Source organism: Bos grunniens, chromosome 1 (assembly GCF_055505025.1).
Source record: "Bos grunniens cultivar Pamir isolate PY7600 chromosome 1, Bosgru_T2T1.0, whole genome shotgun sequence".
NCBI lineage: Eukaryota > Metazoa > Chordata > Mammalia > Artiodactyla > Bovidae > Bos > Bos grunniens.
In genome coordinates this window covers 81,197,342-81,269,430 of record NC_141165.1, presented here as the reverse complement: position 1 = coordinate 81,269,430, position 72,089 = coordinate 81,197,342, and the positions used below count along the sequence as shown (strand labels likewise).

The following is a 72,089-nucleotide window of genomic DNA, read 5'->3' as shown; positions in this document are numbered from 1 at the left end:
GCCGTGTGGGGGCCGTGTGGGGGGGGGGCGATGTGGGGGGATAGAGGGGGAGAGAGAGAGAGAGACCCCTGGCCCTTTGGCTCCTCTTTTTAAATGATTTTTTCCTCCCCCTGGGCCTGCCCTACGTAAATTGGGCTAGCCAGGAGTGCAGTTTGTTCTACCCAAGGTCCTCACTCTGGTCCTCGGACCTTCCTTTGTTCTATTTTTGCGGGCTTTTCCCTTCCCTTTCTTTTAGTCACCGTTATTCTGTATTTCTTTCCCCTATTCTACCTACCTAACATTTTTATCCTTTATATCACTTGGCTCACTGATGGTTACATGGTTGCAGTTTAATAGGTACTTGTGAATTAACTGTGAGGTGTTTTTTGTTTTTTTTTTTTTAATAAAAAGAATATGTCCCTAGGTACTCCTGTCCAGTTCTAAAGTTCTCCATTCCCAGAGAAAATATTTCTTCCAAGGGGTACTGATGAAGATGTGTATGGAGGTGAATCTCAGCAGTCAACAAAATTGATTGTTTCTACATCCTCACTTCCCAAAGACTCTTTTCCTCTCAACTCACACATCTTAGAAAAGCTCTCAGTAGTGGCAATAAATCTCAGCTCATCCTGTTATAGTACTTAATGGACTTAAGAATAGCTGAGCTGAAAAGTCGTACCCAGGCAGGAGTTACAAATTATACAAGTCAGGATAAAAGCTTCATAAATATTGACTCCACCTAATGGTTTATGTCAGAGGAAGAAATCTCATTATGATAATGGCATCTTCTTCCAAAAGCACTGCTCTTTGCACTGAAGTTCTCTGGGTGCACTAATATCATCAAGAATTTAGTTAATAAAACTGAATTGTTCAACATCTAATTTCATCCATTACTTAATGTATTGATAGCATAGAAGATTTCTCACAGTGAAATCTTGAAAAATATTGTAATGAGAAATAAAAGGAAATTTGTGGGTGGCAAGGTAGCATTGTGAATCAACTAAGACTGAGCAAAATGGATTATGTGAAGCCAAGCAAATCTGAATGACTGTGTTTCATTCACATCTTCAGGTCATCAGTTAAAATGAGACAAATTCTTTTGCTGGTTTGACTAAGGCTTACATAAGTTCTTACATTTGTTTAGCCACCCAGAAAGACTTCCTGGAATTCAACAAAAGGGGAGGAGATGACTCAGTCAAGGAGAGGAAAGTGACATATTGTGGTAAGGAGTAAGTCACTACTATAAATGGAAGAAAAAGAATAATAAACCAGAATACACACACAGACACACAAAATCGATTTAATGAGAAAAAAAAATAGTAACCATTCTAAGTTAAGGGCTTCCCTGGAAATTCAGACTGTAAAGAATCTGCCTGGAATGCAGAAGACCCAGGTTCAATCCCTGGGTCCAGAAGATCCCCTGGAGAAAGGAATGGCTATCCACTCCAGTATTCTTGCCTGGAGAATTCCATGGACAGAGGAGGCTTGTGGACGACAGTCTATGGGGTTTCGAAGAGTCAGATATGATTGGGTGACTAACACACATACACATTCTAAGTTAAACAAAACAGTGATGTTTTCATAGTTTAAATTGATGAATTTTTTATGAGGCTACTATGGATCTATTATTGTGTTCAGTACTATCTTGGGTATGAAAATATATGACAAGAATTTAGCATTATTTTTAAGATGATTTTGCATGACAATATAGCTTATAAGAAAGTATTTAGCCAAATTTTGCACAGAATATTTAAGGAGAAAGAATCTAAGATATAATTAATCTCAGCATCTTACATGGGGAAGACTGGAGTCCAGATCTTCAAAGTCCCAATATTACATGGTAGAGCAACTTGTATTCATTGTTTTTCTAAGGTAAGTGACAAAAGAACATTGAACCTGACTGGATAAAAATGAGCATATTTAAGTACATTTTATAATGAATAATGTTTTCTTAAATAAATTTTCTTAGTAAAGAGATCATCTAAATGAAGATAATGAATGGTGAAATTCATTAATTCACCTTGACCAACATTTATAATCACAAACTATGTGACATGAACCATGCTAATTTTTTTAAATCTCATATTTTCTTGCTTAATTCTCACCACAGGCTGGAAGATATATGTTACAGTGAAAAATAAAGAATAACTATCCTTGTCTTCAAGCAACTCAGATTTAGACAGTGATCCAGATGCTGACTTAATTAGCAACCAATATTATGCAATAAGCGCCATAACACATAGAATTATATTATACTATAAATATATGGAAAACAAACAATTTATTCTTCCCTAAGGAGATTTTATAACTATTAATTGAAAAATACAATCTTGGATTTCTGTTTTTTAAAAATGAATTTCCAAGGTAGGTTAAATGAAGGTTAAGAATCTTCTCGATGATGGGAACTGTAGGAACAAAAGAATGATCTCTTGAAAGTATTTTCCCAACTCCACTGCAGAGTGAGGCAAATTTTAAGAAACCAAATCTCAGAGCAAGAGAAAGGAAAAAGCTGAAATTAGGGTTGCTGCTGCTACTGCTGCTAAGTCACTTCAGTCGTGTCCGACTCTGTGCGACCGCATAGACGGCAGCCCACCAGGCTCCCCCGTCCCTGGGGATTCTCCAGGCAAGAACACTGGAGTGGGTTGCCATTTCCTTCTCCAATGCATGAAAGTGAAAAGTGAAAGTGAAGTCATTCAGTTGTGTCCAACTCTAAGGGACCCCATGGACTGCGGCCCACCAGGCCCCTCCGTCCATGGGATTTTCCAGGCAAGAGTACTGGAGTGGGTGCCATTGCCTTCTCCGAAATTAGGGTTAGAGAAGGGCAAATAGGACTCCTGAGATTCGTTCCTAACAGGAATAAAGTCAGGAATGGCCAAACATATATGAATTACTCTATGAGTCAGACACTTACAAGGGACAAAATCTTTAAGTTAATCTGCAGTCCAAATCCCAAAGTCACACACAAGGAGAAAGAGAAAAACACTTATAGGGAAGTTCTTTATTTGAAGAGATTCTCATTAAAAATGGCTTTTTGCTCCTGAGCTTCTCTAGGAGAAGCCTTGATTCAGGCTATAAGTGAACTGCAGGATGCCTGCCAGGTTCCTTTTCTGACATCATTTGGTTTTCAACACTGTTCTTCCCTATAGATAATAACATTCTTTCTCAAGGATAGCAAGCATAATTATAGTTTATTGCTTGGTCTATATACACATTAAGATGTTCATATATATATATATATATATTCAATTAGTTTGCCTATTAATTCAAAGTCATGCTCAATGCCAGCTATTTCCTAACTTAGGAGAACAATGAAAAATGAAACATAATGTATGCCAGCCTTTGTTTTCTCTTGTCCTCTTTTCCTCTGGGCTCTGAGATTCTCAGCCCTGCCTCGTTTTAGGCATCCTTCCACTTTTCTTGAAATAGCCCTATTCTATGTCTAGAATAGTTCAGAGCCTTCTTGCCTCTAGCAGGTGGAGTTTAAATTAGTCATATAATGGAAGACATCCAAGCACAAACAGGACTACAGATGGACCCTTCATCGTTATATATTCTGTGGAAGACTGTTATAGACTAGGATCTCTTCTGGTTGCTGGGGATATAGTCATGAGCAAGACAAACATAAACCTTACAGGTATAGTGAATGAACCTTATAGTGCAGTGGAGACAGACAATGCACAAAAACGTACATGAGTAATATGTGCCATTCAGAACAATATGGCACGGTGGGAGGCTATGATGGGAGGACTCATCCAGTATGGAAAAATCAGAGATTTTGCTAAGGAAATGATTTTAACTGAGGAATGTGTGTGTGGTGGGGGGAGAGGGGAGAGGAGAGTGTGACTTTCTGCTGCTACTAAGACCCTGTGGCAGAAAAAAATGACATTTTTGAAGAATTGAAAGAAGGTTGTGGCTGAACTGTGGCAAGAGAAAGGTGGGTCCGGACAAGATGGAAGATGTAGATAGAAGCGGAGAGTGTAGGACCTCACTGACCATATTATGCCTTTGATCTTTATCCTAAGTGTAATGGAAAGAAGTTGAAGGGTAGGAGTATTACAGACTGGTATTTTCAGTTTCAAAAGATTACTCTAAAAGCTTTCTGGAAAATGGATTGAAAGGGATAAAAGGGGATGCGAAGAGACTTAAAAAGTGTACTTCAGTAACCTAAGTGCGAATGATAGCTTCTTGGTCTAGGGAGGTGGTATTGAAGATAGAAATGGAAAGATCTGAAAAATACTTATGAGGTTTAGACAGAACTTTGTTCTTGGTTGGAAAAGATGGAGAGGAAGGGTTTTCCTGAATGAGTAACTTGGTAAGGGCCCTACTATTTACTCAGGTAGTAAACACTAGAAGAGAAGCGAAGCACTAGAGTGAAAAATGAATGGTTCTCTTTTGTATATGGTTGAGAAAATTGTAAGAAAACCAGGCATGGTAACCAAAGAAAGGTGAGGTGAGAGACACATTTTTGAGTCCCTGGTATGTAGATAGTTAAAGTCATACATTTCCTAGAAGAGATTGAAGCCTGATAAGAAAAAAGAATCTAGAATCAAAACCTGAGGAAGTTCACCTTTTAAAGGTCAGAGGAGGAGGAAATGGTAAAAGAAACTGAAGAAGAATGACTAGCAAAGTAGGAGAACACCAGGGAGTTTTTCAGTAAGAAGAGTGTGGTCAACCAAGGAGATTCTGAAAAGATAGCCACAAAAAGGAAAACCTAAGCAGTAATAAGGTCATTGGGAAGGACCATTTCAATAGAGTTGGGAAGAGGAAGCTGAAAGCAAGGTTGAAATAGGCTAATGTAAATATCAGAGAAAGCAATGGCAACCCACTCCAGTACTCTTGCCTAGAAAATCCCATGGGCGGGGAAGCCTGGTAGGCTGCAGTCCGTGGGGTCGTGAAGAGTCGGACACGACTGAGCGTCTTCACTTTCACTTTTCCCTTTCAGGCATTGGAGAAGGAAATGGCAACCCACTCCAGTGTTTTTGCCTGGAGAATCCCAGGGGTCGGGGAGCCCGGTGGGCTGCCGTCTATGGAGTTGCACAGAGTTGGACATGACTGAACCGACTTAGCAGCAGCAGCAGCAGCAGCAGCAGCAGCAGCAGCAGCAGCAAAGTAAATATACGAGAAAGAACTGGGGGCAGGAAATTATTTCAGGAAGTTTGGCCTTGGTGGAATGGAGAAACTCAGAACATAGTTGAAAGACTATGTGAGTAGTCTAATAAAGTTGATTTCCTGTTTGTTTTAAAATGGGAGAGAAAAAAGCCCTGAGTATGAACAAAGGTAGTGGAGGTGATGGAATTCCAGTTGAGCTATTTCAAATCCTGAAAGATGATGCCGTGAAAGTGCTGCACTTAATATGCCAGCAAATTTGGAAAACTCAGTAGTGGCCACAGGACTGGAAAAGGTTAGTTTTCATTGTAATCCCAAAGAAAGTCAATGCCAAAGAATGCTCAAACTACCACACAATTGCACTCATCTCACATGCTAGTAAAGTAATGCTCAAAATTCTCCAAGCCAGGCTTCAGCAATACGTGAACTGTGAACTTCCAGATGTTCAAGCTGGTTTTAGAAAAGGCAGAGGAACCAGAGAGCAAATTGCCAACATCCAATCTTGATCATGGAAAAAGCAAGAGAGTTCCAGAAAAACATCTACTTCTGCTTTATTGACTATGCCAAAGCCTTTGACTATGTGGATCACAATAAACTGTGGGAAATTCTGAAAGAGATGGGAATACCAGACCACCTGACCTGCCTCTTGAGAAACCTCTATGCAGGTCAGGAAGCAACAGTTAGAACTGGACATGGAACAACAGACTGGTTCCAAATAGGAAAAGGAGTTCGTCAAGGCTGTATATTGTCACCCTGTTTATTTAACTTATATGCAGAGTACATCATGAGACACGCCGGGCTGGAGGAAGCACAAGCTGGAATCAAGATTGCCGGGAGAAATATCAATAACCTCAGATATGCAGATGACACCACCCTTATGGCAGAAAGTGAAGAGGAACTAAAAAGCCTCTTGATGAAAGTGAAAAAGGAGAGTGCAAAAGTTAGGCTTAAAGCTCAACATTCAGAAAACTAAGATCATGGTATCTGGTCCCATCACTTCATAGGAAATAGATGGGGAAACAGTGGAAACAGTGTCAGACTTTATTTTTTTGGGCTCCAAAATCACTGCAGATGGTGATTGCAGCCATGAAATTAAAAGACGCTTACTCCTTGGAAGGAAAGTTATGACCAACCTAGATAGCACATTAAAAAGCAGAGACATTACTTTGCCAACAAAGTTTCGTCTAGTCAAGCTATGGTTTTTCTAGTAGTCATGTATGGATGTGAGAGTTGGACTGTGAAGAAAGCTGAGTGCCGAAGAATTGATGCTTTTGAACTGTGGTGTTGGAGAAGACTCTTGAGAGTCCCTTGGACTGCAAGGAGATCTGACCAGTCCATACTACAGGAAATCAGTCCTGAGTGTTCATTGGAAGGATTGCTGCTAAAGCTGAAACTCCAATACTTTGGCCACCTCATGCAAAGAGTTGACTCATTGGAAAAGCCCCTGATGCTGGGAGGGATTTCGGGCAGGAGGAGAAAGGGATGACAGAGGATGAGATGGCTGGATTGCATCACCGACTCAATGGACATGAGTTTAGGTAATCTCCAGGAGTTGGTGATGGACAGGGAGGCCTGGCGTGGTGCGATTCATGGGGTTGCAAAGAGTCGGACACGACTGAGCGACTGAACTGAACTGAAGTGATTATGGCACATGGAATTCCTAATTCATGATAGAAGGATAAACTGTCTTCACAGCTACCATCTCTGTGGAAACTGAAGGAAGATAGTGAATTTTGAGACATTTTTTATAACCCAGGTCCCCTGTTCACGAAGGAGGCCCAAACCTAAAATGAGGCCCAAAATTCTTGAGTTTTTTCCCTCTCATCTCAATTCTAAGAGTCTAACTACTTTTTTTTTTTTTATCAAAGATTGCTAATTTAATTTTACATCCTCTGGAAGATCCTGGATTTTGAACCCAATTTTTCTCTTTCTGTTCCCATTGGCTGTATTTCATATGATTTTTTGCTCTGTGGTTTCACCTTGGTTACAGTTCTGAATGATGCTCTGTCTTGCATCAAGTACTACAGATGTGGAAGCATATATTTTAAGTCCCCAGTCTGGGCCAGAATCTAAGCCTCTCAGATCAGATCAGATCAGATCAGTTGCTCAGTCGTGTCCAACTCCTCACGACCCCATGAATCGCAGCACACCAGGCCTCCCTGTCCGTCACCAACTCCCGGAGTTCACTGAGACTCACGTCCATCAAGTCAGTGATTCCATCCAGCCATCTCATCCTCTGTAGTCCCCTTCTCCTCCTGCCCCCAATCCCTCCCATCATCAGAATCTTTTCCAGTGAGTCAACTCTTTGCATGAGGTGGCCAAAGTACTGGAGTTTCAGCTTTAGCATCATTCCTTCCAAAGAAATCCCAGGGCTGATCTCCTTCAGAATGGACTGGTTGGACCTCCTTGCAGTCCAAGGGACTTTCAAGAGTCTTCTCCAACACCACAGTTCAAAAGCATCAATTCTTCTGTGCTCAGCCTTCTTCACAGTCCAACTCTCACATCCATACATGACCACAGGAAAAATCATGGCCTTGACTAGACGTACCTTGTTGGCAAAGCCTCTACTTCTACTCAAATATTTACCATGTTGTCAATCATTATCAAAAATGCTACTTGAAAACAGGCTAAACTCCTACTTTATATTATGCAGGTATCTAGAAATTCCTGCTTGGAGAAGGAAATGGCAGCCCACTCCAGTATTCTTGCCTAGAGAATCCTGTGAACAGAGGATCCTGGTGGACTGCGGTCCATAGGGTCGCACAGAGTGGGACATGACTGAAATGACTTATCATGCTTGCATGCATTGGAGAACGAAATGGCAACCCATTCCAGTATTCTTGCCTGGAGAATCTCAGGGACAGAGAAGCCTTGGTGGGCTGCTGTCTATGGGGTCGCATAGAGTCAGACACGACTGAAGTGACTTAGCAGCAGCAGCAGCAGAAGTTCCTGATGCCATGCTTATCCACTGTAGTAAAGCCTTTTCTGGATTCGGTTCTTATTGCTGTTTAATATATGTTGTATATACTATTATTACTATTACTCTGCATTAGATTCTGCCAGAGAGGTCTCTATATCTCATGGCTCTTCTTGATAAGTGACAAGTATCTCAGTATTTTGTTTCTAGATTTAAAACATGTATAATCAAATTATTTATTCCAAAAAGGAATATAAAAGAATACTATGAAAAAAATTTATGCCAACATTTAGATAACCTAGATGAAATGAACAAATTCCTAGATAAATACAGACTGCTAAAACTAAATCAAGAAGTAGAATAGCCCTATGAGAAGTAAGATTGACTAGTATTTCAGAAAAAATTTCCACAAAGAAAAGTACAGGAACAGATGACTCTACTGTCAAATTCTACCAAATATTTAAAGAAGAGTAAACACTAATCCTTCAAAAACTCTTTTAAAAATTAAAAGATAAGAGAACACTTCCCAATAATTTAATTGGGATATTAATTATTAACATATTTACATTAGCATATTAACAATGGCATCATTGTTCTCTTCATACCAAAGCTGGAAAATGACATAGCAAGGAAAGGAAAACTACAGGATAATATCCCTTTAAATATAGGTGTAAAAAACCCCATAAAATACTAGCAAACTGAATCTAGTCACATAGTCAGAAAATCATATACCACAACCAAATGGAATTTACCCCAGGAATACAAATGTCATTTAATACACAAAAATTGATGTCATACAACATACCAGTAGAATAAAGAATAAAATCACAGGACCACAATAGATGTGAAAAACCACAGTGGATGAGAAAAAAATTTGACAAAATCCAACACTCTTTTATAATAGCAACACTCAACAAACTAGGAGCTGGAGGGAATTTCTTCAACCTAATAAAGTGCATCTACAAGAAGTCCAGAACTAATATCAGACTTAAAGGTGAAAGACTGAAAGCTTTTCCATCTAAGATCAGAACAAGGTAAATCTGTTCTCATCACTTCTATTCAACATTGTACTAAAGATTATAGCCAGAAAATTGGTGAGGAAAGTAAATAAAGGCATCTGGATTGGAAAGGATAGAGTACAACTGTAGTTGTGGATGATATGACCTTCTAATTAGGAACTCTGCAGAAATCTGCCAAGCAAACAAACAAAAATGTCAGAGCTAATAAGTGAGGTCAGCAAGTTTGCGAGAAATAAGATCATCAATTATATTTTATACGCTGGCGATGAACAGTGCAAATATTGAGTTAAGAAAATAATTCCATTTATTATAGCAACAAAAAGCTATGTAGATGTAAATTCAACAAAATTACTGTAAGACTTGTTCACTGAAAATGATGAGACAACTTTGAAAGTAATAAAAGACATAAATAGTTAGATATCCTGGATTTATGGATTGAAAGACTTGATGGTGATATTTCCCAAACTCATCCTACAAATTCAAGACCTTTTCTGTCAAAATCGCAGTTGCTTTTTTCCCCCCACAGATACTGACAAGCTAATCCAAAAATTTATATAGAAGTACAAGTGATACAGAATAAATGAAAATGTTGGAAGTCTCACACTCCCTGATTTCACAGCTTACTACAAAGCTACATTAATCCAGACAATATGGTACTAACAAAAAGACAATTGAATAATGAAATATGATTGAGAATCTGGAAATAAAGCCACATGTCTATAGTCAACTGAGGGTAAAAGAGGAGAGTGAAAAAGCTGGCTTAAAACTCGACATTCAAAAAACTAAGATCATGGCATCCAGTCCCATCACTTCACGGCAAATAGACGGGGAAAAGTGGAACAGTGACAGATTTTATTTTCTTGGGCTCCAAAATCACTATGAATGATGACTGCCACCGTGAAATTAAAAGACACTTGCTCCTTGGTAGAAAAGCTGTGACAAACCTAGACAGCATATTAAAAAGCAGAGATACCACTTTGCCTACAAAGGTTCATATAGTCAAAGCAATGGTTTTTCCAGTAGTCATGTATGGATGTGAGAGCTGGGCCATAAAGAAGGCTGGGTCCTGAAGAATTGTTGCTTTTGAACTGTGGTGCTGGAGAAGATGGCAAGGAGAGTCCCTTGGACCACAAGGATATCAAACCAGTCCATCCTAAAGGAAATCAGTCCTGAACATTCACTGGAAGGATTGATGCTGAAGCTGAAGCTCCAATACTTTGGCCACCTGATGTGAAGAGCCAACTCATTGGAAAAGACCCTGACATTGTGAAAGCTTGAAGGCAAAAGGAGAAGGCAGCAGAGAATGAGATGGTTAGATAACATCACCAACTCAATGGACATGAGTTCCAGTAAACTCTGGGAGATAGTGAAAGACAAGAAAGCTTGGCATGCTGCAGTCCATGGGGTCACAAAGAGTTAGACACAGCTTAGTGACTGAACAACAATAACATAGTCAGCTGATAGAGACACGATGCTGAGATCATTCAATGGGGAAATGTCAACAAATGGTGCTGGGACAACTAAACGTCCACATGTAAAAGAAGAAGCTGGACCCCTTCTTCACATCATATGCAAAACTTAACACAAAATGGATCAAATCCCTACATTTTAGAGCCAGAACTACAAAACTAAAAAAAAAAAAAAAAAGGCCCCATGACTTTGTATTAGGCAATGGTTTCTTAGATACAATAGTCAAAACACAAAACGACAGAAAAAAAAAATAGATAAGTTGGAGTTTATCCAAATAAAAACTTTGGTGCTTCAAAGGACACTATCAACAAAGTGAAAAGACAGTTGACAGAATACAAAGTAAGTTTGCCAATTATACATCTGATAAGGCACTAGTATCTGGAATATGAAGAAGACTTACAGCTTAATAATAAAAAGACAAATAACTCAATTAAAAAATTTTTAACGTATTTGGATAGACATTTCTATTTAATTTTGACAAATAAAGGTCATTCTGAACTCTTAATAAAATCTATTACTGACTTGTCAGAATTCGAGAGTCTCTGCTTTTGCTTGCTTCCTCCTGCTTGCTGCTTTTATTCACTCATTTAGCTGATGTGTCAGGATTTTACCAAGAACTACCAGGGTCAGACAGAGGTCAGAATGAAATTGTTCAATTTTTCTACTTACTGGAAAAAAAACCCAAGAGTTTAATAGAGTCAAAAGTGATTATTCAAGTGTGTTAGAGTCACCATATGGACCCTGACTCTCTGCTCTTTTCCTGTTGCTCATCATGAGAAACAGATAAAATGTATGTGAATCTTAAAGCTATCTGTAAATTATAACTTTAAAATGTCCTTACTGACAAAATAAAAATGTTATTTATCTGCTGTAATTGAAATACAGATTAAGTGATTAAAAAATAGCTCTTGAAAATGCGAAGTGAAAGTGTTGTAAGTTTCTTAAAATTGCATGTGTGGATGCTCAGTCGCTTCAGTTGTGTCCGACTCTTTGTGACCCCATGGACAGTAACCCCCAGGCTCCTCTATCCATGAGATTCTTCAGGCAAGAATACTGGAGTGAGTTGCCGTTTCCTTCTCTAGGGAATCTTTCTAACCCAAGTATCGAACCCTCATCTCCTGTGTCTCCTACATTGCAGGTGGATTCTTTAACCACTAGGTTACCTGGGAAGCCTCTCTTAAAGATCAGGTCTCTGTTATTGGAACAATCTTTTTTTCCCTGTTTATGGGAAAGAGACAACTTGAGTTAAGAATGTGACTTTGCAGTTGGATAGATCTAGGTTTCACTTTTGGCTCCACAACTTTCTCCCTTTGCTGAAAAAGGTGAAATGTTACAACAATTATATAATTATTGAGGGATTGAGGTGGGAATTAAATAAGATACAGTTTGTGAAGTGCTTAGAACAGGAGCTGACATGGGATGACTGCTTACTGAATGGCAACAATAACCTCAGTATGTATTATTACTGTGTCTACTTAATGGTGGGCTTCTCTGATGGCTCAGCAGTAACAAATCCGCCTGCAATGCAAGAAACCTGTGTTCAATCCCTAGGTCAAGAAGATCCCCTGGGGGAGGACATGGCAACCCATTCCAGTACTCTTGCCTAGAGAATCACACAGAGGAGCCTGGCAGGCTGCAGACCATAGGGTCGCACAGAGTCAGACACGACTGAAGCGACTAAGCCACAGCAGCAGCATACTAATGGTTCCAGGAACAAACATGCTAACTTCATTTATCTAACACAGTCAATAGTGAAAATTTGTTTTTCTTTGAACAATTAATTTGGCTAAACACTCATGAGAAGAATTTAGTAAAATAATTTAATTGTTAGGGACAGAGGATTGAATGATTTAATGAAAGGTCTTTGTAAATTTTTTTCCCAAAGTGAATGGATCGTTGTGAATAAGGAACTTATGTGTCATTAAATTGCCAACATCAACTAAAACATAACAGAAGAAAAGGTTCAGAAAGTTGTATCAGATATCCTGAAAAAGCCTTTGTGGAAAGAAACCAAACATAATTTTGTTTAGGAAGAAGTCATCAGTACCCAACCTTATCTGAGAAGACAAGTCAATTATTTAGCCTCTTATTAGAAGGCAAACCCTGTGAGAACAGGATTCCTTGTTTTGTATAACAGAAGTTTGTATTAAAAAAAAAATTCAGAATAACCTTATTTACATTTAAAAACATTTTTTTTTTAAATTAGGGAACCATGAGCTGAACATGTCTCTAATACAGTTTTAAAGCAAATACATCTTAAGTCTCTTCGGAGAAAAAATAAATGCCAAGGCCAGAGGTCACTACTGCATCTTCAGTCATAAAATTGTAACTATAGATAATACCGAAAGACTTTTACTTAAAAAAAAAAAGTACAATTAAAGCAAGTATTAAAGAGAATAATTGATGGGACATTTGCCAACTTTGAATTAATTAGATTCAGTCTTAATTTTTAAAAGTGTTGGCTGCAGCAAAATGATAGAGTAAGACATTAATGTTCCCATTATGATTCATTTCAAATTTGAACTCTTCCCAGCTCAAATCTGTTTGGTTGGTTAAAAATGAAGTGATGGTTGCAAATAACAACAGTATCCAGAAGACTATACTGGGTTCTAAATTAGCCAAATGAAAGGCATTGTTCCCATTTCATTGTTATGAAAATCTAACTGACAGGTTCTCTAGTCTTAGTTTTAGCTTTATGAGGTGCATGTGTCTGAGTGCGTGTGCATGAACAGGAATGCCTGCTTTTAGTGAAATGGGCAGATATGAGATATATTGATTGGGTTCTTCCTGCCATTGCCTGAGTAGAAAACCTGTCACTTCTCCAAGTAGTGAATCATGTTGACAGAGAGCAATACATTTTACAAGGTTTTTTTTTTTTTTCCTTTGTTCAGATCATTTGTAGTTGAAGCACATTTGCCACCTTTTAAAAGTGATCTCTGCAGCATTCCAGAGCCATTGAAATATTCGTCTTGACCTGGATAGTCAGTTTCTCTGCTAGCACGGAAGAAGATTTTTAATATGAACGTGATTTTATCAACCACTCTTTCCTTTGGACTCCTAACTTTGTTATCTGTAATGATCTTTTTAGAATCGGTGCATGGGGTGCCATATTTTGTTCAAGGTATGTACACATGAATGTAAAATTCTACAGGTAGGTAAATAATCCTTATCCTATTTGCGTTACTTTGATTTTTCTATCATTATGGCAATAATGTTTTAAACATCAATATAATTTAATCTTCAGACAACACTTCAGTAGTTGCTGTTTTAAATTAAATGTAATCTGTGATGCTGTTCTCAAGTTAATTAATTTTAACTGACACTGTACTAAATTAATTTCAACTGCATTTGTCTTTAATCAAGGGAAATCTTTTTCTTATTTCCATTTCATTATCAAAGACAGGGATGTATAAATAGTAATATAGTGCAATGCATATTTCAAAAGTATATCTTCAGGGGGAAAAAAGAGTTTCATCCAGTGAGATTACTAATAAACCACTTAAAAAGGAGAATGACTCTGAGAACATATCAAGATAACACTTGTATGTGCAGAGACCTGGGGAGAATGATACATTGGGAAATTTATATAGTACTTTCAGGAGGAGAATGTTAACACCCACATTATTCACTGACTGTAATCAGATTTCTAAATACTTAGGGTACTTATATTAAATGAAATAATGTAATTTTTGACATCTACAAATACCATGATAAATTTAGAGAAAATAAGTTTCTCTTCTGGTCATATTGGAACTTGATCTTTTTAAAAAATTTTTCATTGCATTCTGTAGTGGAAATAGCTTTTAATCTGGCAATCAGTGGAGTTAGATTTAATGCTGACTTACTAGGCAAACAACCTAACCTCATTGAAACTTTTATATATGTCTTTACCTTTTAAAAATAGTAACTTAAAAATAGTGCTCTTTAATATCTCATCCAATTTGAATCTATCATCTAACTGACCTCTTTGTCAGGAAGAGGGAGGGAGACAGCCTTTGCTTTTGCTTTCTTAGGGAAACCAAGACAGAATTTAATAAATTTTGTTTACATGACTCTGGGTTGAGGAAAGGAATTAAGTTTCCTCTTTCAGATCTAATCCAACTTTACTAGACCATTTTGCCTCAAATGAGATTTTAAAAGTCAATGGAAATTAGAATAGTTCTTTTGAGAGTGGAAATAAAATTGCATAAACCCTTGTTATTTATTTATAGGGATTTTCCCTTTGAAAAACAAATACAAGCCTGGGACCTAACTGCAAGACCTAAATACAAGCTTGGGGATGAAAGAATCTGGATTTTATCCCTGGCACTCACATTTTGACTTTGGCCAGCCAAAATCATTGCACTTGGTAGGCCTTCATTGCTTTTCCTATGAAATAATGGGATTTTCAATGTTCTTCACAGCATAAATGTGTGAGGAAGGAAACATCTGGCCACTCACAGAAGACTCTGCAAAATGAGGATGTTAGTGGTAACAGTATTATAACTTCTGATATCATGTATGTGAAAATACAGAAAAATCCAACTCAAACTTTTTACAAGATTACAAATAGATAGCATCTCTGACCCCAGAATACCACACACTGATGTCCATATATCATTGGCAACATATAGGAAAGGTTTCTGTCTGGGACCCCTTGATCTCAGTTTCATTATATGTAAATAGAGAAGGCAAGTTACTGGGAAGTTTATTTTCTAATCTAAATTGTCCAGGATTAGAGTGAACTTCTCACCGTTTTTCAAAGCAACTAAATGTTTGACTTATTTTAGTCTTTTAACACACTGTTTTCAAATAAGCGTTTGTCCACTGACAGACCACAAAGGTGGGGTCACCATTCTCTGTGTCAGATACCATCCAAGACCAAGAACACAGTCTGCCAGCTTTCCTCTGGTTTTGGGGTCACATGAAAGCATAACTCATAAGCCTGAAACTGGACAAATTGCCCACTGTGAAATGAACAGCAGTGAATGTCATGACTAGAAAGACTATTTAAAAATTTTTGGTATATTATCATTTGAGGGTGTTCCAGGTTTCTTTCTGGCAAAATTTCTTATCTATATCTCATAAAAAGCATCACATTCAAATGTCAAGCAAGGATACAACTGCGTCTTTTACGCTTCAGTGTCTCAGGTAGTAATGAGTCTTTTCTTTTTTTTTTTCCTATATATTGCAAAAGTAATCACTCTCTCATTTCTGAGTAACTTTGCCATCCTTTTTGCTAAAGGGACATCGGCACTTGGGCAGGTTTTTATTCAAACAGTTTCTTTATCAACGCTAACTTTTAGTTCAAAGACAGAAATATTAAAATTACATGCATTTTTTCTCTTAAAGCTGTATCTGTTTTAAGACTAAAAATAAAAATGAGAAAAAAGACTTATTTTCTACTATTTTTCTTATCTTTCTAATGTCTTACTTTAGAAAAAAAATTTTTTTTTAATTTCTTGAAAAAACTTCTCCTCAGAGTTTCCTACAAAAGGTGGTTTTCTTAAAAGGTAGTGACAAGAATTACTGAGGACAGTGTGTAATCACTGGAAACCAAATGGGTAAAGAATGGTAAATACATTAATTTTCTCTTTTGAAAAATGTTCCACTTAAACACACAGAGAAAGGGACTGTAAATTAAGCCAACAAAATGTTCAGAAGGTAACATTTTCTAGTTACCTTCCTCCTAGTTTTATAAATTCCCTAAATTGAAGGCGAGGAGCCTGTTTCTTTTATCACAGTTCTCTTTATAAAACAAATAATCATTATCACCTGGCTACACAGTGTTCCTCATTTTTTCAATGAAAGCATTTTAAAATTATAATTTAACATTTTAATAAATAGCTATAATAAAAATTGCTACACTATTGCATAGTCATATCTTTCTCTTAAACTAAATTATTCCTGAGGGTCTTTGTTTAATTGATGTTAAGCAAAAGTTCCACTGATAGTCTATTATTTTAACTACTCAAAGAAAAAAGTACCCCAGAATTTCACAAATAATTTCTATGCCTATGAAGTAATGGAAATTGAGGAACTTTAAAATTGAGGAAATTGAGCAACAATAAATGTGTTTGTTAGTGTAGAAACTTTTGATGATGCCACCTACCCCAAGTCATTGTATTGTCTTTCTCAGCAAATCATTTATTCCTTTAATTAACCATTTAGTTATTTGAGTTCATTAATTGACATTTTGGAGACGCAGGGAATAGGAGACAATTTAAAGGAAGAGTCTAGTTAAATTATGAGCCATTTCTCTAACTGAAGCCTCAATATTCCCGCTTTTAAATTTTAAACTCACTAATCTATCTTTTATCCACACAATATCAGTTATTATGACTGAAATGGAGCAGGACCTTGTGGTCCTTGACCCCCAACCCCCTTGCCCATGTCCTCAGACTTCCGTTTTTTTTATGGAAAAACTTTAGACAAAGAATAAGTTTAGTCGGAGAACTGAGAAAATGAAGAAACAAAGGGAAACAGTCAAAGGAAGCCCAATAATAATAATGTAGTCTTTAAGCATAACCAAGGACCTTTAGTTCCTTCTCAAGGGCCATAGATAATATTCTGAGCCATATCCTGTGAGCTGTCTTATAGATACTGAAATATCAGGTGGAGAAATTAACTACCTGACGACCAGACTGTAGTCATGAGATAAGCAGCCACAATTCTGAGAACTGGCCTCAAAGAAATTGAAACAAACTGATGCTGGAACTGAAGATTAACAGTACCTAAAATAAGCAAGATTACACTGGTCAGACCACTGATAACCAATTTCAAAATGACTATCAGAGCTGACATGTTTATGCGTGTAGCCCCCTCCCTCAGCCTGTTAAAGCTCATGCCTCCTGACAATCAGGGGGCAGTCAGACATTGGACAGGTCTCTGCCCTCCCCAACCCTCCTGGTAGCTGGCATCCAAAATAAAGCAAACGTTCCTTCCACTAAGCTGGCCTCTTTAAATGGCTTTTGAGTGGCAGCAGCTAGACCTGGGTTTGGTAACATGAGGAGAAAAAGAGAGGGAAGACTGATCCTATAAAAATTATATAATAAAGGTTTGATTATTTTAGGCCACCTTACAAAGCTCATTTTGTTTATAAGGCACTAATTATTATTTTAATTGCATTACAATCCTGTTGAATCTTCATTTTTTATAGCTTGAATAAAGTCTATTGTCCTGATTTTTACTCCAGAATCAAAATATTTAGGAAAATTTGGTTGATTTTTCTGTTTTTAGAGTGCTGAGAGAGTGGGCTAGTAGGTAAATGGACAAAGATGTAAAGCTATGATCACAGAAAAACTAGGCGCCATCTGACCACTTCTACAAGGTTGCCTTCGATGGTTCAAGGCAATTCCCAGAATACAAAATGGCTCATATTTATATGTGCATAAAATCTCAAAGTCAAATTTTATATTTTTATCTTAAAAACAACTTTTAATTTATATTTCTTATGTTAAACACAATAGTAGAAAAAAATTTTAAATACAGATGAAAAAACAGAAAGTACAACTTTCTGTAATTCTACGAAGGCAGAAATAATTACGGGTAAATTTTAGACTGTAAACTTCCAGATATATTCTCCATCTCTGCTTCTTTCTCTTTCTCACAATCTCTCTTTGAGTGTTCATATACATTCAATGATTTTTAAAACAGCTTGTCTTTTTATATTACACATCTCTCTCTATACACATTTTATTGGCAAGTACACACACTTTCCAGGTTGTGCAGTGGCAAGGAATCTGCCTGTCAATGCAGGAGATACAAGAGACTCAGGTTCTATCCATGGGTCAGGAGGATCCTCTGGAGGAGGAAATGACAGCCCACTCCATTATTCTTCCCTGGAAAATTCTATGGACAGAGGGACCTAGGGGGTTACAGTATAGTCCATGGGGTCGCAAAGAGTCGGACGTGACTGAGCAACTGAACACACATACACCTTAATAGTTACCTGTAGAATCTATTTAATCAGAAAGACATTCAAGTGACACAGATTGAAAAGAGCTTTCACTACACTGAGGTAATTATTACAGGAAATGAATTGCTTCCAGATAAAGAAGATGCAGATGGTGAAGAACCATTGCTGGCTCTACTGAATAAAAATTTTGGCTTCCAAAGACCTTCCAACATTGGTGAGTTAAGAATAATGTCAAACATTATTTATTCCATCTTCTGACCTGTTTTCTCTACATGTTAATTTATACTAAAGAAAGCAATAATTACTGATTTAAAGCTGCACTAAAGGCTCAATTGTCTGTTATTTCATATTCATGCTAAAAACAATGGCATTATTAAAAAACATTAAAGTCTTGTTTTGTTCAATTAGAGTATTCTAATGGGATTAGTAATTGTCGAGTTACAAAACAGTTATCTTTACTTATATTTTTCCCTCTCATCTATGTTACTCCCCACAGGTACAGTTAATATTTTCTTTTACTAAATGCTTCCAGGGTATTATTAAATGTTTTGAAATAAGTTTCCACTAGAAATCTCTCAAATTAACTGTGGTTTTGTGGCACTTATTTTGCAATCAGATTCTTTCAATTTGGGAAATGACTGGAGTAGAAACCATTGAGAAATTTAGGCTCCACCAAAGTTTTTATTTTTTTTTTTCTTTGAAGTACAGGATAATCTGATTTACAATTACGCAACAGATTGGTCTCCAAGAAATGATAGATATTGTCAGAAATTTAGCAAGTCTAACCCGAGAGACAGTGTGACAATATGATAATGTAGTGCTCTCTCAGAAAACATCTGTTCTAAAAAAACTGTCTGTTCATGGGACAGGGTACTGGTTAAAAGATAAATACTTAAAAATACAGGATTTAAAAATTAGAAATAAGATGTTTCATTGAGGAAATTGAACATGATTATAAAAAGAAAAATCTGTACTCAAATTGTAAAACCCAGAGACATTACTATTAGTATTTTGGGAAATTTCCCTCTTGATTAAATTTTACAGAAAAGATTTGTGGCCTGCCTTTTTTTTTTACTTAAGATTTTTTCATGAGAATGTCCCCATGCCAGTGTAAAAATTTACTTCTAAATATTAGTCCTTATTAGAACTATGAAAAGTCCCTATTTAAGAAAACTCTGTATTTATGATAGAAATTAAATGCTTGCTCATTATAGTACTGATTATATTCCAACATTACAGACACTGAAAACATATTCGGGGCTTTGTATGAGAGATACATGGGTGATCTCAAATCATACAAAAAAAAATACCTTGTCTTTCTGAATGTGTGACCTGAAGTGAATTAAATATTACTTGCAATGTATACTTTTCATATGACAAATGTGTCTTGCAGATATAGAACTGGCTGACAAATTGGAGGAACTTAACCAGGTGAGAATGTGAAACACATAAAATCTCAATTTTCATAATTATTATAAGACAATTTATTTTGAAACAGTAGTTTTTAAAATTATTAATAACTGTATTTTAAAACTATTATTCTTGCTAGAAAAAGAGTGAAGTAATTCACTAGGAAAAACAATCAAATTCTACTAAAAAAGGAAGAAAAGGAAAACAAGACAAAACTATAACTGAAGTGATCATGGGATAAAATGTCTAGAAATCTGGATTTTAGATCCAGTTCTCCAATTACCTAGGAGACCATGGAAGAATTAAAATTCTCTGGATCTAAATCTCCTCATCTGTAAAATAGGAGACTATAATTAGATTGGTGGTTTTCAAAAGCTATTATTACTTTGCAAAGTGGAAATATTTTTCTCCAAACAAAATTGTATGTGTTCCCAGTAAATGAAACATATAAAAGTGGAGCTGTTCTGCTTGAAGCAGCTAGTTTGGGAGGAGAGGGAATGAAGTGCTGCATTCTTGACCTGTCTTTGGCCTTGGTACAGGGAACCCCTTAGCAACCTTATCCCCCAACTTCTCTCTATGAGGAAAATTGGAAAATTGTTGCATTAGATTATTTCTTAACTCTTTCAAACACAACTGCATGCAAATTCATTATCATATAAACCATGTGGCTGTGAGAGAGAAGTATGCCCCATCAATTATTAGCAGCTAGGACACGGATACATGCAGAAGCTCAAGCTGAATTCTGTTTTGATAGTTAGATCTCCAGGGTTTAGGCAATCAGTGATCTTGATAAAGATCAACTTGGCTTACACTCTGGATGGAAACCTTAGGGTCTTAAAATACTCCTTCCCACTAGGAAGGACAAATATTTCAGGAAATTCAAACATACACATAAAGTCTTTGAAACTCCTTGAAAAGGACTGGTCATTTTGGGTGACATCAAATCAAGTCCAGCTACACAGGCTGTGTTTACAGGCTTCCCATTAATGAACACTGAGACTTGACTTCCTTCACCATAAACCTGTTTGTTCCTAATTGTCTGTTGAGTCATGGACCTTTCCAGTCAGTTTCTAAATGCAAGTTTCCTTTTATTTTTCTGTTTAATTATTTTTATTTTTTTTATTACTCTTATTTCCTTTTCTGTTGCTTTTTCCTCCTTCCTTTTGTCCATCTTTCCTTCTTCCTCCTTTTCTTGCTCTTTCTTCTTTCATAGAAAATGGTATTGTTGTTATTAAAGACTAATAATTTTCATATTCGATTTTTAAAAGCTGGAAAAGCTGAAAGAGCAGCTCATGGAAGCAAAGGATGCTGAGATGTCCTATGCGATAGACGGTCTATCTTCTTCCCATCCTAATAAGCGAGGTAAGTTTTCACTTCAAAGTCTTAACATTGAATTCTAAGATTACTTTTGCAAGTATTTCTGAAAGGGAAGAAATTAAGTTGACACTTCTTTATCTTATGTTGATGATCAGATCAAAGCTCATATTAAAAAAAAAAAAATTCCAATGAAGTCTTCCCCAATGGCTCAGACGATAAAGAATCTGCCTGCAATGTGGGAGATTGGGCTTCAATCCTTGGGTTGGGAAGATCCCTTGGAGAAGGGAATGGCTACCCACTCCAGTATTCTTGCCTGGAGAATTCCATGGACAGAGGAGCCTGTTGGGCTACAGTCCATGTGATCTCAGAGTAGGACATGACTGAGTGACTGAGTACACAGACATTCAAATGAAGGCATTAAATGTCTGTGAACTCTGTCACGCATACAACATGGTGAGCAAGGTCATATATTCCAGATTTAAGTAAAATTAGACTTTCATTGTTTAAAACTGTGTCTCCCCCTTGCTATTTTGCTTTAACACTGGAGAGTAAAGAGTACTCTCATTGCTATAGCACTTAGTCCAGGTTTTGATTCATAATATTTAATTTTAGAAAGATCTGTCTTTTGGATCCCTATTTCTTTTTATAACATTCCTGGAAAATTCTTGTTTATGAAAAAATTGCATATATGTCTCTTTATTCATGTTGTGATATGAGATTTGCTAAGGCATGTTTTATTCATTTTCACTTGTCCCCTTCCTCTCAGGTTTGTCTTTAACGGCTGTAAAAAAGCGGTTTTTACCATGGAAAAGGATGAAACAGCATTCTTTAGACACTTAGCATATACCAGACATTTTATATTTTACTATCTCAGGTTGTTATGGTTAAGCATATAGAGTCTATAGTTAGACAGCCTGGGTTTAAATTGTAATATTGATATATCCTATATGTGTGACCTTGGGAAATTATCTAACTTCCTGTGCCTCATTTTCTTTGCCCCCAAATACAAATAATAATAATCATTTTTATGGGATTGTTAGGAGGATTTTATAAGTTAATATATGAAAGTCACTTAGAACAATATCTGGCATGTAATCAGTACTATGTAAGCCCTACTTTAAAAATTCATTTTGATCATTATTACTATAATTATTATTTTATTTTCATCATAATCACCATAAGATAGCTATTACTATGCCTATATTATAGATGGGAAAATTACATCTCAGAGGGGTTAAGTAGCATGCTGAAAATAACCCAATTACTAAGTGATTTAACCAGAGAGCCTGAAGGACATTGGTAGAGGATATATTGGAAGGTGGAAGGGAGAGAATCTTCCGGCTTTTTAAGGACTTTAGCTTTTATTAACGGTCATACTGGGTAAGACTGAAGCAAAATGAGAAAGGGGTGGCAGAGGATGAGATGGTTAGTTGACATCATGGACTTAATGGACATGAATTTGAGCAAACTTCAGGAAATAGTGGAGGATGGAGGAGTCTGGTGTGCTTCTCTCATTCCTTATAATCAATTCATATAATCAGAGTCGGACACAACTTAGTGGCTGAACAATTATCATATGGGAAATCACTGAAAATTTGGGGCAAGTAAGTGCTAAGAAATAAGTTTCAACAGAACCAATCTTGATGTTTAGTGGAGAATATACTGCTGCTGCTGCTGCTAAGAGTCGCTTCAGTCATGTCTGACTCTGTGCGACTCCATAGACTGCAGCCCACCAGGCTCCTCTGTCCCTGGGATTCTCCAGGCAAAAACCCTGGAGTGGGTTGCCATTTACTTCTCCAATGCATGCATGCATGCTAAGCAGCCCACTAAACTGCTCTGTCCATGGGATTCTCCAGGCAAGAACACTGGAGTGTATTGCCATTTCCTTCTCCAGAATACACTGCAAAAAGGAGCAAAAATGCAAGCAGAGACCTTTAATGAAGCTAACTAAGGATCTAGATAATAAATGGTGGTAACTTTAATTAGGGTGACAGTAGTGAATTGATAAGAAGGAGTCTGATACTAGATATACTTTGAAAAAAAAAAGTCAACAAAATTTGCTCTAAAATTATATATGAGTTGTGAAAAAAGAGGAAGGTTTGTAAAAGACTCCAAGGTTTTGTTCTAAGTGACTAGGGATAAAAGGGCAATTTCTGTTTATTGAGGGCTTCCCTGATGGCTCAGAAGGTAAATAATCTGCCTGCAATGCAGGAAACTCAGGTTTGATCTCTCATCAGGGAAGATCCCCTGAAGAAGGGAATGGCTACTCATTTCAGTATTCTTGTCTGGAGAATCCCATTTCAGTATTCTTGTCTGGAGAATTCCATGGACAGAGAGTTGGAGGAGGCAACATGGTGCAAGGGTTTGGTGATGGAAAAGAGTTGGTATAGAGATTTGTTGAATCTTTTCATAGTCAGTATGGCCTAGGCTATGATACGTTACAAATTTTAGTCCAAATCTCAGAGACTTAATATAAGGAAATCCATAAAGTTCAATGTACATAGTATTAATACAAGCCTCTTCTATTTTGTGGCTGTGTCATCTAGATTGTTGCTGTAACATGACTGCCTCCAAGATTACCAAGATGAAGGAGAGGGATAGAGGCTGAATCCCAGCCCTTAGTTGCCTCAGTTCAGGGACATGCATCACTTCTACTGATCCCCTGCCTTTAATTAGTCACTTGAGCTGCCACCAACATATTGGAAGAACAAGCTAATAAAAGTTAGAAAGCACATATAAAAGTACATGGGGAGTACCGCCTCCACCACAGTCAATCCTTTGGTCTTTTCTTAACAACATAGACTGTACTCAACTGACTCTCTATTAGAGACAACCCCAAATTCCTTTCACTGCTGCACCCCGAACAAAGAACAGGCTCTCCAGGAGATACTACTTTTTGTCAAATACAATGTGGCTCCACTTCATTCACAGACTTATTAGCTAAAAGGACAAATTCAGTAATTAGCATGGGAATAGGGAAAGGATAACAACAATCAATCATCATATTCATAAAGGAAAAGAACATGAGACATGAGTGGTAACCTCTAGCAATTCTGAAATCCCACAGGGCAAATATTGTACAGGTCTCTTACTCTGGAGATGGAGAAAAGTTTCTTGCTTAGGACCTACTAGTGTGTAGGAGGAGTCTTCTGTCCATTGTGCTGTTTCCCCTGGCTCCATCTTTTCCGAAGTTTTTGCTTTTTTTTTTTTTTTCATTTTTCATCCCTCAACACAGCTTATGTGCGTTTAGGGAAGTATTCTCTCTGAGGCCTGAATGGTTTTCTCAGGCCTCTTCCTACTCTCACAAAGTTGGAGGCCCAAGGTTTATTTCATTTTAAAGTGTCAAAGATGTTTCTAGTTCTAGGGTTTATGGTGTCTTTGACAATGATTTCTTGTACCAATTTAGACAGCCTCTCAACTATTGCTACACAGTTTTTAAAAAACTATTTTAACTATTTTGTATTATCACCCCCAACTGAGTTGCCTTGAAGAATATATTTTGAAAAGTAACACTTAATCTAATTTTTTGCCCTGAATTCCTTATTTCAATTGATACTTACCTGACTTCACTCAGAATCATTTTAAATCCCTTTTATAGTTTTGGTATCTAGAAACAGCTCTTGAAATATTTCAAGGTCTTATATTTCTGAACTACCTTTGTTTCATTTTTATTTATTTGTAAAGACACCATTTCCCCCTAAGCTTACTATTTCTTGTAATATCTGGCTAAGTGTATCCACCAGAAACCTAAACATACTGCCAATGTTCTATTTCCTTACCTTTTTCTTCTAGAAGTTCCAGAGGAACACATTCTAAATCTGAACTGTTATAGATGTCAGTTTTACCACACATTTTGCTGCTTTGAAAAATGACTCTTCTTGTTTCCAGCCTGTGACATCAATTTCCTTGTCTGCCATTAATCAGTTGCTGAGGCTGTGCCATGACTCAGCTTCCTCTTAGAGTAGCACCCTCCTTCAAGTTATTAAGGTATATTTGGGATAAATTAGGCAAACCACATCAGCAAAATAACCTTAATATTTCAGTGGTGTAACTTGGTTTAAGATTTATTTCATGTTTACATGAAGCCTTGTGTACCTTGGTTATTTTCCTTCACTTTGTGCCTGCACCACGTGTCCCGATGGCAGGATAGGAATGATATGGAGGAAAATGCATCCTTACCTTCCCAAATTAGGCACATGTTCTCAGTCTAACTTAATGGGATTAGGGGAGCACCTGGAAAATGTTCAGAAACACAATGAACAGTTGGAGAATCCTATCTCTATTATAGACATTTTGAGCTTGTTATGCCATGTATAACAGAATCTTCCCAGTAGTAATTTGAGTAAACCCCTGAGTATATAAATGTGGAGCTTAGGGAAGTAGCCCAGACTGGAGATCTAAATATGACAGTTACCTGCATGTCAGCATGGCTTGGTATTGTGATGAAACTCTCTAGGGAATCACTCTAGGTAGCTATAAAACAGAAGATATTGAGGACAAGTGCCAGGCCACACCAAGGTTAGAGACTGGGCAGATGAGAGAGAATTAGCAAAACAGACTGAGAAGGAGCAGCTACCATGGAAAAAGGCCACAAGGAGAAAAATGCCTCAGATGTCAAACAGAAAAACTGTTTCCAGAAAGACATAGTTCAGCTGTTCCTAAAGCTATGGTAGGTCCAGTAAAATGAGAGTTGAGACTTTTCATCTGAACAGAAATGGGAAGGGTTTTAATTATTTCAACAAGAATTATTTGATGGACTTTTGGTTAAGGAGAATATGATAAAATAACAGAAATGACTAACAACAGACAACTCTTTTGAGGAATTTTGTTCTGAAGGGTAGTAAAAGTTGGAATATTAGCTGGAGTAACTTGGAGGGGTCAAGGAAGCTTTGTGATTATTTTTAAGCAAGGAGATATTAAAGCATTTATGCATGTACTAGGAACAAAATAAATATTTGTAGTGATAAACATATGAATTAGATGCCCAGGCTGGGTGACAGGAGCAATCCACATCACATCTGTCATTTTTATTGGGATAACTAGAAACAGTCTACCATGAACAACAATATATGAAGGTGAAATGAACTCAGAGATTCAGCTTAAAGCTAGAGTATCTTAAATGTCTGTGAAATAATGTTATCTGTTTAATCATTTAATATATACTTGACAGACACCTGGTAAATCCTTCCTTTCATTAAAGATACAACTGTCCAACACCAAGCATCATGCTAAAACAGGGATTAGAAGAGAACCACAAGAATGCTGGCTAGGGTGTCCCCCCCCGCCCCACATAAATGATAAATGATAGATAAGCAGTGAGGAGTTGGTTCTACTGGTGATATCATTCATGAAGATTTCCTTCAACTGGGAAGTATATTCCAGTGCACCAGAACCAAACTGCTCTTGAGATGCAAGTCTTGGATATGTGTAGATTTATATTTTCCTTCTTGATTGAGATATCCAAAGATATCCAAAGGGACAGAAAGGGACTTTCCAAAATATAAAAAGAATATTGGATTAGAGGACCAAGCTCCTCAATTTACTGTCTGAAAATAAATTTCTGCTTTCATAGGATTTGAGTGTGTTTTGTTGAAAGAAAACTCTGGCTCTTTTAGGAATGAAAAGTAAACTCTGAGTACTATCGTAACACTCTGTATATATGTGCTGATGAGCACTAAGGCAACAGTTTAAAGAGTAAGTGGAGTTAGGGAGAGATACCCGGGCAAGAAGATAGACTTTTATTATTTATGGCAAAAAGTGTCTTAACTGTCCTATGAGTTTTCAACTCGTTTTTATTGTGCGTCCCATTAATCAATAGTGAATCAAAGACCTATCACCCCAAGGTCTTCATTTTATAAAACATTTAGTTTGAAGGAAATTAGAGAAATTTGTAATTAATTAGATGAAGCTGACGTTAAGTCAGACAATTGATTGGGAACAATCCACAGAAGATTTAAAATCACTCATTCATGCATTTAAAGATTAAAATGCTGCTTGAATTAGTTTGACTTTTTTCTGAAGAATCACTTTATGATCAGAATGTGAGACTCAATTTGACAATCAAATTACATAAATATCATTTGGTGGTTTGCAAAATGAAGTTTAAATTCTCTTCCTTCTTTTTCCTCCAGTAAATAGAAGCATATTTATCACTGATTTTGCTTGTTTGCTTAGTCCTCTTTGGGACTTCAGTTCAGTTCAGTCACTCAGTCGTGTCCGACTCTTTGCGACCCCATGAATTGCAGCATGCCAGGCCTCCCTGTCCATCACCAACTCCCGGAGTTCACTCAAACTCACGTCCATTGAGTCAGTGATGCCATCCAGCCATCTCATCCTCTGTCATCCCCTTCTCCTCCTGCCCCCAATCCCTCCCAGCAACAGAGTCTTTTCCAATGAGTCTTTTTTCAACTCTTCACATGAGGTGGCCAAATTATTGGAGTTTCAGCTTTAGCATCAATCCTTCCAAAGAACACCCAGGACTGATCTCCTTTAGAATGGACTGGTTGGATCTCCTGGCAGTCCAAGGGACTCTCAAGAGTCTTCTCCAACACCACAGTTCAAAAGCATCAATTCTTTGGTGCTCAGCTTTCTTCATAGTCCAACTTTCACATCCATACATGACCACTGGAAAAACCATAGCCTTGACTAGATGAACCTTTGTTGGCAAAGTAATGTCTCTGCTTTTGAATATGCTATCTAGGTTGGTCATAACTTTCCTTCCAAGGAGTAAGTGTCTTTTAATTTCATGGCTGCAATCACCAACTACAGTGATTTTGGAGCCCAGAAAAATAAAGTCTGACACTGTTTCCACTGTTTCCCCATCAATTTCCCATGAAGTGATTTATGCCAACTCTAAATAGAAAGTAAAAGACTCTCAGTCATGTCTGACTCTTTGTGACCCCATGGAATAGTCTACGGAGTTCTCCAGGCCAGAATACTGGAGTGGGTAATCTTCCCAATCCAGGGATCGAACCCAGGTCTCCCCCAACTACAGACAGATTCTTTACCAGTTGAGCCACCAGAAAAGCCCTTCTAAAATAGAGGAGTGCCTCTAGTAGGATGGCCTATTGTATTTTTTGAATTGTATTACATACATTATAATGTAAAACAGAGCTGTCCATTAGAACTTTCTTTAATGAGGTGACCGTTCTCTAAATTTGCACTGTCCATTATGGTTATCTATTGAGCACTTAAAAGTTGGTCTGTATTATAGAGAAGCTGAATCTTCAAAAATTTATTTAATTTTAATTAATTTAAAGATCCATATGAGGCTGACTACCACTAAATATCTGTTTTAGAAAACTTCCTCATACTCAGGCATACTTAAACTATTTTATTTAAATGTAATATTTTTATCAAAACTCTTTCTAATGAAGAATTGTTTTGTTTCTTTTTTAGCTTGTTTTTGGAAATACTGTGTCTAAAGTTTTTGCTCTGGGTGCAAAAAAGGATAAGAATTAGAAAAAGTTATATATCTGCCCACTCTACTGTTTAAAGATCGAAGCTATTTTAAGCATAAAAAAATAGTGGCAGTGTTTATACAGTTTGTTACATGCTCAAAGTTTATGTTGCAAATCGTAGTGACAAATTAGCTGCACTTGAATGGCATGGACTATCAGAATGACTCTGTAGAGCTAAAGTTGAGAGTGCTGTACCTATTGTATGCTTTCCATAAATTCATTGTCTACATGTCATTTTGTTCAGTGATGACTAAGCTGTTGAGCTAGCAATTAAAAAATTTAAAAATTGCTTTGGAAAATTATATTATATTGTCTGAACCTATGTGGAAAATATGTATCTTTGTTCTTTCCCTTTTTTGTGTGTGTGATTCTGCTGGCTACTATCTCTTTTCTGTTCATTAGGATAACTGTCAATAAGACTCCTACTACCAAATGACTGCATTACTAGGAAGCAGAAGTCTTGTTTATCGGACTCTAGGAAAAGGTAGTACTAGGTGTTTGAGAGAGAGATATTAAGAAAATTTTCTTACATAACAATTTGCCTTTGGGCCCCTTAATTCTTATCTCTGCCTTCACCACAGTATCAGAAATTGAGACTTTTAGCATGTCAGTGAGAGACTAGATTCACTGTACTAAAAACATCAAACAAAACATAAAACTCTTTGAGTTTTTTTCATTCATTTCTTTCTCACATCTTCACATTAAACTGCTCTTATTTATCTCTGAACAAACTTATTTAATCAGTTCAAGGCTGGGAATCCAACTTCACTTTTATTTGCCACCTGTCACTTTTATTTTACACCAAAACATTGTCAAAGGAAGTTTATAATTAAAAAATATCAATGGTAGACTATCAATGGCCAGATAGTCTATGGGCATTCCTTTATATCACAGCACAAGGGAAATGTAGTTTATCTACATATGCTAATTGTGTGGTTCTTAACAATAAAACTATCTCATGACCTAGAATGAGCGATATTAAGTGAAAAACAATTAAAAAATTCATAAATCAGACCAAGTTGAGTAATATACCTGTAGTGCTTTAAATAAACTTGTTAGGAGCCACTTGAATGTACATAAATACACAGTTGGCTTAATAATGCCTGAATATTCCTCACATATTTACATCTGCTGTGAACACAAGCATGATATTATTGTAAACAAAGATAAAATGTCTGTTTTCATCATCTCATGTTTATTAACTTTGGTGCAGTTGAATGATATTCAAGCATTTTTAAACTTTATGGGTAATGTTATTTAAAAAGTTTCTGATACTTTTTCCTTTTAGAGAAAGTTATTAATAGTTTTTCTTATAATTTGTTATTTTTTAAAATTTGCCTTAAGAAGTTTAATTCCCCAACAATATCTGTAAAGTAAAGGTAGAATTCCCTAGATATTTTTTGTTTTTGTAGTCAGCAATTAATATCCCCCATGAAAAATTAGTTATGTAATCAACACCAAAATTCAGAAATCCCTATTCACTTCTCCATGAAGCTTCACACAGGAACAAAGAGGAAGAAAAGGTAATCTATTTCTTTGAAACTAGATGAAAAGTCCCTTTAAGCTGGTAACTTTCAATGACATATAGCTGGGTTTAGTAATACACAATACATTATACAAATTGATGAGATGACTTGTCATATTCTTAAGAGAAATTATGACTTAATTTCCTGGTATGTTAAACAAATATTTTAAACTAGAATACCGCTCATGATTTTCTACTCTATATAAAGTAGTGGTAGAAATTAAAATATGAAATCAAATAGTTACAAATAGAGAAAACATTTTTCTTTTTTTCTTCATGTAAGTCTGGTGTATATGCTATGAGACAAATGCATTACACATTAGAACAAAGTGTAAATCAATATATTGTGACTTCTTACTTTAGTTAAAATGGAAGCCCATAAGCATAATTTTGAATTTAAAAATTAAAGTAGATAGGAAATCAATTTTTTTAATCCAACTTTAAGTCTTTACCATGAGAAATTTTTAGGCTACACTAGGTTTTAATACCTTTTGTCAAAGCATGAAGCAGCAGCACTCAGTTGGATTGGAATAGAGTGGAGTGTTAATCACTGACATGTCCAACTCTTTGTGACCCCATGGACTGTAGCCTGCCAGTCTGCTCTGTCCATGGAATTCTCCAGGCAAGAATACTGGAGTGGGTAGTCATTCCCTTCTCCAAGAGATCTTCCTGACCCAGGGATCAAAGCCAGGTCTTCTGCATTGCAGGCAGAGTCTGACAAATATCCAAATGGAAGAAAAATGAAAGAGTTGCTAAGGAATAGGATACATTTCTATAAATCATCACAAAGTTGGGCAAGATAAATTATAACTTAAATAATTCTTTCAAATAGTAAGTCCTGCAGGATCTTTGTCTGTGTACCACTGCTAAATTTCTAGTGCAAGACTATGAACAGAAATCAAAGAATCTGTGAGCTTTCTCAAAATTTACTTTTCTTTGCTAAGGTTCCTCTATTACAATTCAAAGAATAATTCATTTTCAGTTTTTTTTTTGGCCTAAATTAAATGTAAAGATTTTCAGCAGTTAGAAAATTTCTCCCCCAAAGAAACTACATACAAAATCACTTTGTGTACAATGCTAACTATATATGGTCATTTCTGTGTTTGAGTTTATTTTATTCTTTGGATTGTATGTTGATTTATTTTTAGTTAAGATCAACAACTACTCACTTCTCTCTTCTTCCAGTATAACTGAACCTTCTCATTACACTCTTCCTTTTTGGCTAAAATAAACCTTTCTCTACTGGTCAAACTTTTTTTTTTTTTTCTCACATATCAGGTCTGCTTGACAGTGATTACTAGAGTTTAAAGAAGCATTAGAGGCTTTTTCAACTTCTGCTAATTTATGCTAAATCTCTTGTTCAAGTGATAAATTCTCTGTATGTTTTTAAAGCATATACAATGCATAATGGACTTATGCACTTAAATTACAGCAACAATGCAGTTTTTGCTGAGGACTGCTTTGCAGCATACCAAACCTTGTGCTTTCATAGGCGAATTAAAAATAATTTGAATCATTTTAAAGAAATCATTCTCAAATGTATTATACTCTTCAATGCTTTATTAAACACAATATATGAAACAGATTAAATGGATTCATAGATGGGTGGTTAACATTAAGAAGAATTATTGTAATGTGCTAAAATGTACTGTGCTTCAATTAGGTGAATTGAACTGGCCCCAAGAGCTCTGGTGGTTTCCTATTTGACTTCCCCCACAATTTCATCTGTTATTTCTGTAAATAGCTCTCCTAATCAGCCACCGCTACTCTTAATTAACTGTAAGTTATAATTTAGAGAAATGGAAAGCTGTTAGGGGACACGAGATAGCCAAACTTGGCAAATGAATAATATTATTTGATTCCTGATTCTAAGTCAGTGTGCTCTGACCTGCAGTGTTTTTCAATTTATTGGGAGAATAAAATTTATGGGCTGAATTACTGCTGGTTTTTCTTGCTCAGAGAGTTTTTCTCTTATATCTGGAACTGGGATTGTGTTTTAGTTGGTTGAACCGAATTGACATTTGAATGTAAAAGAAGCCTAATTTCATAATCATTACCCAAGAGGCTCACAGAGAAAAGATAAGAGAGGAATAAAAGTCTTCAAGAGAAAATACACAGCATTGTCTTTCCTTGTTCCCCAGTGATGATCAAATGGATTGTACCTAAATTCTACTGAAATAAATCTGTCAGTCTTTAGTTATTATTCCTCAATTTCATATATGTAAATGGTAAAGGCACACAGAAAGCATTATCACTGTATTGTGTTTGTTAAAAAGTAATGTTTAGGGTATAGTAACCACTCATGAATAACTAAAATATATATTTTAAAAATATCCATGCATTGAAATTATCTGCACAATTTAATTGAAGTTATAACAATACTGTGATGTGATAAACAGAAGTTCAAGCTCTGGAAAGGATGACAGAAGTTTCCTTAGAAGTTTAATCATTAAGAAGTGTGAAGAACTTCACCAAAATATCTTCCATGTTTCTGTGACATTTCACCCAAGGAAGTTGTGTCTGCAAAAATGAAAGTTGAAAATGTTATAGCTAATGAGACCTCTGCATAAGGGGAAATCCATCAACTTGAGAAGAGCTAAAACTTTAATTACATGAGGTTTCATTATAGCTTTTATTTAAGTGCCATGTCTTTTATTGCAGAGACAATAATGTAAAATGATAATTTCAGATAAAAATTTATTAAAAAGTGTATTTTAAATGTAACAGGTAGGTGCTTATGCTGAACCCACACCTCCTTTCTTCTCCTACCTCTATTTCTTTTGAGTTTCCAATCTTAGGTCAAAGGATGTTGCCATTACAAGGGAAAGATAAAGAAAATTTGATTACTACTTTCTGTTTATTGTTAACATGTCGATAATTGTTGTATATTTTGCTCTTTTTAAAGGATCCAAATATATGCTGGCATTTAAACATAGTATTTCTGTTATTTGAGAGGTATGTTGCTTTGTCAGAATGATAGTGTGTCAATATTGTTCTAAAATAAAAATTGTCAGTATATTGCAACAACATGTGTTTTACATTATTAAAAGTCTTAAGGCACTGTGGCAGCAAGGGGTAGCACAATTAATGATCATATTTACCACATTTCATTAAGTTGGCATCCTGTTTCAACAGCAGAGACCTAGAACTTTGCTAACTGCAGCTAGAGAAGCTACAGTGCCTTACCACTCTGAATTTGAGTTGCTTAGAACTGAAACTATTAAAAACTCAGAACTTTGGTCCTATATATTACCAATTTGAGAAGGACATTGTGTAAAAAGCAGATTAGGATCCTTTCCAAAGTGTGTATCAGGAAGAGACGAACATTTATTCTGGAAACTAAGTAACACACAGCAGCTGTATCTAGACTTGACCTCAAACCAAGAAAAACTTCCATGTTAGTACCAGTTTCGTTATTAGTGTGAAGACTTACAGTGAAACCCAGAAGGTGAAAACCCACAAATAAAACTGCCCCCAAAGAGTGTATATCAGCTCTCACAGAAGTGAAACAAAGATTTTCATAAAGTCTGAGATACTATTTCTGTTTGTTTAAGAGATGGATAATCAGTGAAGTCAACAATAACAATTTAGCACACAGATCTTATGGGCTATGAAGAAAATGTTGGCTTACAAGTCCAGAGGCTGAGACCTGGAGCTTGCTTTGTCCAAAAGTGTGTAAAATTTTGGGCAGATCAGATTCTTCTCAAAGCCTGTGTTCTCATTCATTTACAAAAATGATTTAGGTTGAAGGAGACTTCATACTCTTGAATCTCAAATGATTTCATTGCGTGATTATGTGAAAATTATTTAATTATTCATATTATCTATTAAATGATTCACATATTACATCTATTTAATTCACAGGAATATTGTGACACTAAGAAATAACACAGCAAAAATAATTTTGAAAAGTTAAATGGAAATTAAAAACGTATTTTCATAGCCTTTATTATTCTTAAAATATAAAGACATGAAACTTTACATGAGGAAGTCAAAAAATGTCTGAGAAATCTTGGTGACAGTGGCAGGCAGTAAAGAATAGAAACAATGGTTGAGCAGGTGAACCCACAATGATTGAAGAAAGGGAAAGAGAAAAATGTATGATATTAAACTCTTTTCTCAACATATTTTTATGATGTTACTATCTTTAGGTTTTAATAATAAGGACAGTGATGGGGATCTTCCCTAACCAGGGATTGAACCTGGGTCTCCTGCATTGCAGGCAGATTCTTTACCAACTAGGGAACCCCTTGATGCTCTATAAAATCTATTAAGTAAAGGACATAATATATTAATTTGGATTTCACATAGCAATGATTCAGAAAACATTAATTCAACTCCCTTTGCATAGTTTAATAACTCTCTGGAGTTTTTATGGCCTAAAACATATGTAAAATTTATAGGAAAAATGAACTTCCTATATGACTTTTATGTCATACATGAGTTTTGGTTAAATTCAGAAATATTAAAATGGGTGATAACCCAGAGTTGCAAAGGTGATGGGATATATGTGGAAACCAACTGAATTTAATTATTTTAATCTCAGTGTCATAATGTTCTCAATATATCAAGAAACTGCAGGGTTGTGGTCCCGATTTCTAGGACTTATTTAACTTTTAATAGCAATTAGTTCCTACTCAAATATAATGTGGTGATTTTTTAACATCCCTGAAGAGTAACCATTCTTAGTGTATCTCTAGAAATAAAAAAATTTCAACCTGAGTTTTGAAGATGGTGCTGCTCGAAAGGCAGTGTCATTGGTTATTTTCAGTAAGTCCTCCTGTAGTTATGGACATTCAGTAACTTTGCCACTTCACTGACCAATGATTCCATACAGGGAAAAATTATTTTAATTGCCATTCTGTGAATGAGATAGTTGAGGTAAAATACTGATTTTTCATTGTGATTGACAGTATTTGATGAGGAGGCAAAACAGCATGACAAATTAAGAGGGTCAAGGTTAATGTGATGCTTCTGGGCCTCTTCATCATTGGTCTGAGTATTATCTTGAGAAAAGCAAAAAGCAGAGTTTTCTCTCTGTAGTCTGAAATTGTCAAAACAGTTCTGAGCTGTCTTAATATGTTTGGGAGATAGGATGCACCCTCTCTGTAAGCCTTATTGGGAGTGCCTAGATTGTGTGTCCAAAAAATATTTACTGTTTAAAACATATAATATGTACAATTAAATACATTTAAAATATAAGCTAATGATTTAAGCTTTCTGGAATTGAATTCTACTTGTATCACTTACTAGCTGTGGGGCATTGTGAGTTAATTAATATAAGCTTTCCACTTACTTGTACAATAATAATAATTATTATTGAGCACAATTCTAGGTGCTTAATGTATACCAATTCATTTATCCTCAGGACAATGCAATGTGGTTGAAATTATTATTATTCTCATTTTATGAAGGAGGATTTCAGAATTTAAGCAAGTTGCCACAGCTAATAGATAGATGACCTAGGATATGATCCACAAAACCGGACCTGTCCACCTGATATTTTACCCCTTATACTGTACTACTTTTCAAGATATTGGAATAGTAATAGTACTTACTTTATGGAACATGATGAGTAAATAAAACTAAGTATAGGGCTCAGCAAAGAGTTAATTTTCAGAACTGTAATATAAGCTCTTCTCACTTGCACATATTATGTGTCTAATACAATTTAGAATTAGTACAGGCATCTAATTTAATCTTCACAACACCCTTAATGTTATTATCTAAATGTACAAGCTGCAGAGAAATAAATTATTTTGATGGAAATGAGATAATGACTGACAGACCAGGATTTGGATTACATGTCCTGATTTCATGCCTGATACCCTTTCTGCTATATCATTTTCTCTCCTGGTTCATGATGATAATTGGGTAGTTTAGTTATAAGCAACAAGATGTATATCACCAGAATGTGTCTTCTTAATAATAGAGGGATTGCTACATGTTTATTTATATTTATGAAAATGATTTAATGATAATTAGGACTTTAATCTTTGTTTGCATATTAGTATTTAATATGCAAGTTTGTGAGAATAAGTTTTCTTTTTAGGGCAAAGTAGATCTAGGCATTGTTTTTTAACATCATTTAAATTATTTAACATCAATGTACTAATCAAGTACAGAAATGTTTGAAAAACTGAGTTTATAAGCCAAGAGATACAAAGGGGGATTTATAAACCAAGATGGATCAATTAGCCCACTTTGAAATATTAATCAAAGCTTGCAGGTATTGTTATTTCTTCAAATTTTACTCACGATTGGAATCCATTAGCCTCTGGAATTTGAAAGCCGGTTTCTTCCAATCCGATCCATAGGGATACCAAATCGCCTTTTTGGATGATCTACTACTTTCCTGAAATAAACCAAAAATAACATATTTAAGCTAATGTCCAATTAGTTTTGCTCTTTTATTTCCCGCAGACTTGGGGGCTTTCTTCTGGAGTAGGAATGACTAGTAGTTCTTATTCATCAGCACCCAGTATGTGTTAGACACTATCTCTTATCTTTTGGACATCTGTTGAAGTAGGTATGCCCACTTCCATTTTACATCTGAGGACACGGAGGCTTAGAGAAATTAAACGACTTATTCAAAATCAAATAGCCAGATGAAAAATAAGATCTTACCAGCATACCAATCTGATAAGTGCTTAGTTTGGGTAAGTCCCTTTCCCCTCTTCAGATTTTGGTGCGTTCCTCTGTCACTTGAGGGAGGTTGCACCAGGTCAGTGGTTTTCCCTAACCTCTTCCTTACAATGGTTTTCCTGGGGAAGGATGGTGGTGGAAGAGGGACAGATGCTGAAGCCAAGACTGGATATGGAGTAAGTGTGCCCCTCAGGTCTTCACTCAGATTTTACGTAGAGAAGTTTTGTGTGTGATAGTCTATATTTGTTATATATGTTCAAATATTGTTTTTGGGGAAAAAAACTTCATTATTAAAATAAAGTCAAAAATTTTACAAGAGGCCTTACAATTTGTGTGTTTTATGAATTATCTCTTTAAAAAGACACATTTTAATTTGATTTGTTATTGCCATTACTTAGTTCTATCAAGTCAAAATGCTAACAGGAAAGGTCCCAGAGCTGTGAATGCATAACTTTCACTGGCCTTGGATTTTAAAGACGTTTTTATCTTCTTAAGAAAGATAGAAATAGGGAGAAACTAAGAAAGCCATGTAAGCAAGTGACTTGTCTCACAGCTAAGGGGAATTGACTTAACAGATTTGTTGGACTTTTTATTGACATAATATGCATACAGAAAATAGGATATTTTGTAAGTGAACAATATGAGATATATACAGATTATAAACATAATTACTACCCAGATCAAGAAATAGAACATTACCAGAAATCAAATATTTTTGAATAGGAAAGAGTCTTAAAGTTAATTCTTACACCAAACATAAGAATATCAACTCCAACTTTTGATCAGCGATGATACAGCTTATCACTTGAAAATCTCAATGAAGAAGATCTAATTGCCTCTCAAGACAACTTCGTCAATATTCAACAGCTTAAAGAGTTTCAAGATTTGTTTCAGAGCATTTTCAACAGTTTTGTTTTTGGTTTTTTTTTTGGTTCTTTCTAATTACTTGCATTATATTGTCAGTATTAGACTACATAATTTAAACACTAAAACTACATCATCTATAAAGGCTTCCCAGGTGGAAAAGCGGTAGAAAATTCAAATGCCAGTATAAGAGATGCAAGAGATTGGGTTCAGTCCCTGGGTTGGGAAGATCCCCTGGAGGAGGAAATGCCAACCCACTCAGGTATTCTTGCCTGGAAAATTCCATGGACAGAGGAGCCTTGCAGGCTACAGTCGATGGCGTCTCAAAGAGTCGGACACAACTGAGCGACTGAGTAAGACGATATACTGCCCTTCTGACCTAAACAGTTGTAAGATAATACATAAATTTGTGGGTTTTTAAACCCAGATGTTTGTGTTAATTCGTTACCACAGCAATAAAAAACTGAACATGTTTGTTTGTATGATTTAGGGTTGATGTCTGAGTGTATTATAGCTAATGCCTAAAAACATGAAGCAAATGTGATTTTTATTCCTTGAGTCCTCAAATTCCTTCATGAACAACTCCCATTATAACTCCAGGGAAGAGATGAGGTAGAAGCCATCCTGGGATAGAGAAGAATGCTCTGGGGAGGTCCCAGACGATAGAAGAGGAAGTGAGAAACCAGCACTTCCAGGTGTTTAAAGGACTGATGAGAAGAGAAAGGAAATGGCAGCTGGGGAAAGAATAGTGGCCCACATGTGAGCTGACCTCTGAAAGCTTCTGTGGAGTGGATACTGTCACCAGAAATAATCCTTTTACTTTTCTAGAGAAGTGTGATGGTTTCAGGGCTTCCTAGGTGGCTCAGTGGTAAAGAATCTGCCTGCCAACGCAGAAGATACAAGAGGGGTGGGTTCGATCCCTGGGTGGGTTCGATCCCCTGGAGTTGGAAATGGCAACCCACTCCAGTATTCTTGCCTGGAGAATTCCATGGACAGATGAGCCTGGCGAGCTGAAGTCCATGGGGCCGCAGAGTCAGACACGAGTGATCACTGCACAGCACAATGCAATAGCATGATGGTTTGGTTTCATGCATTATTATAAATTAGAACAGAACATGTATGGGTCCATATTACCGATATATACTTTCAAAAGTGAAAGTAAAAAAATGAAAATAGCATGTTTTTCTTTCTGTATTACAGTTAATCTACTTTTCCTGCTCAGGTAGATGGGAGGGCGCTACAGGCTTTCCTGGTGGCTCAGACAGTAAAGAGTCTGCCTGCAATGCAGGAGATCCAGGTTTGATCCCTAGGTCAGGAAGATTCCATGGAGAAGGAAATGGCTACCCACTCCAGTATTCTTGCCTGGAAAATCGCACCAAAGGAGGACCCTGGCGAACTACACCCCATAGGGTCACAGAGACACTACTGAGCAACTAAAACACACAATGGTGTGATAAAAAGAAAATAAACTCTTTCTCCTTCCATCTTCCCTCAGTCCCTGTTCTTTCCTTCCCTTCTTTCCCCCAGATTTGATCCAAAAAGTATTAGAAATCAGGAGATATTGGCTTGTATTCTATTTATTTTTTCTACTTACCAAAAATGAGAATAGCTAAGTCAAATAATTTCTATATACTTTTCTATCAATTCAGAAGCAAAATGGCAATCTAACATTTATCTTAACATTTTTGCTGATATGAAATATATATAACAATACTACACTCTTTAGCACATACACTGACATGAATGCGGAGTGTGTGAAACTTAAATGCTAACACAGAAAAATATTCTTAGGACCAAAAGGGAAAGCCATACTTTCTAACTATCTAGTCCCTCTTGTGACAAAATAATGGAATGACACGGCTTATATATTCATTGAAAACAGTCCATCTTTTCCATTCTAAAATATTCTGAAAGTAGTTTAAGGATACAGAATATAGAGCAAAGTAATATAATGAGGATGGATTACTTTAAATATAACTTTAAACTTCACACTAAAATATAGACAGAGTCATTTATATTCTTTGATAATTCAATTTCTAAAGATGTTCACCATTCTAAAACAACTGTTGGAAAGCTTGTGTTTATACTTTTTGTTTAGAATCACACATATCAAAGATTCTATAAATTTATCTATGTTCAGTTTTAAAAAATAAAACAAACATCCTTATTGATAGCACCAAACTAAGAAATAAAATATTACCATTACTTAGAAGTCCTCAGTGTTCTTCCTCCCAAATTGATTCCCCACCATAACTTGGTCACAGAGGTAATCTGAAGGATGAATTTTTATCTAATAGTTCCCTTGATTTTCTTTATAATCTATATGTATTCTTCAAAACTCTCTTGGTTAGTTCAGATGGTTCTAGAATTTTATTTGAAAGAAATGATGTGTGAATTCTTCTTGACTTCTTTCAAAAAATGTTTCATGTTTTCAGATTTGTCCATGTTGACTTGTGTAGATATAGTTCTTTTATGTTCACTGTTGTATAGTATTTCATTGTATGGATAATAAATATGCAACAACTTATTAACACATTTTACTGATAGTAATTTGAGGTATTTCCTTTTTTTGTTATTATTGTTATGTACTGTTCAGCTAATTTTTTTCATTTACATGCCTTTAATGTACATTTGAGGATTTCTCTATAGTAAATTCTTAGAATTGCTAGCTATTCTTATACTTAATTTTGTTATATAATGCCATACTGTTTTTCAAAATGGTACCTATTTACACACCAGAGAGCAGTGTATGACAATTTCTATTGTTTCAAATCTGTGCCAGCCTTTGCATTGTGGACTTTTAATTTTGCCAGTAAATTTATATCTGTAATTATTGATGGAGTTATACTGTAATTTTCTTTTCTTACTCTTTTTACTTACTTTACTCTTACTCTTTTACACACATGGTTTTGGTGTCCAAATAATGCTAATCTCGTGAAATGAATTGAGAACTATACCTTCTTTCTTAGGTATTATTTTGTTATTTATTTAATTGTTTCATGCTCTGAGACTATGTTCTGTATGAAAACCAAGCCTTTAAAGATGTTAAGGCTTATTTTGTGAACAGATACTTATTTAACAGTTGTTTCATGTGAACTTAATCAATTTTTCTCACCAATTGTAGGATACACAAGAACTTTTATTGATTCTGCTTAAAGTTTTGAGTTTCAAAGAAAGAAACTTAGGAATTAAGTTTAGTGGAGAGAGTGTTCTCACAAAACAATGATTTGCTGCTACATCTTAAAAGGACAATAAAATATCTGGACTCTTTCAAGAAGGGCATATAGCTCCACCAACATTGAGTAACAGCAAAAAGGGAAAATACAGTAATGGCTAACAGAGGATGCTCATTTAAATAGTTCAGTAATTGGACTTCCCTGCAGATTCTGAGGTTCCACTTAGCTCCCTGGTGGGAGAACTAAGACCCTGCATGCTGTGTGGTGTGGCCAAATAAACAGTTCAATAATTTAAATTAATAAAACACAGAAGTAAATATGTATAAAGTTTAGGTGCATATAGTAGCCATGCTCCGAGATAAACTCCCATAATTCTACTATAATGCAGTCTCCTTCCACATTGAACAAGACGGACCTCTGTCATCAGTAGCATATTGTGGAAATGATTTCTAGAGCTAAGTAATGAAAAATGCTGCAGCTTCTGCCTTGCTTTGTTGGATCTCTAGGGGAAATCACTTGCCACTTTCTAAGGCCATCCTACGCTCCTTCAGAGAGGTTTACATGACAAGGACCTAAGGCTTCCTGCCAAGAGCTAGCAAGGGCCTGAGACTTCCTGCCATTAGCCTTGTGAGTGGGCCATTTTGGAAATGGAGCTCCCCAGTCCCCATGCAGCCTTCAGTTTATTGCAATCCTGGTCAGCTTCTTCATTGTAACCTTGGGACAGACCCTAAGCCAGAATCACTCAGGCAAACTTTTCCTAGATTTGTGATGCACAAAAACTGAGTGAGAACATAAATGTGTATTATTGTCTTGCTGCTGCTGCTCAGTCACTGAGTCATATCCAACTCTTTTTAACCCCATGGACTGTAGCCACCAGGCTCCTCTGTCCATGGGATTCCCTAGGCAAGAATACTGGAGTGGGTTGCCATTTCCTTATTGTCTTAAGCTGCTGTATTTGGGTAACTTGCTTGCATAGCAATAGACACCTAATACAGTAAGACTCAAAGGGCTGTGGGATTCCACAAGAGAAGAGATCATAGCCAAATTTGAGGGTTCCAGGAGGAACTTATGGAACATATGAAAACAATAAAACAAACGGTGACCCCTGAGTCCTGCAATCTTGTTTATCACAATTTAAAATTATAGAATTAATAAATGACATAGGAAGTTAGATATAAATATAAGAGCTTAGAAAAACTAATATATGAGACAGACTAATATGAAGGAGACTCAGCAAGGGCCTGTAAAAAATGAGAATGAATGAAAGGTTAACTTTTAAATGGATTTTTAAATTTAAAAGAGACAACTGGGTTTTCAAATTCAAATTCCAGAATGTTCTGATGAAAGACCACACAAATCTGAGTGATGATGTAATTTTTAGGGACCAATACATAATGCCCTTTTTTTTTTTTTCTGAGTTCATCTTTAGACACAAAGTAGAAATGATATGAATGATCAATGCATAGAAATCAAAACGTCATTTTGTTTAAGCTGAATGTAGAATAAAACTTCAATTTGCATTTAAATGACTTTCCTACATTTCCTCTGAGGATTAGACTGATTTACACAATTAGTCCTAATTATCAAGTAAAAACAAGAAGAAAGAGGATGAGCTGAACATGCTCAACTCTTCCTCCCAAATTAACCTATCTGGTGCATGATTACTTCTCCTTTGGGAAAGAATGAATAAAGGATTAATGCTTGGGGTCAGTATTTTTCTAACTGGAGTTCCTCTACTTGGAAACATGAGGCTGGAAAATATGACTTAATAAATGGGATATGTTTGGAATGATGAAAGAAACTGCTACTTCATTAGCACACAGTTGACTTACGACTTTTGGAGTTCTACCTCAAAAGTGGTAATTCAATCTTGAGTAGATTCTATTAAATTTTTGATGATGGTGCTGACTAGGCATAATGTCAGCTTCTGAAATATTATTCCCCAAACGGACCATATTAACAGGCATTCAGAAATAAACCAAGAGCTCTGGAATTAAATAGCGAGATTTAAAGGGTTCCAAATCAGACATGCCTGATTTGGAAGCTACTGTAGATCTGTAGGACTAGGCGGAAAGGATTTTCATTTACTTGGCTCATGAGCCTCTTTTAGGGACTAATGACACTTGGAATTTCTATCCAGCAAATGAATTTACACAAAAATGTCTTCTATAATTTTCTTTTGTGGGGAGTGGATAATGTACATTTCAAAACCCATATATGGAATTAAGCATTATCCCTTTTGGGGGAAAGTTTTAAACCTTCATGCATGAGTTAGGTTAGAAGTAAAAGGTAAAGGAACTGTTTCTTTTCATGGACCTGAGTTGGGGTGTAAGAGGCAAGCAATAAAGAACAATTATTGGGGAAAATGGCCCAAGATCAATGTTCAAGGGCATTTCCTATAGAACAGACAGACTTTTGAATATAAAGAAGGAAACATGAAAATAGGGCATCACATTCTGAGTTCTTTCTCTGTGTTCTTCACCATGGAATGGAGCCCATTTTGAACTATCTGCTTTAGACATTAACAATTAAAAGCTGGAAAGAAGTAAAAACTCATGGAGTAACTGGATTGGCCTTAGTCTGTGGCATTGTTTTACAATGAATTAAAAAGGTGAAATCTTAGGATTTTTCACCTTTAATCTTTGGTCAAGAAGAGCAATTGTGTCTGAAAAATTGAAGTTGGAATTGCTCTTCTCAATTTAATTTAAACTTTATGTCTGGCTTAGGATAGAATCATATGTATCATTGGTACAGTTTTTCCAAAATGATTTATTTAATGTAGTCATTCTAAGTGAATCTCACTTTTTCTGGCCTTGGACAAGTGCCTTATTCACACATAATTTAATTTCTTTATCATAAGCAGTTTGTTTCTCTAGAAAGTCATTGGACTTGAGGTTCAAGAACCTGGCGTTCTAGCTAGATTATAGCCAGGAAGTCACTTTATATCTGTGAAAATATACCAATAAATAGGGGATAATATTTTCTTAGGGTGTTAGGAATTTTAAAAACCCAGTGTATTGGAACGTTAAAATGGGATTCTTTCTGTCACAGTTTTGGCTGTGGCCCAGAAAAACTGAGGGGGAAAAAAGGATGGTATTTCCTCTTGCATTCCAAAGTAGGGTGCTAGAGTTATGCAGTATTTGTAAAGAAGGTGGCTATAAACTATTTTTCCAAAAAAAAAAAAAAGATTGATACTGAAGAGGTAAATAAGAATTTCTCTGGAGCAAGTTACTGGAGAACAGGGACATTTCCCTCTTTTTTCATATGGAGAAAGGGCTTCAAGAAAACCTTGTTTCTCAGTCAGTCTCTCTGCTTTGGCAGAGGAGCCTGGGGGCTGCAGTTCATGGGTACGCAAAACAGCTGGACATGCCCGAGCAACTAAACAACAACAAATACCCTTTAAAGCAGGGTAGACCTCATAGAACAGACTGAAATCTAAAGGGCAGGAAGCTGTGAGAATTGGCTCAATTCCAGAGTGAAGAGATGGTTACATAAGCAACAGCTTTACTTTCAGTGACCAGAGTCAAGGATGTGGGTTTTCTGTGGAACAGATGTAGAGCAAGCATGTGGGTAGAGTTGGCCTAGGTTAATTATAAAAGGAAACTTCCCCGCTTTTGGCCAGGGGTTATGGGTGATGTGGTCTCAGCAGGACGCTGGTGATGGTGCTGTCAAATGAAGAAACCAAGCGAATAGGATGAAGGTGAGGAGCAAAACTGATCTGCTGAAAGAGAAGCATTGCTGGAGGCAAGGGTATTTATTGTCAGTGTTCACGGTGGTTATGCAGTGACCCCAGAAAAACAGCCCATGGTGAGGAGTCACTTTGAGCATTCACTGAGGGCAGAGAACATAAACGTCAAGTCATGATAGTATCAATAAAGTAAGACTTTGCTTCTACAGCCCAGAGTGGTAGGGGAAGGGGTGAGGGCAGACTGACACAAACTCTTTCCCACTGCAGCTTTCCAGCCTGAAAAGGAGAAACATTTTAATACTTATAGTTTGGTCTAAGACTGTTGCTGAAGCTGCAATACTTTGTCCACCTGATGTGAAGAGTCGACTCATTGGAAAAGACTCTGATACTGGGAAAGACTGAGAGCAAAAGGAGAAGAGGGTGACAGAGGATAAGATGGTTGGATGGCATCACCGACTTGAGCAAACTCAGGGAGATAGTGAAGGACAGGGAAGCCTGGCATGCTGCTGTTCATGGGGTCGCAAAGAGTCAGACAGGACTTAGTGACTGAACAACAGCTAAGACATATGAATAGTTATTTTAATTACTGAAATAAGATTATTTTTCTAATAAAAGTGATCAGAAAATTTTTTGTTATTTCAATGTGACCCACAGAGTCATAGCACCTTCTTTTATTTTTACCCAAAAGATAGAAAATAACAACTCCTATTGAATGTGTTTGAATGCATGTGGGTGAGGAATAAAGTTGCTTTTCTATTTATGTTCTATAAAGTCCTTCTCTTTCAATTAAGTGATTATAGAAACAATGTTAAAAGCAAAGTGTTTATTGACCTGAATCTATAGAATGTATGTAACTGTGCTGGGTAACTTTCATCTGTTCTCCAGATACACTCTCTGCCTTTTCAGTCCAGGAAATTAACCTTTCTGGATCCCACAAACATTCCTGTACTCCCTGGCTTTGGTCTGGGGCAGGCAATGGGCAACCTTGGTAGAAGAGTGACTGGAAGGAGAGAGGAAGTGAAATCAGGATACTTTTCCACTTGCTCCCTCCTTGCAAGCTCACTTCCTCTTAACTGGAGGTCATAGCTTCTCCCAGGGAATCTGACTCTTCAAAGACCAGGTTCCTGGGCTATTGTGCCATACGGTATGATGTGCCTCTCCCAGAATTTCGTAGTGTGCCTTCTCAAATTTTCCTGTTTCAAATGTCCTGCCTGTTTCCTCTGGAAACGCTGACTGACACCATGATATTACTTCCTTTCCTGACCTCAAAATATTAATGGGAGAATTAGAACAATACAGTTGTGAAAATATTTACCCTAATTAAATTCAAATATAAAGTATTATTATTGTTAATATTTTACAAGGCATTTTCAGTTTTGAGTGAAAAAGAGAGAGAAACCACTTTTTAGAAAAATTCCAATATCTTCTAATATTAAAGGTCATTCAAATAGTAGCTATTATTTTCCTAGGGAAGTTGTGGAAGCTACTTCCTCTTATTTTTCATAAACTGAATAGCCTCTTCAGGCTTTAAACAAGTGAACTGAATGGAGAAAATAGTTTGGATTTCAAAGCATAGTTGAGATAACCCTGCTCTGGGAATTAAAGTAACTTGCACATTCAATTGAAAATGAAGCTAATATCATAATCAGGTGGAATAAATATTGAATATAATATAAAATAGGAAACAACAGATGATTCTTTGCTTCATTTTATTATGATCTGACATAGACTTTGTCCTGTTTTCTATGCTTGTTTTCTTTTTTATTTTTCTCTAGGTGTTCATTCATTCTTCCATTTCCATCTCTTATGGACCTTTCCAAAAGCAGATTTAAAATTTTTTCTTTCCTGAATATTTTATAGTAACTGAAAATAAAATAATGCATTTCATATGCTTGAGACAGAGCTCTAAAATCTGGGGTCATGTACCCATTTGTTACAACATTGCTTCTGTTTTATGTTTACTATTTTTTTGGCTGCAAGGCAGGTGGAGTCTTATCTCCCTGACCAGGGATAGAACCGGCACACTCTGCATTACAAAGCATATTATTAACTATTGGACTGCTAGGGAAGTCCCAGATTCCCTGTATTGTTTCTGGTCATTTCTCTGTCTTCTCATATTTCCTGAAAATTGGCAAGCGGAACTTGAGGCAAGAATTTTCTTTTGCAATTCTGTTATATAAGTAGTACTGAGTTAGTCCAACATAGGGCGTACCATGACTTGCTCTTTTTTCTCTTGTGATGCTAGCAGAAAATTGACAATCATTGTCTAAAGCCATCATTTCATTAGGGTTTGCAAAATGGAGATATTCTAATACTATCATTCCTCCTTCACTTATTAGCTGGAATAATTATATAAAGGAGAATTTCGACCTCATCTACTATGTGTATCGTTTCTTCATTGCTTTAGCTGTACAAATTTTATAAAGAGAAAATTCCACCTTTTCTTCTTTGTGTTTGCAAGCAACTATTTGTTGTAATATCCTTTTATGCTCAGTTAATAGCCATGAAGCAATCAAAAACTTACTCTAAATTTTATATGCTTTCACTACTGTCCCTAAATTGCTTGATATTTTGCTACATCTATATTATCAGACTGCATAACTATAATACATGGCACTCTTTTGTTTTGCAACCATCATTACACTCTAATTCTAAAGTTATGCTTGCACCAGTTCTTATGAGCATAACTCTAGAGTCATTTTGACTGAACAAATTCATCTAGTAGCTTCCTCAGGAAGTACTACTCATGTGAACAATATTCCCTAATCTTTTAAACAGTTGTAATAGTTTATTTTTAGCCTTCAAATGTGAAATGCTGTTTAAATGAATATTAAATGTTCACCAATTTCCCCTTATTGCCTATAAATTGAGCTATATTAGGTAGATTATATCTCCTGATATCTTAAAGAAATTGTTATGATGAAACCTCTATGTAGATTATATATATTTATATTTATGCAATATTATAAATTCATATACAAGTTTTACATAAACATTTACATGTTGATTTTCAAATTATTTTGTAGACTGCTGCAAGATCCAGGAATCAGAGAAATTCTGTTTATTAGAAGGCACAGTCTTTTCTCCACTTATCCTTTGTTCTTCCATATTCTTCTTTATAAATTGCTTTTAAATGTATCTCTTCTTGCTTTGTGTTATAATTGGTTAAAAATACTTCTGCTTTTAATTGGCATGTGATTTATTTGAGGGACAGAGATTATATTTTTCTACTTTTTTCCACCATAGTCCAACACAGTGCCTAGAACATAAGTGAAACTAACTTGTATTTGTTAAATTAAAATAGGATCTGAATTTCAAAATACAGGTGTGAAATTTTTGTCAAGTATATGTAGGATAAATCTAGTCCCAGAGTGATTTTATTTCCTAGTGTTGCTTTGAGAATCTTTCAGAACAGAAGCCTAGCAATTGCATCCTGTATGTTGAAAATCAAAGTGAAAGCAAAATCATTCACCAGGAACAAATGTGACAAGTCCTAGAATTCCAAGTGACCAAGAAAACTGGACTAAAGGATATGTAGATGAGTGCAGGAAGAAATGAGGTGTCAGTAAATGAAATTCTGCACAGGATTTCCTAAGGAGTTTGCTTTTATCTTGTAAGCAATGGGAACTTTTCACGAAGTGTTAGATAATTCCTCTGGTAGTAAAAGATACAATTGGTGATCTAAAAAAGTGAGGATGGTGGTGGAAGAAGAGATGAGGGAAGACTGGAGAAAGAAAAGGTGAAAAGATCATTTAGGCCAGAATTAGGAAAGTCTTCATGTGAAAGGCTATCTTGGAGATATTTTACATATATAACAAACAAGATTTAAAGAATTTAGTGATAAACGCAGTGTTTCAAGTGAAGAAAAGGAATCCTGTGAGCAAAAGGAATCCTGTGAGGAATCTTGTGATCCTAGTATATTCCCCAAATTCCAGACTATGGGAACTGGGTAGTCTCTTGGGCCACTGCTAATATGAAGTGTCTAGCACTTTCATGCATTGGAGAAGGAAATGGCAACCCCCTCCAGTATTCTTGCCTGGAGAATCCCAGGGACAGAGGGGCCTGGTGGGCTGCCGTCTATGGGGTCCCACGGAGTGGGGCACGACTGGAGCGACTTAGCAGCAGCAGCAGCAGCACAAGGAATAGATTTTGAAGAGGTATAAAATGAATTAAGTTTGGCATGACTGCTTTAAAGTACTGACAATTGCTCACTGATTAAAGAGAGATTTAATTACTTTAATTTTATTATAATAATTAACAGTTTGCAAAGTTCTCATTTGATTTTTATGGAAGTAAGTAATTATCCCCACTTTCCAGATAAATAAGCTGAGGATCACAGAGTGTAAGATCCTTATACAAATCACATGGCTAGAAATAATAAGAAATTTGACATAGACATATTTGTTTTGACTCTAGATCCTGAGAGATCTTCACTACCTTCTTGGTATAGGAGAGGAGACTTACTCATATCATTTGGAAAGCTTTGTAACAAGGGTAAAAATAAAAATGGAATTCTAGTTACCTCTATTAAAGAGAAAACTTAATTGACTGGAACATTTATCTCACAGTGTATACTTCTGCTCTTACCTCCCAAATGCTGTATGTCTTTAGTAATAATTCCTTTATATCTACATGCAACAGAATCTTCTTCAGAAAATATTTTGACAAAAATATTAGTGCATATTGTGCATATTAGTGGCAAATTCAATTTTAAGTACTTTGATAATTCAAGAATGGCAGTCATTTTGCTTCCCAAACTTTATTTCCAAAATGATGCCTTTAAACTCAGAAATGAGCTAAGATACTTTCAAATCTGTTTACCTACAAGACTTTCATTGTACTTTTTTCTAGGTAGAATTCTCCCTGTTTCTCAACCCAGTGTGGAGAAATTAGAAAATGAAAATGTTCCTTCTCCAAGAATGCACTTACCTCTGTTTACCTTTATGACTTACAGAGCCAGCTGAGAGTCTGTCCAGGGGAGAACCAAACCCAGAGAAGCTTCTTTTCTTCTTTGTTTCAATCACGTCATTCTCCAGAGACACAAGTTCATCAAGAAGTAAGAGTTTTGCTGCCAGGTCAGTGGCCGACTTCGCTTCTCTGACTGTGGGTGATGACTGAACACCTAAGACTCCAGAATCAAAGGCCTATTGGGCAAGAAAGGTGAGTCCATTCATTAAGAGAAAGAATATGCATACAATCATCTATCTATATTTGGATTTTACTATTTTTCAGCTGACATGTCTCAAAACTTGGTTTCTCACGGAGCTATGATCCAGAGAGAAAGACTTTTGAGGAGAAAAACACATAGGGTTGAAGCTTATCCAAAAGAAATGAAAATAACACACACATACACATATATACAAAGAAAAAAAGGATGAACTCCAGACCTGCCTCTAAAATTTAGTATATTAACTAATTATTTTTTCAGATTCTTTCCCAGTAACAACTGCATTCTTATTACTCTAACAGCGTTTTATCTATACTTCTTCCATCTCTACAATTATTACATTTTCCCCTGTATTATATTAACTAAAACATATGTATGTTGCATATTAAATTGTGAGTAACTTGAAGTCAAAGACTATGTCTAATCAGCTTTTTGTTTGTGCTATTCATTCCCTATTTCAGTATTTTTCTCATTATTATTGCACTAATTAGTACATTTCTGATGAATATTTACTGAATGAATTCCAAAAAAATATAAACCTCTTGCTGTTTTCTTTTCACTACTGATTCATTCATTCAAACCACTAAACATCCACTATGCAGGTCCTGTATTTGACCGAAGAGATACAAAAATAAGAAAAATCCAATCTGTGCTTTGAGGGAGCTTACCATCTCTACCAGTGTGATTTACTAACAAATAGCAATCAGTATCTACGGCGAGTCAGAGCTATCCCAAGAATTTTATTGTCCCATGTCAAATTTCTTTGTTTATTTACACATACTGCCACTTGGTAGTCCATCCAAGTCATAAAAGTGTGTAAGTGTCTGGTTTATGAAGTCTATCTTCCTTTCTCAGGCCCAATCACAACATTTAAAAAAAATGCTCCTATTAACAATCTGGAGTCATTCTGTAGTCCAGGGGATATAACTTCTTTCCTAAGAGTTTGAGAATATTCCCCTCTGAGAAGAAACATTAACTACAGCTGACTCTTGGTGTGAGCAGGACTTATCTTTTTTCACATCCTGTCTTTGTTTTTGAATTGTTTATCTCATTCTCTTTCTCTTCCGTTCATTTTTTTCTGCAATAAAATGAAAGAGTAGCACTTTCTAAACCTTTTCATCGTCGACTCAAACATTTTTCTTTTGGAATACTTGCAGTCTGCCTCAAAGCTCTTGATACTAATGGCCGCTGAACTTCTTTCCTAAACAAGTCAAATCTGCTCTAAATATGGCTAGTTCTTCTTGGAAAACTCCTCTTGCCCTGATCTTTCTGATTCCTATCAGGAGTGATTGACATCAGATCCTCTTGGCAGCAGAGGATGAGGCGGTTAGATATAATCCCCAGCTCAATGGACAAGAATTTGAGCAAACTCTGAGAGATAGTGAAGGACAAGGGAGCCTCGTATGCTGTAGTTCATGGGGTCTCAAAGAATCGGACACGACTCAGCAACTGAACAACAGCAACAAACTCTTCACTCAGTGCACACTCTGAATCCTCATATAATTCATTTGTTCCCTCTCTCTGCCTCTTTTCTATTCTGTCCTGAGTACTGCCATGAAGTAAATTATCTCCAAACACTACTTTCATCATATAAAAAAATTAAAAATCTGTATAACCCTTTGTTACTTACAGTGCAAACTCCAGAACTCCTTTTAAAAAATCTTAACTTCAGTTACTTCCCTGCATAAGCTTGGAAGCATAGAAACTAAAGAGGGAATAATCATTAGAAAGAAATGATGAAGATCAAGAGAAAAATCACAGGGCAAAGTTAAGAGATCTTTTATTATCTCTGAGAGTCCTCCAAAAAATATGTGTTAATTCTTCCTACTGATATACATACAAAGTCAAGTTTTCTTTCGTTTTAAAGATATTCCTAATCCTCCAGAAAAAAGGCACAAACCTTTTATAAAACTTGCCCTTCAGTAAAATGCGTTTCAGATTCTCACTTCATGCTATGTAAGCAAGTACAAAGAATGCATATTTCTCTTAAGATCAAATGATCCAAGTTAACCTTTCTCTGTGTCAGGATGTCCTCACATTTCTTTTCCTTTGTAGTTTAGTATTGGCAGCAAGAAAATATTTATAGTGTGATAAAATTTTGGCCAAGTGACTCAAATCCTGACATGTAAACAACTTTAAAGTTCACATAAAAGCACTTCATCTTTATATAATTCATTCAATTATGTATGTATATGGCTGAAATTATAATGAATTTTCTCCTAAAGTTTTTGGTTTATGGAATACCAATCTTTGTTGTGACTTACAGTTTTTTTTTTTCTTTTAAAGATTTATATACCAGGTTTTCTCTGAATCCATTGTGAGGACACAGCATAGGAAGAAATGTCTATTTACTTGATTTTTGTGTTATTGAAACTTCTCCGTATTTGTCAGCAGCACCTGCTACTGACCTTAGGAAAAATGATTTAAGTTCATTAAAAAACATGGCCCCTAGTTTCCATTACCTCTGTTGTGACACCCACTGAGAACACTTTTCCTGAGCTCCAGAGCATCAGTGTCATAGCCAGGATAAAATGTGTACTTGCTAATCTCCAGTCCAGCATCTAAGGGCCACACACAACAGGGTTAACATTCATTAGTTTGACATATAAAGATAGGAAACAAAAATGCCTGTAAAGCTTGTTATAGGCAGGTAATAAACTAAATTATTCAGCTTCTCTACATTGGAGTGCACCTTTGCAACACTTAAATTATACTTAATAGAGGCTGTCAATCTCCCAGAATGAATTCTATCAAGGCTTCATTTCCATGGAAACCTAGACTGGGGTCGTACAGCTATAATCATAATTTAACTAAAAAAACCCCAAGTCTGAGAAATCTAGTTTGTGGACCCTTATTCTTTGTAATCCACAGGTTACAACATCATGTATCTAAGGAGAAATGTGTTAAATTGACTAGGTATGATAAACCAACCCCTGCTGGGGTTTGCAGTGAACAAGACAGAATGTGCTGTGTCTAAAAGTAATTTTATATGAAATTTCAAAAACACCACTGTTCCAATAGTAGAATATCTTTATGTCCTGTGATTTAAAAGGATTTTTTTGAGCAAGATTCAAAAGGTGAACTTCATAGAAAAAATTAACAAATTACACTATATCAAAATTGAAATTTTCCATGTGATAAGGTACAGTAAACAAATTGCAATAAATAACAAATTACAAATGAAATGTATTTTGAACAGATATAAAAAAGCAAGATTAGCATTTTAAACATTTAAGTAACTGATAAATAAAATTTAAAAAACAGACACAATTAAATAAAAATGGGCCAAAGTTTATAAGAAAACATGTATTTGAAAGTTCATAGCCTCATTGTTTATAGCAGTGAAAAAATGAATCAACCCAAGTACCTTACTCAGAAGGAAATGGATTTGTCAGTTGAGTTACATTCATACTGTGGACTTAAAGCAAACGATTTAAATATATGTGTTATCTATAGTTCAAACAAACGATGTAAATGTTATGTGTAATTGTATGCATGGATTTAAAACAGAGCAGATTTGAGGGGAGATTAGAAATTCTAGAACAGTATATATGCCATGCTACCATTTACCTAAATTGGAAATACATAAAGCAATTTCCTGTATTTTGAAATCTATACCTGTAATTAAAATAGAGACCAACGGAAGTTGATTCATGACTGATTGCTTCTGGGGAAAGTGAGGGAGAATATAAGATTATGAAGAAAACATAAGGGACTCAGGTTTTACCTGTATATACACAGGAAAGCAAATAAGTCAAAAGGTTGCATTTATTAATTCTGTGTAGTAAGCACAAACGTGTGTCATTGATACTTTTATGAATTTTTACATTAATAAAGCACTATAAATCCAATTAAAGCTTATTTATAATATAGATTAGACCTTCTGGCTGCCAGTCTGACAGCTGGTTAAAATGGGAGGCCTTGTCCTGCTGGGAAAAGATCCCTGGCTTTGGGCTACCAATAAAAGCGACTCGACTTCTCCACTTAACGCATGACACTGGGAAGTCCCCCAGTTCATCATTAATAACAATTCTCAGCAAACTTCTGTTTCCTTAAAAAAGAAAAAAAATCATTTGGAAACCTGCAGGGAGCAAAAAGAAGAATTATTCAATCTGAATACTTGGATTTGAGACTCATATTTGCTTTAGTAATAGTATGGCCTTGCGTGTGTGTTACTTAATCTGTTGAAATTTATTTTCCATATTGGTGAAATGAGGAGTAATGCTGACTTCAAAAGAACTTTGAGAGGTTGGATTAATTCATGTATAAACTCTCCACCGCATATATTGTTCAGTTGCTCAATTGTGTCAGACTCTGTGACCCATGGACTGCAGCACGCCAGGCCTCCCTGTCCACCACCAGCTCCCAGAGCTTGAACAGACTCATGTCCATTGAGTCAATGATGCCATACAATCATCTCATCCTCTGTTGTCTCCTTCTCCTCCTGCCTTCAATCTTTCCCAGCATCAGGGTCTTTTCCAATCAGTCGACTCTTCACAGCAGGTAGCCAAAGTATTGACGTTTCAGCTTCAGCATCAGTCCTTCCAATGAATATTCAGGGCTGATTTCCTTTAGGATGGACTAGTCTGATGTCCTTGCAGTCCAGGGGACTCTCAAAGGTCTTCTCCAACAGCACAGTTCAAAAGTATCAGTTCTTCGGCTCTCAGCTTTCTTCACAATCCAACTCTCACATCCATACATGACTACTGGAAAAACCATAACTTTGGCTAGGTGGACCTTTGTTGGCAGAGTAATGTCTCTGCTTTTTAATATGCTGTCTAGGTTGCTCATAGCTTTTCTTCCAAGGAGCAAGCATCTTTTAATTTCATGGGTGCAGTCACCATCTGCTGTGATTTTGAAGCCCAGGAAAAGAAAGTATGTCACTGTTTTCATTGTATTCACATCTATTTGCCGTAAATTGATGAGAAAGGATGCCATGATCTTCATTTTTTGAATGTTACTCTCCTTTTTCACTTTCATCAAGAGGTTCTTTAGTTCTGCTTCACTTTCTGCCATAAGTGTGGTGTCATCTGCAGATCTGAGATTATTGATATTTCTCCTGGCAATTTTGTTTCCAGATTGAACTTCATCCAGCCCAGAATTTCTTATGATGTAATCTGCATAGAAGTTAAATAAGCAGGGTGACAATATACACCCTTGACGTACTCCTTTCTCAATTTGGAACCAGACTGCTGTTTCATGTCCGGTTCTAACTGTTGCTTCTTGTTCTGCATACAGATTTCTCAGGAGGAAGGTAAGGTGGTTTGGTATTCCCATATCTTGAAGAATTTTCCACAGTTTGTTGTGATCCACACAATCAAAGGCTTTGGCTCAGTCAGTGAAGCAGAAGTAGATGTTTTATCTGGAACTCTCTTGCTTTATCTATGATCCAAGAGATGTTGGCAATTTGATCTCTGGTTCTTCTGCCTTTTCTAAATCCAACTTGAACATCTGGAAGTTCATGGTTCACATACTGTTGAAGCCTGGCTTGGAGAATTTGAGCACTACTTTGCCAGCATGTGAGATGAGTGCAATTGTGGGGTAGTTTGAACGTTCTTTGTCATTGCCTTTCTTTGGGATTGGAATGAAAACTGACCTTTTCCCGTCCTGTGGCCACTGCTGAGTTTTCCAAATTTGCTGGCATATTGAATGCAGTACTTTCACAGCATCATCTTTCAGGATTTGAAATAGCTCAATTGGAATTCCATCACCTCCACTAGCTTTGTTTGTAGTGATGTTTCCTAAGGCCCATTTGACTTTGCATTCCAAGATGTCTGGCTCTAGGTGAGTGATCACACCATTAAGATATTTTTTGTATAGTTCTTCCGTGTATTCTTGCCACCTCCTCTAATATCTTTTACTTTTATTAGGTCCATACTGTTTCTGTCCTTTATTGTGCCCATCTTTGCATGATATATTCCCTTGGTAGCTCTTATTTTCTTGAAGAAATCTCTAGTCTTTCCCATTCTATTGTTTTCTCCTCTATTTTTTCACATTGATCTCTGAGGAAGGCTTTCTTATCTCTTCTTGCTATTCTTTGGAACTCTGCATTCAGATGGGTGTATCTTTCCTTTTCTCCTTTGCCCCATAGCTTCTCTTCTAAATAGAGCTGATCATGATTATTTCTCTAAATTAGGACAGAAGAAAACTAACAGGAAGAAATGTAAAAGTTATCTGGTAAAAAATACCAACCAAAAACTGCATTACTTATTCTTTTAGAAAATCAGGCATTGAATCTTATTTTTCCTTCTGATTTTGCTGATGTGTTTGACTTTCCTCAGCAAAAGGTAAGATATATTAAAAATATAACATTTTTTTACAATGATCTCATATTTCTGGCATATCTTTAAAAAAGTAACTCTTCTATTCACTCAAAGATAAGCTTATAATTGTGATGTTTTCTTTCCACTCTTTTTTTAAACAGTCTCAAAATTTTTCAATTTTATAAGCTTTCCTGTGTGGACTTTCTTCATCTATTTTTATGCACATTTTACTAACCAGGTTTCTCTTCATCTCTGCAATCTTATAAATGGCACAGGATGATGGGTGTTTATAATATTGATGATTATGTCTGAGGCATATATTTTTGTTCTTGGGTGTATATAGGAAAAAAGTCATAATGTGTCATCTTACAGATAACCACATCCTGATTATTTGGATAGGGAGAAATAAAAATAAATGCTGAGTTTAAATACACACATTTAACGGTTTAAAGCCATGCTTGTAGCCAGTTAACCAAAAGGCCAAGTTCCTAAATATGGCATTTGGTACACTAATGAAAACAAACACCCTGGCACCTGCCACACAAAAGACATTTGATTAACTTGTTGAAACTTGATTGCTACAAAATTAGAAACAGGAAATTATAGGGAGGGAAGGAAAAGACCAGGTTGAGCTCCATTTCCCTATTTTGTTGATAGTGGATAAATTTAGTCCATGACTAAAAATCTACTCAGCACCATGTACACTGCGAATTCCAGAAAGAACATTCAGAGGATGTTCATTGTGTGAATATATGACAGTGGAGGCACCTGGAGTTATTTTTTGTACAGCCATAATTTTCATTGAGAAATTTTTGAATAACAGTTCTCCAACGCGAGGAGTTTCCAAATAGACAGTGGGCATGAGCTCTACCTTATAAGATTAGGCGTGTACTTCATTTTCAGTCCATTGGTCTACCATGTCTACATATTGTCACTAATGATATTGCTATTGAATAAACAAACGTCTTACATTGTGTAACATCTTAACCTTTGCTTCAAAGATTTTTCATATGCAAGAACTCACTATACCCTGAAGGGATCATCCAATCTGTGGCTGGAGTTGTGGTGGGAGGAGGAAGACCTGATGGTTTGTCACTGAAGTTTGGGTTGCAGATAGACATTTATTATAGCCACAAGGCTTCCCTTGTGGCTCAGCTGGTAAAGAATCTGACTGCAATGTGGTAGACCTGGGTTGGATCCCTGGGTTGGGAAGATCCCCTGGAGAAGGGAAAGGCTGCCCTCTTCAGTATTCTGTCCTGGAGAATTCCACGGACTACAGTCCATGGGGTTGCAAAGAGTCGGACGTGACTGAGCAACTTTCACTTTCATATATATTTCTTTAAAACATTGACAGTGCACACTGACATGTTAAAAATTCTGATATAATTTATTTAAAATAAGATTAAATGAGAAGTCTGCTAAAACAAAAAAGATGTTTGCATTATTGACCATCAGTGCTGCAGTGAGTCATCGTTATTATGAAAAATAATCTCTAAAGTGGACTGGGCTAGGAAAAGATTGGCAACCATTCTTTGAGGGCTGGTATTGAAGAAAACCAAATCACTCAGGTTACTAAGGCAATTTCTCAACAAGGTCTGACTTAGATATAGTGGGTCTAACCGTTAGAAATTCATGAGAGGACTAAATTTTTAGGTTTAGTCTAGATAATTCTTTGGATGTTTTATATTACTAATTTCTTAATTGGAAATATACAAAATAGACTCTATCCACATTACTTTCAACAGAAATTAAAGGCTTAATTAAAGATAAAGTACTTAAAAAAGTAATTAAACTTAAAAATCCTCTCCCACTGTGACATGGCAGGCATTTAAGTGAGATTTAACAGGACATGTTGTGAAAGGTCCCTAGTTCTATCACTGGGAAATGGCCTTGTGAGCCTGCACATAACACTCCTCAAACCTTCTTTCTCTGAAAACAGGCATGGTCTTCTAGGCAAGTGGTGGGTCACCTTGGTCCCACAGTAAAACTGAAAAGCAGAGTAAATTCGAAAGCATACCCTTTGCATGCTAAGTTGCTTCAGTTGTGTCCGACTCTGTGTGACCCTGTGCACTGTAGTCCCCCAGGATCCTCTGTCCATGAGATTCTCCAGGCGTGAATTATGGACTGGGTTGCCATGCCCTTCTCCTGGGCATCTTCCCAACCCAGGGAGTCTCTTATGTCTCATGCTTGGGCAGGTGGGTTCTTAACCACTATTGTAACCTGGGAAGCCCGATATTGTAGGCTACTTCTACAGTGTAGCGTTTATCCTTCTCCATGAAGCCATGCTCGCCCGAGTCATTTTAGTAATGGAGGAAAGCTTCCAGTATAGCAGATAATAGAGTAACTACCTTTTTTCTTATTGTAAAGGTGCATCTAAGGGACAATGGTTAACACAAAGTCTGTATGATAGAGACCTGAGCTAGGGGTTCTGAGACTCAGGCCCTGCTCTTGCTTGGCTGTTATTTCACTATACGATTTTGGGCAAATGACCTCTAAAGTTGCTTCTAGCTTTTGTAAAGACTGTTGCTGAATCCGACTGTTTTCTGATGGAAGCACAGACACTGTATGTTGTTGGTGTAGGTTTGGCTGAGAAAACCTTTCTGCCCTCCCTCAAATCAGGTGGGTCTATGCATAAGACTTTGCATTTAGGTTTTCACATAAAAATACTTCTCATTAATTTAAAGTATTTCTAACTGAAAAGAGAGGGCCTTCAAGTCTTTGATTTTAAGATTTCATTTGCAGTGATTCGATTTTATAAGTGTATTTTAAGAAAGAAAAAAATGCTATCAATTAAGTTATGACATGCAATCAGGTGTAAGGACATCCCTGTGTCTCAGTGGTAAAGAATCTGTCTGCCAATTCAGGAGACACAAATTTGATCCCTGTGTTGGGAAGATCCCCTGGAGAAGAAAATGGCAACCTGATCTAGTGTTCTTGCCTGGGAAATCGTATGGACAGAAGAGCCTGACAGGCTACACTTCATGGGGTCGCAAAAGAGTCAGACAAGACTGAGCGACTAAACAACAACAGCAATCAAGTGTAAGGTGTTCCAATTTTAGAGAGGTTCAAGGTGCACAGAAGGGATGAAATAAGCTATATCTATTTACTTTCAAATATTTACTTCAAGTTTTTTTTCTCATCATTCTTAAGACAGTATACTCAGTTCCCCCACACTTTAGAAACAAAGATGTTAGAGCTGAGGGAGGATCCAGATGCCCTGGTATGCAGCAGTTATGTCTGCTTTTTGGGGGTGAGAGAAAGGATTGTGTAATATTTAATGTATTATTAGCTATAAATTTTAAAAAATCACATAATGTTGGGAGTTCCCTGGTAGTCCAGTGGTTGAGAATCCAGCTTACAATGCAAGGGATGTGGGTTCAATCTCTGGTCATGGAACTAAGATCCCACTTGCCTCGGGGCAACTAGTGTTGCCCAGGCACAGCCAGTGTTCCCCAACTAAGATCCTGCATGCTGCAACTAAGACGTGATGCAGCCAGAAAATGACTAAATTTTTTTTAAATCACATAATGTTAAAAAATTTAAAGATTTGACTGAGTTCCTGTTCCTCTGTATTTGTTATTAATAGTGTGTCTATCAAGGTAAAATAATCATTTGACTCTTTTCAGAGTACTCACAAGTCTTAGTTTTAGTGGATGTGCCCAGTCTTTTCAGTTGTGTCTGACTCTTTGTGACCCCATGAACTATACTCCACCAACCCCATAGACTGTATATAGCCACCAGGCTCCTCTGATCGTGGGACTCTCCAGTCAAGAATACCGGGGTGGGCTGCTGTTTCCTACTTCATATATTAATGGATACAAAATTAATACAAAATAATTTTAAATACAAAAGTAAGACTTTTTGATAATAGGAAATTTCAGATATATATAGAAAACATATATTTCTGTGACGGTGAGGAAAACTCAGAATCAGACTTGAAGGATAGGGATAATTCTCCTTGTTGTGCTAGTTAACCTTGAGCAAGATGCCTAAACTGTCAAGTTGTCTAATAAACCTCATGTATGATCTCACATTTTAATTAATTAAATTTGTTTAATTTAGAATTGTTTAATTTACAAATGGCACAAATCATTATGGATTTGCCTTGTTTGCTGAACAAGAGCAATAAAACATGTACTTTTATGTTTAATATTTTTATTGAGAATGTATAAAGATATACATTTATCTGTAAAAAAACACTGCATCATTCTAATTTTATCATAGGTAAAATTTTTCAATGGAAACTCTAAATTTTGCCTGAAACCATTTTGTATAAAAATAATTATTATTGAGCCCAAGGCAGGTATTTGAAGTCAAGTCCTTCCAGGGAAAGTAAAGCTTATACCCACAATGACTTAGGGGACTTGGGGCCATCTTTGAAGTCAATCAGCAAAGTCTATGTTAAAAAATCAAGAGGATACAGAACAGTTTGACATTATAGGCATAATCTTAATGTTTCAATGAATGACATTCGAACAGGCATTAAGGTTGTTTCTAGTTTTCATTGATGAGGGAAGAAACCAGGTACTTGAGACACTCTCCTGCTGGAAAGCAGAGACTTGGACGCTGGAATGTCTCCTTTATTGGTGCTGCCATGCCACAACCTTTGGTGCAGTCGGCTCCACAAACAAGAGAACTAATCGTGGCTAAGGCACTTAGAACTTCAGAAGTGGGTATTACTTTCAGATCCTCTTAAACTCAAATACTTAATTTAAAGTCATTGAGGATTTTCACCCAAGAGCAATTGAACTACAGCTGGTTGCTTCTATCACTAGCATATACATTGTCTATATCATTCTCACTGAAATACATCTGAGAAATACTTGGTGTTTATTTTATTTAAAATTCTCTGTGTAAAATTTGCTCTTTTTAGTAGATTGTGTGATGGGCATTTGCTTGATATATTGAGTATGATTTTGAAAAGAAGGTGCAAATTGAGACTGAGAAACTTAACATTTCATTTAAAAAAAAAAAAATGAAAATGTCAGGAATGCATTCTTTCTCATTTCTCATTGTTCTTCCATCAGCGGTAGTCAATTTTCCGAAGTCACAAAGCCAGTTAGAAGAGCCAGAACAACAACGTAATGCTTTCAGCCTCTCAGTTTCATGCTTCTTCAAGTTTAACTTATTTGTGGAAGTATAAAGCACTTTCCCATCTCCAAAACAAATTGCTTATAAAGTCAGATGTGTATGGATGAGGTGTTCTTAAGGTGGCAGACACCTGCATTTTAAAATGACTTTCCCTGAGTACTACAAATCAGGAAGAATGATAATTTACTAGTATACATGTGTTAAGTGACTTTATTCTGTCTGGCACCATTTTTGTTCTTTTTCAGACACTATTGTCTTCCAAAATCATAAAACTTTGTTGTTAAACCTCAATTTTTTTTCCATTTTGAATTTTCAACCATACTGCTAGTATCTTTCTTGCACACATTTAAGAAGTTTGAAACCTACCATGATATTAGTAAGATCACATTATTAAAAAGCCCAGATAAGTAAACTATTTAAATGTTGCTGTAAATTCCTTGAGGGCAGGAACTATGTCATGTTCACTATTTTATCTCAGCACCCAACATAATGCCTGGCAGGGAGTCAGTATTATGTGTTGAAAGAATGAATGAATGAAGCCGCCCTCTGTGGTAGGTAAACAGAAAGGAGGGACAGATACTAAGTGATATGGAAACTAAGGCTTAGTCATGGGAAGAGATTTGCCCAACTTTTATACCTACAATAATATGTGATGAAGTTATGCCAAACTCCTGGTATGTCTGTTCATATTTCACATCACAGATTCTCATTCTAATGAGAGGGACATGTGTCCTTATTCCCTAATCATTATTCCAGTAAAGTTTAAGATTTCTCCTTATCAAACACTAATTTGCATTCTGATCCGTGAAATATTGTAAATTTCTTCATAGTAAATTATGTCCTCTAGAAATAGAAGAGAACTTCATGTATGATTGTTAACAGTTAATAATGGGAGAAAAAAGAATCTTCAAAACTAGAGACAGGGAAATGTAGATAGACTTGCACATACACATGCTATTTGGTCATTTGATACAAGCCATTTTTATGTGGTATGAAAAGGCATTCAGAGAGTAAAGTTGGATGAATGTAGTTAAATATGGCATATATATGCATCAGGATAATATGGACTATTACCACCTCCTTCACTTTTTACTCCACTTTGTAATTGCATATACTATTTAATGGGCTTCCCAGGTGGTGCTAGTGGTAAAGAACACATCTGCCAGTGCAGGAGACATGAGAGACGTGGGTTTGATCCCTGAGTCAGGAAGATTCCCTGAAGGAGGGCATGGCAACCTGCTCTAGTATTCTTGCTTGGAATTCTTGCCTCTGTCCCATGGATAGAGGAACCTGGGGGGCTATAGTCCATGGGGTCACACAGATTTGGACACAACTAAAGCGACCAACCTAGATAGTATATTGAAAAGCAGAGACATTACTTTGCCAACAAAGGTCCATCCAGTCAAGGCTATGGTTTTTCCTGTGGTCATGTATGGATGTGAGAGATGAACTATGAAGAAAGCTGAGCGCCGAACAATTGATGCTTTTGAACTGTGGTGTTGGAGAAGACTCTTGAGAGTCCCTTGGACTGCAAGGAGATCCAATCAGTCCATTCTGAAGGAGATCAGCCCTGGGATTTCTTTGGAAGGAATGATGCTAAAGCTGAAACTCCAGTACTTTGGCCACCTCATGCAAAGAGTTGACTCATTGGGAAAGACTCTGATGCTGGGAGGGATTGGGGCAGGAGGAGAAGGGGACGACAGAGGATGAGATGGTTGGATGGCATCCCTGACTCGATGGACGTGAGTCTGAGTGAACTCTGGGAGTTGGTGATGGACAGGGAGGCCTGGCGTGCTGCGATTCATGGGGTCGCAAAGAATCAGACACGACTGAGCGACTGAATTGAACTGAAACTGACTTAGCCGGAGAAGGCAATGGCAACCCACGCCAGTCTTGCCTGAAAAATCCCATGGATGGAGAAGCCTGGTAGGCTGCAGTCCATGGGGTAGTTAAGAGTCGGGCACAACTGAGCGACACTTTCACTTTTCACTTTCATGCATTGGAGAAAGAAATGGCAACCCACTCCAGCATTCTTGCCTGGAGAATCCCAGGAATAGAGGAGCCGAGTGGACACGACTGAGCGACTGGACTGAACTGAACTTAACTGAAGCGACTTAGGAGAAGGAAATGGTAACCCACTCCAGTGTTCTTGCCTGGAGAATCCCAGGGACAGGGGAGCCTGGTGGGCTGCCGTCTATGGGGTCGCTAAGAGTCGGACACGACTGAAGCGGCTTAGCAGCAGCAGCAGCAGAAGCAGCAGAGCGACTTAGCCTGTATGAATACTATTTAATAAAATAGTAAATTACATTTCAATTACATTAAATTAGACAATATAATCGATGAAAAAATACTCTAAAATATAAATAAAAGCCAAAAATATATTTTGTAATACTCAACAAGATGCATTTATTAGGTATATGCTATTTATTAGGCACCAGGGATATAAACATGAATGAGACACTCTTTCTGTCATCCAGTTGCTCACAGCCTGGCGGAGATGAAAACTCCTTGGCCACTGGCTCTGCCCAGCCAATGATTTCCTCCTGCAAGAGCAGACTCTTCCTGTAATTCTTTCATTTCCTTCAAGTACAGTTGATTATGTCTGCAAGGTACTTTATTATTTTGAAATCTGTCTATCTCCTTTCATCCTCCTAATAGTCAAGCTATGATTTATATGGAAAATATTATAATTCTATTTTTTAATAGATGAACTGACCCAACTCGGGTTACTTCCTCATCTCCTGACTCCTGGTATTGTAGTTATACTTTCTAATCCAAGAAAAGTGAGTTAGTAGAAAGAGACTGGTTGTTCTTAAGTTACACAGACTTGAATATGACTCTTGACTGGAAATGTTACTTAGCTTCATTGTTTTTAATATATTCACCAGGAAAATGGGGCAAAAACTTACTTTTTAGGCTTATTGTAAGGACTAGAAATAATACAGGTACAGGGACAGGCATAAAGTGATAACTTATTAAATAATAGCTATTATTATCCTGATATTAGGCGCTTCCCTCCTAGCTCAGTCGGTAAAGAATCTGCCGGCAGTGCAGGAGACCTGGCTTCCATTCCTGGGTTGGGAAGATCCCCTGGAGAAGGAAATGACAACCCACTCCAGTATTCTTACCTGGAGAATCCCATGGAAAGAAGACCCTGGCAGGCTACAGTCCTTGGGGTTGCAAGAGTTGGAAATGGCATAGCGACTAAACCACCACATCCTGGTATTGCCTTCTAAAAATGGCAACTTGTCAAAATATTCTTTTTATTCTTTTATTTTTATGAAAAAATTTTATCCTTGTTCACTTTAAGGAGTAAAATTGGACGTTGGAATCTAGAATTATAGAATAGTGATAGAAAATAAAATATAATGAAATAATATTGACTGAGGGAAGGAAATTTTACTAAAGAGTTATAAATGGCAATTACTTTTAACATTTAATGTTATAGTATACTATGTATTATCATTAATTTCAGCCATAATACTTCTATTAAAATATTAGTGTAAAACTATGAACAATATCTGGCTTCCCAGGTGATACTAGTGGTAAAGAGCTTGACTGCCAATGCAGGAGACATAAGAGATGTGAGTTTGATCCCTGGGCCAGGCAGATCCCTTGCAACTCAGTCCAGTATTCTTGCCTGGAGGATCCTATGGACAGAGGAGCCCAGTGAGCTACAGTCTATGGAATCGCAAAGAGTCAGACATGACTAAAGCAACTTAGCAAGCATGCACCCATGAACAATATCATAATGAAAAGAAAACAAAGGGAAAAATCTGTTATACTTAAAATATAATTATTCTTCAAACTCTTATTATATTAACCAAAGTAAAATTTTAATTGAATTTTAAATGATTTATATTTTGTTTTATGGTTCATAAAATATCTCTATTAATTTTATTTTTTTTTTTAAAATCACTAATTATGTTGAGTCATGGTTTTCCTACAGTTTTTGTAACGTTGACAGTATAGCATACTGAGGCTGTGTAATGGAAGTGGAGCCAACGTGGTTGTTATGGTAGTTAAGGACTTCACTACAGGGACTGGACTGTACACAAACATGGGAGCAGTCAGGAAGGGATGGACTATGGAAGAGGAAGAGGAAGAGATGTCACTGTTTAAACATCTTAGTGCCCTGGCATGGATGGACAAGTCAGAGTTTGCAAGGAAATTCAACCACCAATGTGGGAACACAGGGAAGTCATGGAGAAATCCATGGAAAGGCTCTTGGAGAGGACCATGCAAAGCCACAGCTCTTACTTGGTGGGCCAATAGCCAAGTTATCAGTGGTGGCCCAGCTGATATTTTAAAGGTGCATTTTTCACAATGGTTAGAGCCTTGTATCTTAGGAACATAGAGTTTTAGAAAAGAAGGAGGCTATCATCAGCAACTGGAATTTACTATTTTCAGTAAGGGTTTCTCTGATAGCTCAGTTGGTAAAGAATCCACCTGCAATGCAGGAGACCCCAGTTTGATTCGTGGGTCGGGAAGATCCCTGGGAGAAGGAATAGGCTACCCACTCCAGTATTGTTGGGCTTCCCTTGTGGCTTAGCTGGAAAAAAATCCACCTGCAATGTGGGAGACCTGGGTTGGATTATTGGGTTGGGAAGATCCTCTGGAGAAAGGAAAGGCTACCAACTCCAGTATTCTGACCTGGAGAATTCCATGGACTGTATAGTCCTTGGGGTCACAAAGAGTTGAATACGACTGAGAGACTTTCACTTTTCACTCTCAGTCTCAGTAAATGGAGAGAGCCAGACTCAAAGGTAATTAACTTGTCTAAGCAAGAGGAGATGAAAGGGAGATATAAAATGGATGGAGAGGGGGTAAGCAGAAGGAGGCATGGCAGAAGAGTTGGTTCTGGAGGGAGTGTGTGCTTTGTGCTGAGACCAGAGCTGATGAGGCATCAATAAGGGAGAAAAGGCAAAACTGAGTAACAGCCAGTTCATGCCGACCAAAGCACCGGTAATTACTGGCCAGTGATGCTAACCACTGTTCCTGTGAGGTGCCCTGAGAATTATTTGGAGAAAGGAGGAGAACTCAGTTAAAAACATCTCTAATCAGAGAGATCTTCAGGGACATAGAAATTGGCCCATGTAGAGAGGTGCCCAGGGCAAGGAGGGAACTTGTGTCTCCTCATTTGTATACACACAAACTCTAGTTTTACTAGGAAAGAAGGAAGCCCCTGGGAAGCTGTGTAAAAGCTGATAAAGCTGGGACTGAGATTAGAAGGCTGTTTTCCTGACTCCAAAGCTTGTGTTCCTCTGATAACATGGAATCTAAGCAAAGATTGTCTGGTGGGTACAGATCACAGTGGATGAATTGTTGGTAAGAAGGTTAAATTAGATGATATCTAAGGATTAGCCCCAAGATTCTGTGATACTGATTCTTCATTCTCTAATATAGGGAAAAATGATAGATGTGGGAGCTTCCCAGGTCATTCTCACATTCAGTACCACTGGCCCTTTTAGTTCTTCTGTCTTTTTCAATGATAACAAAATGTAATGGAGCGCCACTCTGTGCTTAAGCTTGCCTGAAGCTGCACAACTGCATAATGACAGAGTTGGGATAATATTTTGAGACTGCTCAATTTGAGTTCTGTTCCAATCTAATTTTATTAACTAATGTTCAAATCATGAAAATATTTGAATAAATTAAAATTGCACCCCTAAGGTCCCCAAACCTAGTCTTTAAGCATAACTGCTTCTTTATTGCCCATGATTCATTGTCTTAGAATCAGTTAAGAACCCTGAGAAATAAAGGGAGAAAGCAAATAACCTTAAATACCTAAATTAACTTGCTGAATGAAGCCACATTCAATTAACTTATAAAGAGGAGACTTGAATGCGTATCTACAGGAAGCTCTCCTTAGAAAAGTTATGTAAGAGTGCTGAAGAGTAATACCAAATTAAAGAGAAGACACAAAATGTGCCTGATGTTTGTGGGAGACCATTAAATATACTGCTATCAATTCTATAGCTTACCTGAGCACTGAAATCATCGTAAATCATTGTTTATCTAATTTCTAGAGAGATAACTCAGAAATACATAGTAGTCACTTTCCTAAACCTATGGAACCTATAAATGGAATTCAAAAGAGTCATATTTTGTTTTGCTAGAACTGAATTTGTAGACTGTACACTGTTTCCACAGATCAAAACTTGAAACAACATTTAAAATTTTTTCTTAAACAGAACTCAAGCATATGTTTCAGATTAACACTTAATTCAATCATTAATAGCAAGAGTACTTCAAATACTGAAGAATAAACATGACCTAAGTCTATTTTAAACTAGGTTATTAGTATCATATTTGCCTATTTGGGTTCATAAGAATAAAAGCACTGGATAGTATAGGTTTGAAGAACATAGAGCATATAATTTGGTTAATATAGGGATGTTTCTTAAGTTCTAATTTTAACAGAAATAAAGATAAGAGAGAAACTTTCTTTTCTACCTAGGTTTTTAGAATCAGGCCACTTTGTAACTTTAAAAATTTCCTAACACTGGACATATTTGATAAAAGCAAAATTAATATATCTAACACTCTTATAGGATCATTATTTTGAGTTCCTTTTCTCTTTATTTTGAAATAGAATATAAAAGCAAAAACAATATAATAAATACAAAATGCCTGAGCAAACAATTATCTCTACCCTAAGTTTACATTACAAAATATCTTAGGTATTTTACTCATTTTAGAGAGGATAATATTCCCCAAAACATTTCTAATTTTAACAAAATCAAGATATAATCAAAGCATTTGAAAAGTAGTCAAAAACTTAAAAAAAAACAGTTAAAAGGAAAAAGCCTAACTCTTTATCAGCTTTTATATTTAACTTACCTTGTGAAAAATCAGGAGAGTCTAACTTTAGAGTCCTGTCTGTGCAGTTTCTCCCAAACTCAGCTCTGATGGTGAGTTTTCTGTCTGAGTTTTTATAGTCTCAGTTATACACCCCTCACTCCAATCCCTGCCTTTGCTTTCTCTTACATCATTTCTACAGATTTTCCACTGAACATTTTCCCAAGCTTCTTCTCAATCTCTCTCTCTCATTCTTTTCTCTCTCTTTCTTCACCTCTGTCTCTCTTTCTCTGTTTCTATCTCCTATTCTTCTTTTTCATATTTATTCTATCTATTGTTTTGACCATGGAATTTAAGTAGCAACGGGAGCATCAGCTCTGGAAAATTTAAGTATACATTTAGTATTGCGTTCAGTCTTGGACTCATCACCTCTTCCTGAGGTTTCAGTCCAGCTCTGATAATTACAAATCACATTTGCGAAATAAAATGCACTAATATTCATTAAATAGAAAGTCACTAGGCCATTTCAAAAAAAGATTTAGGGAAACAAAATCAGAAACACAAACTGATTTATTGGTGTATATTTTGGACTCTTAAATTAAATGATCATGTGTGGAAATGGTGACTAGTTTCAGCCTCAGTCAGGTACACAGCTTGAAACTGACAGCTACTTCATAATTAACTTTGCTATACTGGGAAGGCTGTCACTTACAAACCTATAAATACTGAACTGTGACATGTGGGCTATAAATGCATACATTGTACTCATTTTCATCTTGCTTTTGTTCTCTTGTTTTTTAATTTCCTTTTAACTAAACATTCTTGCCTCTGTCTGAAAATTTCCTTCATTCCCATTTCTCGCTAATCACATTTGAAACTTTACATACATGAGTTATAAAAAATAAGTTATTAAGTCCTTAAAGGAATATGTTGTCAGATCATTATTAGCTCACTTAAGTCACCAGTAGATTCCCACTTGACAGATAGAGACTGAGGCTAGGTAAATGATTTAATGAAATCACACAGCTAGGAAGCAGCATTAGAGCTAGATTTCAAATACAGATCTTCTTAATTCCATATCCAGTTCTTTTCCCACAACTTCATTCTGTCCCATTATTTAAGAAGTTGGAAAAGAGAATCCAAACCAGATTAATTGGCACAAATAGAAATAAATTTGTTCTTTTGGTTTTACTTTAAAAGCCATTTTCAAAACTTCTGGCTAGTGTAGGAACTATTACATGGTTTACTTAGATCTAGATGGAGAACTGACCAGACTGTACTGAATTGGTGGGACAGTAAAATGCTTCATTTTTATGAAGGGTTTCCAGGGATAACATATGTCTCAACAAGCTTGAAATTTGAGTAGTTGGCAGCAATAGTTCACAAGTCAAGATAAAAATACAGCCTAATCGTGGATCCTTGTTTAGACATTACTGCAATAAAACGATTATGTTAACTTGAATCCACATGATGGAAAACTCTCAATATAGATTTAATGGATTTGTCATAATGCTACTAGAAGCTGATATTCTTGATGTACCTTCTACCCTTATTTGAAAGGCCTCCCTTAGAGTGCTGACAAGTGATATCTGTGGCTGATTTATTCCAGATCTATCCCTGCTTAGACAGTCCAAAGATTCCACCCTATTTGTGGATTTTGTTGACCTAATTCAAAAATTTGACTTAACTGTTCTGTAGCAGTAGAAATAGCAACAGTTTATTCCAGGAACATAACCATGGTACATTTAAGCCATTTATACAGGCTTCTCCACATTATAAAGCCCTATGTAAATTACTTATACATTTATACATAATAAAGAAAGTATTACTTAAAAGAGAGAGTAGAAATAGAAGCATATGAAGACACTGAAGGAGAAAAAACACCCAGTAATAGAGAGACTAAGATGAAAAAGGGAAAAAGTATTACTAAAAACTTACATCATTATTTAATTATCATAATAACCTTATTGCTGCTGCTGCTAAGTCGCTTCAGTCGTGTCCGACTCTTAGCGACCCCAGAGATGGCAGCCCACCAGGCTCTGGGATTCTCTGCCATCCCTGGGATTCTCCAGGCAAGAACACTGGAGTGGGTTGCCATTTCCTTCTCCAATGTATGAAAGTGAAAAGTGAAAGTGAAGTCGCTCAGTCATGTCCCACTCTTAGCGACCCCATGGACTGCAGCCTACCAGGCTCCTCCGTCCCTGGGATTTTCCAGGCAAGAGTACTGGAGTGGGGTGCCATTGCCTTCTCCTAATAACCTTATTAATGAGTCATTATTATTACTATTATTATATAACAGATGGAGAAACTAAATATCAAATATGTGAAAGGGTAGCCAAAGTGCTCACACTTAAAATGATACACACTGCTGTGTATAAAATCGATAGCTACTGAGAACCTAGTCTATGGAGAAGGCAATGGCACCCCACTCCAGTACTCTTGCCTGGAAAATCCCATGGATGGAGGAGCCTGGTGGGTTGCAGTCCATGGGGTCGCTAAGAGTTGGACACGACTGAGTGACTTCACTTTCACTTTTCACTTTCATGCATTGGAGAAGGAAATGGCAACCCACTCCAGCGTTCTTGCCTGGAGAATCCCAGGGACAGCGGGGCCTGTTGGGCTTCCGTCTATGGGGTCACACAGAGTCGGACTCGACTGAAGCGACTTAGCATCAGCAGCAGCAGCAGCACAGGGAACTTGTCTCAATGCACTGAAGTGATCTAAATGGGAAGAAAATTTAAAAAGAAAATGGGACGTATGTATACATAATAACTGATTCATTTTGCTGTACAGCAGAAACTAGTACAACATTGTAAAGCGACTATACGCCAATAAAATTTTTTTAAAAAGTGATGAGGCCAGAAGACTTAGCTTTCTGTATCATTCAGGATTCTGGCAATAAAGAAATGGTACATTCAAATTGAATAATTTGAGAATAATTTAGTGTTGGCAGGGTGTGGAGGAACGAGAAAGGATTGTGCAGTATACTGAACCCCCAATAATAGCCAGGTATTTCTAAACCTGAAGGATTAAAAGTGAGATTACAGGGACCCAGAACAGAGGGATCTTGGTAGAGAAAGTTTCTTGGCAGAAGTGTAACTTTTCATCAAGGGACACAGGTAGTTAAGAGTGATCTACAAGGGAGGGAACCTAGAAGGCAAACACTGAGATTTCACTCTGCTTCCTGGACACAATCTCCTGTTGTATTTACCTCTGGTCAAACCTGAGAGATAAAGGACTCAGCATGTTGTTTAACCTCAAAATTGCACCAAGAGACATACAAATGGCATTCCTTGTAAAGATCAACTTGAGTGTGAATGCCACTGTTACCCACATTGTTATGCCATACTTCCTAATGTTTTTTTTAAAGTCAGGTTTATTGAAGGATAATTTACATAAACAAAATTCACCCTTTTAAAGTGCACAGTTTGATGAGTTTTGACAAATGTAGACAGTATGTATCCTCCACTACAATCAAGATAAAGACCATCTCTATAGGCACCCCACCCCCACCCCACTGCCCTTTACAGTTAATTCTCTACCCAAGTCCTAGGTCCTGTTAACCACCCATCTGATTTCTGTCTCTATAATTTTGCCTTTTCCAGAAGGCTTTAGGAAATTATACAGTATGTAGTCTTCGGTGTCTGGCTTCTTTTACTCAGAATAAAGCTTCTGAGGTACATCCATATTACTAGATGTACCAGCACTTGGTTTCTTTTTAAAATGGGAATGTTCTTTTGAGTAGATGTGCCACATTTGCTTAATCATTTACCAGTTGGTGAAAATTTGAATTGCTTCCAGTTTTTGGTGATTATGAATAAAGCTGCCAGAGTCATTAACATAGAAGTCTCTGAGTGGATATACATTTTATTTTCACCTGGGCAAATATAAAGAAATGGGATTTCTAGATCACATGGCAAGGGTATGTTTAACTTAATAAGAAATAGCCAAAATGATTTCCAAAGTCGCTCTACCATTTTGCATCTCCACCAGAAATGTATGAGAGTTCTAGTTACTCAGCATCTTGCTAGCATTGGACAGTCGTTGCCGTTTCCAAAAATTTAGCCTTGCTAATAAATGTATACTGGTATCTAGATGTACTTGGGACTTCCTCAGGGGCTCAGCGCTAAGAATCTGTCTGGAATGTAGGAGACGTAGGAGACATGGGTCCAGTCCCTGGTTGGGAAAGATCCCCTGGAGGAGGGCGTGGCAACCTACTCCAGGATTCTTGCCAGGAAAATCCCATGGACACAGAAGCCTGAAGGTCTATTGTCCATGGGGTAGCAAAGAGTCGGAC

The 72,089-nt window shown here is 36.5% G+C and overlaps 2 protein-coding genes across 2 annotated transcripts; one reads left to right on the top strand and one right to left on the bottom strand.

Moving 5' to 3' along the window:
- The first annotated feature begins 13,404 nt into the window (after positions 1-13,404).
- Positions 13,405-23,720, top strand: UTS2B (urotensin 2B). The gene is made up of 5 exons (XM_086415475.1): positions 13,405-13,609; positions 18,501-18,599; positions 19,779-19,816; positions 21,064-21,157; positions 23,659-23,720. The coding sequence occupies exons 1-5, from the start codon at positions 13,507-13,509 to the stop codon at positions 23,718-23,720; spliced, it is 396 nt and encodes a 131-aa protein (XP_086271601.1). The 5' UTR covers positions 13,405-13,506.
- Positions 23,721-31,637: 7,917 nt separating this feature from the next.
- OSTN (osteocrin) lies at positions 31,638-67,926 on the bottom strand. Its single transcript, XM_086319598.1, has 5 exons — positions 67,835-67,926; positions 52,100-52,198; positions 49,400-49,614; positions 36,356-36,452; positions 31,638-32,617 (listed from the first exon to the last, which is right to left on the bottom strand). Exons 2-4 carry the CDS (start codon positions 52,196-52,198, stop codon positions 36,368-36,370), a joined length of 399 nt encoding a protein of 132 aa, XP_086175724.1. The 5' UTR covers positions 67,835-67,926; the 3' UTR covers positions 31,638-32,617; positions 36,356-36,367.
- Positions 67,927-72,089: the final 4,163 nt, after the last annotated feature.

Coding starts and splice junctions, on each gene's coding strand:
- UTS2B (XM_086415475.1), top strand. CDS start 13,507: ATGAACGTGATTTTATCAACCACTCTTTCCTTTGGACTCCTAACTTTG. Junction 18,600..19,778: donor CCAAAGACCTTCCAACATTG/GTGAGTTAAGAA, acceptor TGTGTCTTGCAG/ATATAGAACTGGCTGACAAA. Junction 21,158..23,658: donor TTCCCATCCTAATAAGCGAG/GTAAGTTTTCAC, acceptor TGTGTCATCTAG/ATTGTTGCTGTAACATGACT.
- OSTN (XM_086319598.1), bottom strand. CDS start 52,198: ATGCTGGACTGGAGATTAGCAAGTACACATTTTATCCTGGCTATGACA. Junction 49,615..52,099: donor CAGTGGGTGTCACAACAGAG/GTAATGGAAACT, acceptor CTTGCCCAATAG/GCCTTTGATTCTGGAGTCTT. Junction 36,453..49,399: donor AGTCATAAAGGTAAACAGAG/GTAAGTGCATTC, acceptor GGTTTATTTCAG/GAAAGTAGTAGATCATCCAA.